Here is a 70,833-nt window from a genome sequence, read left to right on the forward strand (position 1 = left end):
TCAGTACAGACTACCTGCCATCCACACGGTACCCAGCACATGTTGCAACCTGTTATTCCATGAAACAAGCTGGTTAAAACTCTCTGAGAGCTGCTGAAGTGCTCCTAAACAAAACAAAAAAACAATTAAATACTTGGTTAAAATTGGATTGAACCAGAAGATGCCTTGCAACTTTGCTGCCCAAATCACTTTAAACTTCTTTGATGCTCATTTTACTAATACAGAATCAGATGAGAACCCACTGTAACTTGGGTGAGAGGCTGGTTTGGGGTTTTAAATCTCTGAAATTAATGATTAACTTTTCCCAGGGGATTTATTTTCGCATTAATACTGTCAGGACCTGCTATTAGAATATGTTGCATTGACAGCCTTGACTGCTGGTCAAGGTGTGGTGCCACCAGCCCACGTTTGCAAATGGACAGCAATGACATCTGGGATGGAACAAGGATGGGTGAACACGGCTGATGCCATTCCCAGGGGGGACCAGCACAATAATATGGGAGAGCCAGAGTTTTCCAGGTGAATCTGAAATGAAATTAAATAATTTGTGTTTGTTTAATATAGGGATGTCTGATATTATCTGCCTACAGCATTAGTCTGTGCTGCTGTCTTTGAAGCTAATAATTGGCATTAGGGTGGTGTGTTAGTTTCCATGTTAGGCATGAATTTGGAATGAATCTCAGTTATCCAGACAAATGGGCATTTTCATGGTATTACCCACTACCACATGATGTTACATATTCCTCATCAGTGGCTGTGCTCAGGTTTGGGCATCATTGGGGTTTGGAGCTTTTCCTCAGCTAATTAAGCCTTGTGAGAAGGGCAGAAATATTTGGGGTGTTGGAGAAGAAAGGTTAAACCAGCAAAATATGTCAAACTCAGCCAAGAAATGCTTAAGGCGATCATGGCTTGTGATGATAGTGGGACTCAGCACTGGACATGTCACCATTTATTAGTGCAGTGTGTGGAGTGGCAGTTAAGGGTGGGGAGAAGCAAAATGCAGATGAAACATCAGGATGTGCCCTTCAAACAAGATCTTTAAAGCCCAGGTTAGTTTGTTGAAAGCTACATTGCTACAAGTCCCAGGGAGTTTTGGGAGAGCACAATCTCAGTGGGAGAAAGGCAGGCTGGAGGAGCCCAGGAGCTATTCACAGGCTTTGGGTCTTTGGTTTTGGGTGTAGCTGTTGACTCCATTGCAATGGGCTCACATTAAGCATGAGTTGGATCTGTTTTGTGCAATGGCCTGAGTTTTTTGGATTGCAAGTTCTTAGATGATGCCCACAATGGAATTTTAATTAGGAAACTAAGAAAGGTTCTTCTGGGAGACGGGTAAACCACAATAATTATTGGCAGTGAGAAAGTCAGCAAAGAGCAAGTAACCAGGGGATTTATAGAGATCTTATTGAGAACTACCTAAATTCCTGTTTGAAGGATACCTGTGAAATAATCTTTTATAAGAAAAATTGCTTAAAACTATAGCAATTCCACTCCTCTGCTTTATCCAGTGTTCAGCTGTACCTACAAGCTTTACTGAGCACATGGATGAGGATCAAACTGGCTGTGTGGCCACTGAATCTGTGATCACCACAATGTCAGAATCTCCAGAACTTCCCAAAGAATGCTGATTCTATACTAATGACCACGGAAACTCCTATGCTCTGGCAAGGTGATCAAGATGCACAAAGAAGTCAGTCTGTTTTTCTGGCTAACAGGACCAGAATTCTCTCACAAAACAGCAAATTGCAAAGTATAAAAATAATTCTGAAGAGTTTGTATTTCCAAGTGCATCATCTCTCTTGAAAAAAGACTATTGAAACATCATAAAAAAATTTATATTTTTCTTTAAGAAACAGTTTGTAGATTTGCTCTCCTGTCCAAGATTCTGAATACTAAGTAACCTGACAAGGAGTTAATCACCAAACCAACATCCTTTGCTCTGTGCTTTGAGTTGAAACTAACATCACCAATTTCACATGAAAATGTTCTTGGCATAGCAAAGTGCTTGCTTGGCTGAATCCAACCTCCTGCTTCTGTCTGCAGAACCAGCGGCACAAATTCCCCTCTGCCACTTCTGTGTATGAGAGGAGGGTCCAAAAGTGTCACTGGGGATAAAACCTCACCTTTTCCTCACGGCTGGTCAGCTGATGGGATGGGCAGAGTTGCCATGCACACAGCTGAAGGCTGCTGTGAACATGGGATGCCTTCACTGGACAGGCAGTGACACCCACTGCTTGGCCTGGAGACGTGTCTGGGCTGGGCACTGCCCACACCTACCATCTTCTCATGGGAATCCTTCTCCCATCGCAGGCAAAGCTCTTCATGGCTTTGTGGTATCGGGAGTTTCAATCTTGTGGAAGTAGTTTGGGAGGAATACATAAAAAGATCGTGCCCTTCTTGTTCTAAATCCCTCCTCTGTCCCTGGCTGAGCTTTGAGTCACACTGGGCAGTGGAAATGGGTTGGGCATCTCAGGTGTACTCAGAAGATCAAATCTCATTTTCTCAGACTCTGTGGCCCTGCTCTGCCACCTGCTAAGGTCACCTCTCTGTGTATCAGCAAATGGGGCTGCTGCTGGGGTCACAGGAGGTTTGTGTCTGTAAGAACAAACCCAGAATTTGCAGCAAATGTCTTTCTGAAAGGATCCTGGCTCTGACCCTGAACTGCACAGCCCCACGCAAACTGCCTGGGGCCAGACTGCCAAGGTGTTTAGGTGTTGGTCACCTTTTAAGGGCTGGACTTTACCTTCTTGATCTAGTATTCATAATGAAACAGGAAGGACAGCAGGAACTTGCACCTTCTGATGTGGATTTTACTAATTAGCCCAAATGCTGCTGTAACACTTAATGGCTGTTTAAGGCCATGCATGCCATTAGTGCAAACTGCTTACTTGTAACGGGGCAAACAGCACTGGGAGCCACGGGGTGGGCACCAGCAGGCTCCTGGCTGGGAGTCTGCCACAAGCTGCTTCTTGTGGGAAGCAGGATTTGCCATGGTGCAGCTGGGTGTTCTGCTGGTGGGCAGTGGCTGGCAAAAGCAGCAGGGCTGGGTGATCATCACAGACAGCATCCCACACTGCTGCTGCAGCTGGAGGGGTGTCCAGTGCCCCATCCCTTGGAGCTGCAAACCTTGCTCCTCCCTGGCTTGTTGGGTGTTTTTGGGAAAGAGGGGAGAAGGGACAGCCCAGGAGCTGGTGGTAAATGGGTACCTGGTACCACTCTTGTCCAGGGGAGAGATGTGATGAAACATGTGTCCAGCTCTGCTTAAATATTTCTTCATCAAATCGAATGGAATCTGCTCATTAGCTCCTACAGCCTGCAGAGACCGTGTAAGTGTCAATTAACCTCTCCAGTGACTAGTGCAGTATAGAAGGACTCACCAATCCATGAACTGCTCTATAGGGAAAGGAGGGTTTTCTTTATAAATAAGGTGTGTGGCAGATGTCACAGGCTGAACACAGGACTGAGCTATGAGGCTTTTCTCCATATCATTACAGTCTGTATTACAGCTAAGCACAGAAAAACAAATAACCCCCTTAAGTTTTTAATTTGAATGTGCAGAAGTTAAAGGAAGAATAGGAGGAAGATGTAGGTCAAGTGCTTCAGGAAGATGCCAAGCAAATGCTCAAAAAACCACAAGGCTGGTTTTAACCAGTGTCAGAGGTAGCTGCATGTAGTTTGGCTGATGGTATGGAATTAATTTTGCTCCTATTAGAAGAAAAAAAAAAAGTAACAGCATGTGGTGCTGCTGGGCAATGTGGGGGCACTTTTTTGGCGTCCCTGCTTTGGAAAGCCCTCATGGTGCTGTACTCATAGGCTGGAATGTGCTGCTGTCAGTGCTGTCCTCCAGAGCCCTCTCCATCCCTGCCCACTCAACCAGTCACTGTTCCTGCTCAGAGGAGCATTAATAGCTGAGGCCAGCAAGGGGCTGGAGGCAGAAATTGCTGCCCCTTCCTTTTGAATACTGTGAAGGAGTAGGATTTTATGACTGAATCCCCTGAATTTAAAGGTATTAGAGGATGTTTGTGAGTCTGTAGGAGACTGGGGAAATTCAGGAGACTGGGCAAAATCTGCCACCAAGTCATTTTTTGATGAGAGGCTGAACTAAAGGGCCTTTAAATCTTGTAGGACCATCAGACTAACCCAGAAAAAAAAAATCCCAACCCTAACAGCAAGGGTACTGGGCAGCAGTGTTCCAGCTCTACTGTCAGACCTCCTCTGGCCCTGCTGGCACCAATCTGCCTGCTTTGCCCCAGTCCAGGGGTTTGGATCCAGGTTAGTCACACCATGCCTCTGCCAGCCAGCTCATGTGGCTAGGGCTGGCAGGATTAGCCTGAGGAAACTCCACCGATGCAATAACTTTATCTGGGGGCTGGAGAGACCTGACATTCATCAGTGATCTCTGCACAGACACTGCTGCCTTTGATCAGGAAACCCACTAAACAGCCATCATTAAAACAAATTATTTTTTCTTAGCCTGACTTAAAAAAAACCAAAATCCAATTCCCCAAACACCCCAACTCCTTTCCATAAATCTAAAAGGTTTTAGCCCGTTTGTTTTCACATTACTCCATTTTTGAAAGAGGTTGTGAATGTGACTTTGCACAGCAGGCTGCAAGAGCTGCCTCTCCTGCATGTTCCTTGCCACACAGAGAGCACATGATTCTTCTCTCATGGAGGGGAAAACCTTGTGTCATGTCTCCTGTGCCCTACCTGGGGGGCAAGAGCCCCTGTGCAGATCAGTGCTCTGCACCTTGGCTTTCATGCTCTGCTGGTTGCATGGCTTGGAGAGGTTCTGGGGAATTTTTGTGTGGCTCTTGCCAGCCCTTCAGCTGCTCAGTCCCAGGGTTGTGCTCATGGCATGGGCTCTGCTCAAACACTGCTGTGTGCTGGCTGAGTGTGGGCAGGGAGTGAAGGGTGCAGATGAGGCAGAGCTCAAAAGCTTCCCCTGTACACTGAGCCTTTGAGCTGGACAGAAAGGGTGTCTGGGTGGGAGGAAACCTCTGAGCTGCTGTGCCGCTCCAGATGAGCTTGTTTGTGCCAAAGGAACTAAAAGAAAGAGCAAAACAGGCCTAGGTAAGGTTAAACTTGGATTCAAAGGACCAAGTGTTAATGATCACACAGCACATGTGTGATCTGTGCAGGGTTCACAATCTGTTTCCATTTTGGGGTTCAGAGAATAATGTGGGTGCAGTGCCTGTGTTCATGGCCGTGCTGCTGCCACAGGGAGCCTGTGAGCAGGCACCTTCCAGGGAGGCTGGGGCTTGAGGGCTGATGTTGGTATCCACCTCCAAAAACAGCCTCAGAAAGTAAGATAGCAATAACAGAGTAAATTAAGTTTTTTCTTTTATTCTGCTTTCGTCCCCTGCACGCTGCACACTCAAAGAAGGAAGAGTTTGCAACCTGGGAAAAACCATCCATGGCTTTGGAAGTGATGAATGGGAGTTTTACTCTTTGAGGAATTTCTAAGTTGTAATCTCTGAATTGCAAAATTAAATTTAGAGCAGCTACTGGGATATCCATCAAATTTATACTGCTGGTGGCACAAATCTTACTGGTCTTGAAATGGGAATGATTTAATTTCTTTAACTCATGTCTCTCTCTAGTAAGAACTACTAGAAAGGAGAGTTATGCAGCCAATCTCCCCAAGGGAGGCAGGAAAGCTAAAGCTGAGTGATGATTTCTCCCGAGAGCATAAGAAGCTGATAATTGGGAAGATACATGGTGCTGGCCATAACTTTGGAGGGCTTTGCTCATTTTTATGGCTGCTCTTAGTCCCATTCCTGACCTTCAAAGTCTAAATCTTATTGCTGAAGTCCTGAAATTTATTTAAAAGAGGACAAGACCTAATGAAATCAGCTGGTAATCCAAGTGTTTTGAAGTCATTCCATTCATCCCTTTTCACCCTCCAGCAGAGATCTGATTTTGCCTGCTTTAAAGCATTTCCTATCTCTCATGACATATCCCAGGCTGGAACATGTGAGAGGTGGAAAACTGGGAGAGGAAAGATCTTAGGTCAAAGGGGGGAAGAAGGACCAGGCTCTGCTGAAGCTGAGATATGGTCTCCAGCTGAAGACATCCAAGCAATGCTGCTCTTGCTGGGTGTTTGTAGACCCAGAGCCAGGCTCTAATGCATTTAGTGCTTTTAAAACCTTGCCATTAACTCAGAGTGGAGCTGAATGTCCCTGCAGCTGCTGGAGGAACACAAGGACTGCTGGAGACCAGGAGCAGCCTTTCATAGCAGTGTGCAGAATGAAAGAGGAACAATCTTTGAATTTGCAGGTTGCCAAAACCTCCTTCTCCAGGTCTTCTCCAGGAGATGAGATTTTTGAAAGTGAAGAAGAGAGGCTGAAGTCCAAGTGGAGGAATATCCTTTGTTGCTGCACTAAATGGACAACTGCCACGGGTGGAATAACCCATGATGGAAAGTGGAAAGTTGTGATCCCAGCTTGGGTGAAGGAACACAGCCTGGGCCAAGGGGATGCAGACAGGGAGAGACATCATTGCAGCAGAGATGGAGGGACTATCAAAATATGAATGCAAATGGGGTATTATTTATGTTGGCATTTGATGAACACCTTAATGTCTTGCCAGAAACAATGCTCTTAATGTTAAAAGAAAAGCTGCAGGCCATGAAAAGTGAGCACGAAAATCTCGGGGCTTTCAGGGATAAACTTAAAGAAATATGGGAGTAGGTGTATAGGGAAGTGAGAGATAAAATCAGCAGTTATTTCAGGGAAAAGGGCAATCACTGGGGGGTTGAAAGTGAGCTGAACCATTCATCTTACTAACGAAGAAGCAGGGGAACAAACAGTTTGGGAAGGATCTTGGGTGTCTTTCATATTGCAGATCTGCACAATGCAGGACTTGAAGCAGCAAAGGGAAAAGTGAGGTCACATCCCTGAGATTCAATATCCCTGAAAGCCAAACCCTTGGAGAGGCAGGTGTGAGAGAGCAGATTTCCAATGGGGAGCTGCCTGCAGGGAAGGCAAGGATTGACCCCTTCTCTCCCTGCATCTCATGCTTTGAAAAGGAATTTCTTGGAGTAGGAGGTGGCTACAACCATCCTGGGTGAGACGTAACTGCCTTGAAAAAGGTTGAAAATATTCTGCAATCAAGGAGGGTAAATGGAAGCATGAAAGACAGAGACGTTATGGGAAATACGGAAACTTGGGACGGGCTGGACACCAAACACTCATGTCACAGCTTTAATGAGTGTTTGGGATCAGCAGAGCCTGGGCTGTCAATCCCTGTGCCCTCAGTGTGTTACTGCTCTGACAGCACCAGTCCAGCCATGGAGAAAGCAGCTGGATTTGCAGCCTTTGGTCACTCTCCATCCTGCCCTTCTCACCTCATTTTCTCTGCTGGAGCTGCTCTGAAGCTGCTCTTGAGGAAGAGCTTCTTCACCAGCCCTGAGCAGTGAGTGCTGAGGTTCTCCAGCCCTGACCAATGTGACATGAAATGGCCTCAGCTGGCATGGGAGAGGCTCTTGGCTCTGGGGCGTCTCTGGGCCCATCTCCTCCCCACCTCAGATGGGAAACTCCACACAACTTGTTCTTCATGCCAGTGACAAATGCAGCAGTAAGCTTGTTGGCAAAAGGCATTTCCATTTTTAATGGAATGGTTATTCCCACATCCTCCTTCAGTCAGTGCCCTTCAAACCCACTTCCTTTAATTAAAATGGTAAATGTCTGCCCTTCATTTGCTGCCTCTGGTACTTTGTCCTTATAAATCCTACGCAGTGCCAAGGCTTTGATCTGCCCATCTGCTCTGATCATGATCCCAGGACATCTTCAATTAACATGCTTTAAAAATCTTGGTTTTTCTTCAGATTTAAGCATTGGTGCCTTCTACTGGCGCCTTCTGCTGGTGCTATTTAGTTCCAAGTTATTAGTTAAGCTAGTTACAGAGTAATTATTATTTAGTTCTTGGTTATTTAGTAATACTGCTTTTACCAAGTGTATTTTTTGTACATGTGCACAAAAGAATATGTGAATGTGAACGCAAGCCTTGCTACTATATTTGGGAAATTTGATTTGGGTGGTTTTTTGGCTCTGGGCTCTGCTGGCGCCACCCTCGGGGCTGTCCTGGCCCCTCCAGTCTTGCTGAACAATTTTGGTATTGCCTGGAGAGCTCCCAGTGTATGAAATAGCAGCATCACTAGATGGCACATGTGAGCTGTTCTTGTCTGGCTAGCAGAGGATAAGCCTAGCAGTAAGGTTTCTTCTCTGAATGTTATATATTTTTATATATATATATTTTACTTCTGTGGCTGCTTCAGGCAGCAGGATGCATCCAATGCAGCCAGCCCTGCCCTCTGAGGAATATTCCTTTACAGATAAGCCATCTTCTTTTGCCTTTTTCCAGAAAAAACAACCCCTCTGTCCCAGAGCAGTCCCCAGCTTCCATCACAGCCAGCAATTTGTGCTAATGCAGCCCTCCCTTTCCTGCCAGGGGTGGGATTACAAGTGCACTCGATACCCAGCTTTAATCTGATGCCAGGACTTGCTTGTGGAGCTGTGAAAGACCTCTCCTATTGCAGGCTCCTGACCATGTTGTCCTTCCTCTCAGATTTCTGCTATCACATCCCTACTGTTCTTGTCAGTCAATTGTTGGCCCGATATTTCTGATTTTTTTTTTTTTTGAAGAAGAAAACCCATGTGTTTTGGAATGGAGATGAGAACCCTGGCTATTCCTCTTTAATGCCAAGGATGGGTCTGAACCCTCCATGAGGTGGGAAGGACCCACTGGCCCCTCTCCATAGGGGCTTTGCTTCTGTGCAGGACTGAGGGGAATGCAGCTCATTGGCAAGGGCTGCTCTTCCCTGAACCAGAGATTCCCCTGGCTCCCATGGGAAGAAGAAGCTCAAAGGAAAAAGCTGTAGGGCTGTATCTATCCTGTTGAGGATAGACACAGCCCTAGGGTCCAGTGATTTAATGGACTCTATTTATTACACTACATAAATGGGTAAAATTATTCTATTTTCCAAGGCCAGTGCTGATTTCCACTGTCTCCTGCAGTGCTAATCCCAGCTGTATCCACTCAGCAACAGCAGAAACAAGTTGTCACAATGCTTAGAGAAGGTCTCTGTACACTCAGTTTTACCTGGAGGAATTTAAAGAACTGTAGTCTAAACCCACATGTCCTATTTCATTGGGTACTGCAGCTACAGCTGCATTTCAGGCTGAGGTGCTCACACATAGCCCAACCACATTTAGATTTGATCTCATGCCTTCGGTTTAACTGCACAGAATAAATACTGCAGCTGAAGAACAGATGCTCTTAGTTTTGTTTTTTTAAAAAAAACAGTGTTACACATCTGTATTTGCAAGATTATTTGATCAGGCAACCTAACTATGCCCTGATTAAATAATCATTTAATAGAGCTGAACCATTCCCCTCCGCTTTTATTTTTTTTTTGCAAATATGAATCCAACACAAATGTTTTGCTGCCAAGTCTCTGTTTGTTTCTAGAAGTGTTCCAGTACTAAAACTCCATTGCTGAAGATGACAGAAACAAGCAAACCCTCAGCTCCAGCAGTTCTTGTTTGCCAAGGTGAATTTTCCTTAACCCTTTTACATGGCTATGAATCTTCCTGCCATGCTTATGCTGGAAGTCAGCAATGAGCCCTGGTAGCCTCTTCCTTCACTGAGTCCTCTTGCCTATCACTGCAGCTTCCACTGCTTCACCCTTACTCAATTAATTTTTTTCTGGTGATTCAATGACTTTTTTTTCCAATTCTATTTAGCAGTCTAGTCCTCGACAAGTAAAAGATGTGTTAGACTATATAACAGCTAATAATTGTGTCTGCAGCTCTGTAACCACAACATAGAAGCTTATCTGCCAGATTAATACCAATGATTCCTGACTTTAAATAGCCTACAAATGATATTTTGCTTGGCATACATTTATCACTTATTTATCTGACATACTGTATCTTCACTGCTTCTCTAGTGTTACTTGCAAGACAAGATTGTAGGGGGATAGAATATAAGAAAATAGTGTAGAAAGTAATCTTACCCCTAAGGAGTTGCAGCTGGGCCAATTATCAAAGATTAGGAGCAGGCCTGACTTTAACAGGCCACAGGGGTAAGCAATGAGAAGCAGAGTGCTATAAAAGAGTGGGGGTGGGTGGGTGGGAAGGGAACTGGGGTCAGTGGCTGCTCTGTGAAGGAGAAAGAGTCAGTGCTGTGAGGAGCTGCTTATGAGAAGCACCAAGAAGGTATGGAACTTTTGTGATAAGGAGACAACAGCATGGAACCCCTGCAAAAAGATGACAACACAAGATAATCATGGTATTTGGAAAATATTGTGGCCTGCGATAATTTTGAGTTTGATTTTTTTTTCTGAGATGTGAAGAGGGTTTACACATTCTTCAATATATGCAGAAAAATGTATGCTAGGAGGTCATGACTTCAGCTTCTTTCTGCTCTTTCTTCTTTCTTTCTCTGAAGAAGAATTTGTGGAAGTGCTGGGTTAAGTGCAGTTGAACTTGATGATCTTAAGGGTCTTTTCCAACCTAGATGGTTCTCTGATTTTGAGATCTCTTCAGTACCTGCAGGCACAGCTCCTTGCACTGATGGCACAGTTGATGCCTCTGTGTCCCTCACCACTTCCCTGTGGTTACAGATGTCATAAAATTGTGGAATGGTTTGGATTGGAAGAGCTCTTAATGGTTTCACATTCCCTGCCATGGGCAGGGACACCTTCCACTATCCCAGGGTGCTCCAAGCCCTGTCCAGCCTGGCCTTGGACACTCCCAGGGATGGGGCAGCCACAGCTGCTCTGGTCAACCTGTGCCAGGGCCTCACAGGGAAGAATTACTTCCTAACATCTAATCTAATGCTCTTCTCTTTTAGTTTAAAACCATTCTCCCTTGCCCCATCACTACCTGCCTGTGTAGATATTGTCCATGCTCTGGCCTCGAGGAGGCTTCTTCTCCAGCTTTATCTGATATATCGGATTTCCACCTCTCCCCAAACAATTCATGTTGTAAAAGCCACTACATCTGTTTTGACAAGCTGCACCCTATGAGAAGGGTGTGTATCACTTTCCCTCTCCCCTGCCTGGGTGGGGCTTTTTTGCCCCTGCAGTGTGAAGACGAGGTTACTGAGACCATGGGAGCTGCTGCTCCTGCAAACAGCTCTGTTTGAAGCAGACCAGCGGACCAGGACAGGCATGAGAGAAAGTGTTGCAACCTTTGCAACTTTTGTTTGGAGTGAAAAGGAAAATACACAGCGATGGAGGGGCTCTTGGCTTTGATCATTACTGGTTCAGGGAAATAAAAACATAACCCAGAGGGAGAGAGTGAGGACTGTAATAATGTCAGGTCAATCTCTTTGTTATTTTCCAACATCAAAAGGAGCTGTGGGAGTTTAGCTTTTATTGCCTTCCCCTTTTGTTTTCTACTTTTCAGCTTTCTCCCTCAAAAATCAATCCCTGGACTTCTCCCACCCATGTGCCCCCACTCCTGCCAGTGCCCAGCCCACTGCAGGCTGTGTGGCACAGAAATGGTACAGCACACGGGCCAGGGGTGCCCATCACTGCTCAGCCTGCTGGGTCTACTTTAGAAAATGGTAATAATCCTTGTAAAAATCCTTTCTTCAGTGTTTTGAGCCAGGGTTTACTCTTTTGGCAGAGCTCACCCCACCGTGCTGGTGATGGATGTCTGGGTGCAGACAGGACAGAAGCCTGAGCATGGCTCCCTCACCCCAGAAATTTGCTGGTCAGTATCCATCCATTAATAATCTCTTTTTTCCTTCAGCACCATCTCTAGTGGTTTTTTTCAGCATCACGAAGGACTGAGCTTGCTGTGCTGGGGAAAACCAGGCTCTGGGCTGGTTTACCTGGCTAGGGCAGAACACAACCTTCTGTGGGGCCACATCTTGATTAAGTAGCTTAACAATGCCTGGAAACTCCAGGCAGGTGGTAAAATGGACAAATGGGAATAGGAACAACCAACAGCCTTTCTGAGCTGAGCCCACATTTTGAAGCAGCTCATCCTTCTCCTGTGTGAAGCTGCAGCTGGGCTGGCTGCCATGGCCACTCCTGGCTGCTTGGCCCAGAGGTCATGGATCCTCAAGGATAACTTGCATGATTACTTGGTCCACATTGTGTTTTGTGAAAATAATCAGTTAAAAACTACACAACTGTTTTAATAATTAAAATTTATTTATTAAAAACAGAGTTTTAAGATATTTGTGTCCCGTTGAGAGAAGGGGAAGGAGGAAGCAGTGACATTGAGGGGTGTGAGAGGGCTGTGCTGATGGTGGTGCTAAACAGCTGCTAGGGGACCAGCAGCAGCCCACTTACACTGGCCCAGATAAAGATTGTTTATTCTGATAGAGGTGCTCTGTGGAGCATCAGAGCTGTGTAAGCATCCCCAGTGCAGGTTTTTCTGCAGTGGAAACAACCTGTCTCTGACATGGGCACAGCAGGCAGCAAGGGCTTGGCTCCGAGCAGCACAGCCTGGCTTGAGTTTATCAGTGTAAGAGGCATGAAGATATGTTTACATAGTGTGATAACCAGCAGTGAGGCATCCTTGCTTATTTTATGATTCCATCAGCATGTTCTTGACTGATTATGAAGGGATTCCTTGCAGGTTAACACGCTGAAAACATTTTTGTTATTAAAGAGAGCCAAATCAAACTTTATTGAACAAATACATCTTGGATCTCTGGCTAATGAATTTTTCTGCTGTTCAAACATGTTATGTGATGGGAATGAAATTGCAGTTGAATTAGACTTAGCTGTTCATGTAGAATTCACAAGCTGCATTTTTTTCCTCACAGGCAGGTAACTTATTTTTGGAGGAAATGGCAGTGTTGCACAGTTTGGCTATGTAAAAGTGATTATTGAAAATAGTATTTACTGGTCCCATTTTATGAAGAAATTGAATCAGAAGCATACTTAGAAATGCAGAAGGGCTGATCCTTCCATGTCTCCCATCACTAACTCCTGAATAAAACCCTTGTTTTGTGGTTTGCTTTGTAAAGCTGTGCCCTGTCAGGGGGCACAGGGCAGAGCTGCTGCAAGCCCAGCCCCACGATTGTCACCAGAGCTGAGTGGAGCCCAGGTTTTGGTACTTGCAGTGACTCTACTAACTTTGATTTATTCCCAGCTAACTTGGTATGAATAGTATCAGAACCAGGGTCATGTCTGTATCCATTAGTGATGCAGAACAGAGCTTAAAAATAATCCTCTGACTGACATGCAGATTTATATAATGAAAGATGGGGAAATTCCAGATTTCTCCAGCAAATTGGTGTTAAACTGCTCTAGTGCTCAAGACCTAAAGCCTGTGATGGAAAAAGAACGTTTAGACAGAGTCTGTATGTGAACTATTTGTGGAATTGTTAGTCAAATCTATTATGATGTGTTCCCTTATGTTCTATTTTCACCTGTTAAAATAAATTAAGCTGAAGCATTACTAAAAAGTAAGAACTGCCAAAATAAAAGAGGGAACTGACATTTAGAGCATTTTGGATATTTCTTATACTGTAGAAGGAATTTGTAAAATTTAAACTGAAGTCACAAGCACAGATTTTCTCCATTGAGAACATCCAGTGTAATCCTCCTGTTCTTCTGGCACCCCTCAGGATAATCTACAGTTCATAACCTGTAGGAAAAATAGAGCCCAAGAGAGCAGATGACACTGATGCCCAACTCCATATGAGGAGATTTGCTGCCATCTTTTGGTAGATGTGTGTTCCAGAAATTAACGAAAAATTCTGTCTCACAGATACTAAACATTTTGTCCCTCTGTTCATTCTAAGCCCACCTGCAGCGCCAGCCCCTGGAGGGATTTAAAATTGTGTAAACGTGGCATTTGGGGACATGGTTTAGTGGTGGACTTGGCAGTGCTGGGTGAACAGTTGGACTTGATGATCTTCAAGGTGTTTTCCAATCTAAACAATTCCAGGATTCCATGATTCTGGGCATTCAGCCTCTATTGCAGGGGCAGCCTGTGAAAATTAATCTCAACCAATGATGCTCCAAGGAGCTCCCAAAATCCCTATGGGGCTGGAGGGGTTCAATGTGAGGCACAGGTTGGGCTGGTTTCTTCATGGTCTGGCTACTCAGAGAAAAGCTGTAGGGAACAGGCTGCAATCTCTCTCTCCAAGTAATAAAATACTTCTTTATGCCCAGAGATAATAAAATAATATATCTGATAATCTGGGGCAGCAGTAGGATGATGCATGGGGAGAGAGCAAGGCTGGGAGAGAGTGCTCCACAAATCACACTCACTATATCAGATTTACCTTTGCAGAGGGCAAAGAGCTGAGGCTGCACTTTGGCAGGGGCAGGTTGAGGAGCTGCTGCTCAGAGTGGAAGTGCACCCTTGTGACTGGACCAAAGGGATGTTGGGGAACATCCTGTGCCCCTGCTCCCCTCTGGGGCCCTGCCTCTGCCACAGCAACCTCCTCGCTTCCCTTGCTCCTCTGACTCCTGGAGGAGGAGATTCATGCACCCCAGCAGAAAGCCACTGTTTCTTTTGCTGGGCTACTTTTTTTCATGGGACAGTGAGTGAAATCCAGGGCAGGCTTTGAGAGGCCCCAGGATGCAGGAAAAGAGGGAAGGTACCAGCTGCTGCCAGAGGGAGAACAGAGAGGGTGTTGAGAGCTGACACTTCACCCTGACTGCAACTCTGCACTCTGGTTACAACACCCACACTCGTGGTGGTGCCCGGATCAACAAAATGACTGTGGTCAGAAGAACTTTCTAAATTTGAAAGAGACCTCTTGTTTCTGTGCGTTCCTACCCTGGTGGCAGGCTGCACAATTTATTTTAATGTGAATTTGATATCCAGCACAGTTCCTTCAGCCTTTGCTGCCTCAGCTGCCTTTCTAAGGTCAGTATGTGGCTACACACAATCTTTTTCCCTCTACCACCCTGTCATGACAAGAAATTCCTCAGATCCCACTGAATTCCACAAGGCACTTCATTTATACACTTCAGTTCAACATTAAGTTCCTTGCAGGGTTATTTAGTTTGAACCCTGACCAAAGTTCCCCAGTGCTGTGTGTGTGCTCAGCTGCATGATTCCAACCTTGCTCCTGGGCTGTGCCAGGGCAGGCACCACTCACATGATGGGGTACAGCCCTGCCACGGCTGTGGGAGCAGTGTCCTTCAGAGAAATGCTGTTGGGAAAACAAAGGTATGAGCCAGGTGAGAGCAGAAGCAGGGAAACTGCCTCCTCTCACCATCCATTGCCACGGTGCAAGGGAGAAAGAGCGGGAAAGAAATAATTAAAAAACCAAACCAAAATAAACCAAAGTTCCTGTGAGTGGGATGTAAACTCTCAGCAATGATTCTCTTTTTGACAGACATCCCCTATGTGGTGAGGGCAGAAGGGTGACCAGCCAGACCACCAGCAGTTTCCTGGCTGGGATGATTCCCCTGTTTATCTTGTGGGTGATGCTCTGAGTGTCCCAAGGACCTCCAACAGCGCAGGACTGGGTTGATATCTCATCCTGAAAGTGGCCCAGCTCCACCTCTGTTCCCCTCTGATAGCAGAGCACTCCCTGCCTGAGTGCTTTGTCACCAGGAGAGTGTTGCTCTGGACCCAGTCCAGCTTCCCTGTAGGCTGTGAGGGCTGATTCGTGTCTGAGGGGGAGTTAGGAAAGCCATCAGCTCCCTAATTCGTGAGAGCCTCTTCACACCCCGCAGGCAGTCCCCACGAGGCAAGTCTTGCTGCCTCAATGACCCCTGGCTCCCTGACAGCTCCTTTGGACACTCACCAGATATCACACACAGCCTCACCTGCTCACAGATCCTTTCAAATCCTCCCGTCCTTCTTTCCCATTAGTCTTGCCTCAACCAGGATATGGGGAATTGAAATTGAACAACACGGAGAGTTAGAATTAAATTCTAAATTGAATTCTAGGCAATTTAGCTAATTCAGACTAAATGGGGACTTTCCTCGAATCAGTGTAGTTTGGCTCGGAAGGGCCCTTTAAAAGTCACCTGGTCTCGTTTCCCGCAGAGCCGGGCATTCTGGTACCCAGGCGCTGCAGGTGCCCGGGGCCGTAGCGGGGCTGGCCCCGGCGCATCCCGCGGATGCCGGGGCGCGCTGCGGTGCCTTGGCCGGGCGCGGCCGGGGCTCGGAGGGTGCCCGGCTGAGCCCCGTGCCCGGGAGCGGCTCCGCAGCGCAGCCCGGGCCGCCCCGCCCGCCGCGGCCGCCCCGCCCCGCCGGTCCCGCCCGCCGTCACGCACCGCCGCCGTCGCAGAGCCCGGGGAGGCACCGGGCAGGGGCAGCCGCCGCCGGAGGAGGCCGAGGCGGAGCGGAGCGCAGCTGCCGCCGCGGCGGGGGCAGGTAGGGCCGTCCCGGGCTGGGTGCCGGGCCGCGGTGCGGGGCGATGCGATGCGATGCGATGCGGGCGGCGGGGCCGGGCGCGGGGCATGCGTGGGAGCGGGGGCAGCCCGCAGCGCCCCGGGCGGGTTTGCCCACCCCGGCCCGGCGGAACGGGGATAAAACCGTGTCCTTACGTAATGCCGGGCATTGCGACGCGGGGGCCCGCTGGGGAGGCGCGGGTGGCCGGGACAGCGCGGCTGGCGGGACAGCGGGCGCGGCGGGGTCCCGGCGCCGCATCCCGGGATGCGGAGGCCGAGCTCGGCGGAGCGGGCGCTGGCCCCGTGACGGGAGGAGAAAGGTCACTGGGCCACGGCGGCTCCTGCCGAGCGCTCCGGCATGCGGGACCGTTCTGCTCCTCCCCGGGAGGCAAAGGTCGAAGGTGGCCGTACCTGCCCGCGTTCAGCACCGTCTCGGCTCTGACATCCCTTTCACCTCGCTCCTCTGCGCCCCTGGCATCCTTCTTGCGGGTTGGCAAATTCATTCTGATATGTACCAAAGCCCCAAGCCTCAAGCCAAGCAGGCAAACTGATTTCTTCTTTCATTTCATTCTGCTTATTCTCAGAATATAGGTTTGTACTTGTGGGGAATAATGTCAGTTTAAAAATCCCCATGTCTCTGCTTTCCGCTCCCATAATGAGCACTGTGGGGCCGCAGCAGCAGCTGCCTCGATTCTGCCTTGTCACAGCCCTTGCTGGGAACAACTCTTGCTGGAGGGGGGAAAACTCTTTGACTCATTCAGTCTTTAGGTATTTGAAAAATAATAAAAAAAAAGGGTGACAAAATTTTCAGAAAATGGAGTGGAGCTGACTCATCATCAGTGACCAATGCAGGGTTGTGTCTCTGGGGAATATTTATAGTGATTCCAGCAGAAACAGATCCCAGCTTGTTTCTCAGATGACTTAGTAAGAATAGAGGTGTGTTGCAGTTTGTTTTGTTGGGTACAGTGGATGGTTGAATATTCACATTTCTCGTGGCATTTCACCTATGAATTTTTGTCAGAAATGGGCTTTTGCACTATTGTAATGACATTCCAGAATAATGCCTCCCCCTGGTAATCTCCATCAAAGGTTTGCACTGATCCACTGTTTCTTCCTGCCCACAATTTGGGGTGTGTGTATGGGGGTGTGAAGGTGTGGGGGACATCACTGCTGGCTGCTGTAGCAGCAGGAGGATGTCCCCAGCACTGGCACTGTTAGGATGGAGGCAGCTCAGGCCCTCCTGGCCTTGGCATTTGCTGCAGGTAGGGAAAAACACATCCACTGGTGTAGCAGATGCTCCTTTCCTGCGTGAGCTGTCACATCGTGCTGGAAGACAAAATTCCATTTTAATTACTCATCCCCATTGATGTGGTGCTGGGTGTTCCTGATGGGGCTGGGAGCGAGGACGTGTCCCTTCCTGAGCGCGCTGCCGGGCGTGCGCTGGCCTGGGCCCTGCCATGCTGGTGCCACGGGGTGGGACAGCAGCACTGCTCTCCTTCTCCTCTGCAGATATTCAACAGAAACAGCTGAATTTACCATGTGGGGATGTGGTTCTGTGTTCTTCCCTTGCAGTTTAGTAACTACAGTAGCTACAGCAAGCTGTGACTTCCCCGCAAGTGAATTTAATCGATAGTTCTATGTGATAGTTTAATAAGGGGCTGCCATACAACACTGCAGTTCCTAATGTGTACCCTTATGATTAAGAGCAGGCTGTCTCTTTCTTTAATTCCATAATTGGTATAGCCTAAATAATAATATTTACATTTGCTTTTAAGGGGTTTATTTCCTTTATGCTGCTCTGTTTATTGGGCTACAGAGTTACTGCATAAACCCTTGTTTAAATGGGCTCCATCATGCATGCAGTTCTGGAGCAAAGCTCCAGCAGGAGGGCTGGGATCCTGCGAGTGACACAGGGACGCTGCGTGGCTTTATAACGTCTGCAACAAAAGAAATTGTGGACTCCCCATCTTAAATTTTGAGTCATAATGCTGCATGGATTATATGATGTTGGCACAGTAGCAAGTTGGGACAAAAAGTGTTGTTAAGTATTGTGTGTAATAATGCCGAGTATTTACAAACCACGTGCTTTTACTGGCTTCTCGAAAGCCTCGTGAATGTGCCTAACTTGATGTTTGACCTCTGTGTGACTGTGCATGTATTTAGGGGTAAGTGTGCTCTTAAATCTCTGCACAAGGAGGCTGCTGAACCTGATCTGAAGTAGACTGTGGGCATGGCTTGAAGGAATTTGGGATCTGGACCATAAAACCTAACGTGTGGAGCCAGCACTGAGGTCCCCTGGGATGTTGTAGAGGGACACTGGTGCCAAGTGGAGCTGGTGCCTCCAGGCAGCCATGGGACGTGGAGGGAGCTGGGCCCTGCTCTGTCTGAGAGCAAAGCCCCCTCCTCTGTGATGCACTGACACAACAGAAATTGGCTGGGAAATGACGCTGCCCAGGCTGGGGGTCCAGAAAGGCACCTAAAAGCTGCTTCATTCCAAGGAATAATTTTTCCTTTAATGAAGGAGATAAATGAAAAATAAATTAGTATTCTTTTTAACCTTGAGGCAAAAGAGCCTCATGTGGGTTTTTCCCCATGCAGATAGACTGTAACTAGTCACATAACCCAGTGCTGTCTGTCCTTCCCAGCTGCTCCTAGCAGCTGTAATGTGTCCACCCAGCAAAGTAGCACCTTTTATTACTTGCAAAAGTAGCAAGTACTGTGCTACTTTCATGCTTTTGGAGACAGGGAGCTGCAATGTTCAGAACTATGGGTACCATCAAGAAATGGTACATGAGTTCAGATTTATTGGAATAAAATGTGGCTGCATAAGGATAAATCCAACCTTTTTACTTTCTTAGCCTTCAATCTGATAGACTTCCAGTGTCTTCATGGGAATTTTATTCTTATAATGGATTTATACTTGTCTTACATTTTTAGATCATTCCTTTCCCCATGTAAATATGATAAACCTGATAAATATGTGCAGGGAAACTTTAACCTAGGCATGTATGACAGTTATCAAGCAGAAATGCGTTTTCCTTTGGTTGCAGCCAATCCTTGTATTTTCCAGGGCACCCTGTGGGTTTGTTACTTTTTGGACTGAATTTTATTTAATTGCTCAGAATTGCATCACAGAGTGAAAACTTTGCCATCTGTGACACTGGAAAATACTCAAATTTGGCCTGCTGTAATGAAATCTTCACTGGGGCTGCCTCTTGGGTCCTGCAGCTCCAAAGAGAACTCCTGTTTTCTCCCCGGGGCAATTATAAATCAGGTATTCCTGGAGGTATGCTCACAGCAGCACTTGGAGCTTACTCCTCAGTTCAGGTTTTCTTCAGTCATCACTCATGCTATGGTGTTTCTTACTCAAGAAACAAAAATATTTTCCCCCTTAGAACACATTACAGATATTCTGCTTGGCCTGCTCTGTTGAGGTCCGCAGTCACGCTGAGCTATTTGCACAGTTGGACGAGGATAAAAGCAGTGAATTCATTTCAGTCCAAACCTAATCTGAGTTAATGTGCAGGGATCCCACTGGTGAAAAGCAAGGGCACTTGGCCACGGCCATTCCTTGATCCTTTAAGAGTTTGAATCCCTGCTAAGCATGCTTGTCTTACAACCTGTACTCGCACAGGATGTAATCAGGTTTGTTTTCCATCTGTTAAACAAGAGCCTTCTTATTAGCCAGTGCAAACAGAAATTTTTGTTTTGTTCTTGCTGACAATGGCAAGGTTAGCCACCAAGTACACAGCTCCTAGTGTTTTCCACACTCAGCAGTTTTAAACACCTTGCTCTGTGTGTGTTTAATGATTTACCTTACAACCAGCAGGGATTTGGCTTTCAGTATTGTCCCCTAATTATAGTAATTGTCTAAGTGGAGCTCTCATGTCTCCCACTGTTCTGGGCCCAGACTGCAGCAGTGGAGCAGCCTGGCATAGCTCATGCACCTGATGAGCCTGGCCACAGCCAGAGGGGATACACAGGCATCAGGGAACAAAACTTGGCTTCATGGGTGTGGAGAAGGGAAAAACATGACTGATAAAATCCAGCCCAAAAGCATACAGCATTCATTTATAAAGAAAATATTTTGATTTTATGAAGTGACTCAAAGGGACTGTTGATAAAATAGGTCTGATAGATTCTGAGATGCAGCTGGCAGAGCAGTGCATTATCTTTCAAAGCAATGCTTATTTGATTTTTCAAGTGTAGAGATTTGTAATATTTTTAATTTTTGATGATGCTAAATGGCAACATCCATCAGAGGGTTCTCATGGGGCTGGGCTGCTCTGGCAAGGCAGAAGCATTTGCTGTACACAGACAGCTCTTAGTGACTCCTGCCAAACCTCTCCTGAGTGCTGCCTGACTTTGGGGGGTGATTTCCAAGCAGGGTATTGTATCTGCTTCTAGTGACTTCAGTGAGGAGCAGAGGAATTACTTACACAAATACGGTAATACTTTCTTAAGGTTTTTTTCTGCTTATGTTTTTGGGGTTTTTTTTCCCTTTTTCTTCCTCCTTTTTAAGGCTAATTTTGTGTACAAAAATTAAATCCCTGTTTGTATATTTTCACAAAACAAACCCAAGCAGAGAAATTTAAGTAGCTAAATATAAGCAGCTAAAACTGCTTTGGAATATGAATTAAAAAAAAAATTAACTCTTTAGCTGGTTGTGTATTTGAGGATGCATTTTAATAGTGGATATAGCTGGGAAGAAATGACATGCACCCAAATAGTCTGCAACTGAAGTTACACCATAGTATGTGCCCTTGTATCCTACTTCATGTTCTGAAAAGGCTGTTTGCCTTTATTCAGCCACCAGATCTGTTTTGTTCCCTCTAGGATAGGGATTCTTCCTTTATGCAATAGCAATATCCTGCTGTAACAGGCCCCAGCTTGTTGTCTGGAGTGCTCGAGGCGCTGAGTGACTGCAGAAAGTCCCTATCTGATCTCCATGGGGTGGTGAGCTTGCCTGAGAGCTGCATCCCAGGCTGCAGCCAGGGAGATATTAAGGCACCCTCGTGTTTGGAGCTAGTGGGTTTGTGTGGGATTTAAAGGAGCTGTTTTCTGCTAACATTGAATACTCTGGAGTAAGTGTGAGGCAGTTTTTTAAGCATTTGCATGCATATGTAGTAAACTGCTTATTACTTTTGAATAGCCAAAAAGTTAGTGAATATGGAATTTTAGTGCAACATCTGGTATCAAGAGGATTAGCTTTATAAGTATAATTTATCTCCTTTGCTGTGTAGAATTCGGAAATCTTGTCTACAAAGACAGAAGATGTGCACCATTTCAGATAGCTTGACTTTGTCTCACCTAAAGACTTTATTTGAATAAGAGAGTAGAAATTATTGTACTTGGACAAAAAAGGAGATTCACTTGGTTTGTTCCTCTCAGAATCCTATTTTCTTCTCTGTATATGGTGAGACAATTTTCCCAGTGGCAGAGGAAATGGGATGCATTTATGTCTTTTGCAGGAGGCCACTGAACTAAGAATGTCAGGGCCTGCTGAAGATGGGAAAGTGAGGAACTCCATGGCAGTGTGGGCATCCCTCAGACACAAAGCACAGTGGAGGAAGCTGCCCCTTAGTGTCCCCAGCCCTGGGCTGTGCCTTTGCAGGGCGCTCCAGTCTGCATTTTGCTGCTGAAGCAGGGTTGTGGCTGCCCTCCCAATGGCCTGGCCTCACAGGGCAGCCTCTCTGCAGGCTGAATTTTTCTCAGCAAGGTCATTTTTTTCTCAGGTGCACAGAAAAACACCGAAAGGTCAAAGTCTAGGGAGAGACATTAACCCATTAATAGTGATAGTAAAGTCAAAGAAAACTGAAGCATAAGAATGTCCATTTATTGATTTTGCTGACATAGATGTTATCCATTTGCTGTTCTGAATTAGGGGAAGAGAAATGTTCCTGATGGTAGATGCTTGTTCTGGTTACATTTCCTTAGTGAATGAGTTGGTGTCCTAATGCTTTACATCAGAATGCAGAGATCCATTGTGAGAAACAGGAGAAACATTTCCGAGAAATGGTTTGAAAAAAACAGAAGTTCTTTCATGAGTTACTCTGATAAGAAAACAACAGTTAACTCTTTGGAAAGGCATAGACACTTCCTTTTAATTAGCTCTGCAGCCTGTTTCACATCCTTAGTGGCAAGTACATGGTCATGGCTGCTGCTGGCTCCCGAGCAAAATGAAATCACACTGTTTGCAATAGCTGCTTTCTTCAGGGTGTATTTGAGTGGTGGGTGGGGGATACAAAATGAAAGGGGCTGAAACGGGCTTAAGTTTCTTGTTGCTTAAATGAATTAAGTAAATTTCTGACCGCTGTAGTTTCCTTTTTTCATTTCTTAAATTTTCCTTTCCAGAAAATGGCTGTTCCACCTGCATATGCTGACCTGGGCAAATCTGCCAGAGATATTTTCACCAAGGGATATGGTAAATAAAGCCAAAATAAGTTTGGGCATTTGCTATCTACCTGACTCCTGAAACTGTTAGGATTTTATTACTTTCCCCTGAGAAGTACTCCAATTATTTCCATTAGAATCCATAGAATCACAGCTTCACATTGCCCTTGCTGTTTAGAAAGGGAGGGTAACATACTTTTCTTTAGATAAAATTCTTCCTGTTCCCCATAGAAGTGTTGTTGGTTTTGTGAGAAAATTGTGTGCTGTATTTTGGCTGTGCCCTTGTATTGATGAACAGGATCACTGATGGCAGTAGTTTGCTTATGAACAGAATGCTGCTCACTGGGAATAAAAGTATTATTACCTAATTTGGTCCCAATTATATTGCTGAGGTCAATAGGATTCATCAGTCAAGTGCTATCTGAAGTGGGTACAAGCTGCTTCTTAGAAACACATGGTTTGATAACTGTGCCCTTGGTTTAACTATTTAATAGTTCACAGGTGATTTAGAAGAGAGTTTTAAGAAATAAATCAGCAATGCTTTTGAAATCAACATATATATGATTCATATTTTTTACTCACTCTCTAGGTTTTGGGTTAATAAAGCTTGATTTGAAAACAAGATCTGAAAATGGACTGGTGAGTTTGAAATCCAAAACATTGCAGTGGTTTTGTGATTACTGTATATTTCCTTTAAAAATCAATATATTTGTATTTATATGAACTAATATTTAACAAATTGTAATGACTGATATGTTTTACAAGTATAAGCATTTGCTTGATTGTATATATTGACAAATACATATATGTATAAATTATTTTTTTCTTTCAGGAATTTACAAGCTCAGGTTCAGCAAACTCAGAAACAAACAAAGTCAGTGGTAGTTTGGAAACAAAATATAGGTGGGTGGAATATGGATTGATGTTCACAGAAAAGTGGAACACTGACAACACACTAGGCACTGAGATTACTCTTGAAGATCAGGTAATTTTTGGCTCCAGTAAAGCAATTTACAAATTCACATATGTCAATGTCTAATTAGAAATCCAATCACTGAATTTCTTTTCTGTTCAGCTTGCACGGGGCCTGAAGCTGACCTTTGACTCCACCTTCTCTCCTAACACTGGGTAAGAAATGAGTAAGCTAAAGTGATAAAAAAGGCATTTTACAGTATTTGTCCTGAGATATCAAGACAGGTAATAATCAGCCTATGTATGATGAAATCATGTCCATGTCATTTACACCTTAGTGTTAACAATCCCTTTATAATCCTTAACTATAGCAAGCAAACTTAAACACAGTAGCTTGAAAATTATAGTTAGAATTAGAGAGTGAAGAAAAAGTTGTGGTTTTGCTCCATTGTATATTTCTGGCCGTGTCAGAGGATGAGCTGCTGCCTCAATAAAAGCACCAAACAAGTCAGCTGTAATGCAAAGCTTAACGAGCTCCAGGGGCCAGTTGGCCACAGCTCTGATAGGCTGACACAGAACTGGGCTCTTGTCCCGAGCTGAATTTATCATCTGAATTCTTGCAGGCCACAGTGTGCCTGGGTGGTGGATGGGTATTCCTGACATGGTGATTGGATGCCGTGTTTAATGTGGGCCAGAGGGATTAAGCAGCAGCTGTAGTTCTAGATGTTAGTTTATTTTTTTTCCCTGATTATCTGTGCAAGCAGTGCTGCCAGTGAGTCAAAAGATTCTGCACATCAGCTTCCCAGAGCAGCAGACTGCACTGCAGGCTCTCAGGGTAATAGTCCCAGGGGAGCTTTCACCCTGTCTTTTAGATTTAGTGTTCTGCATTGTCAGCTGCTTTCAGTCCACTCCTAATTCTAGATTAACAAGATACTTTTGTTAATCAGAAAAATCTCAAGTAGGTTTTTATAATTATTTCTTAACTGGTAGGATTCTTGGAGAAAATAAAAGGAAAAACCTTGTTCAAGAATGTTGTTACAGGTCTAGAACTATTTCTTGAGCACTTCACAGACACTGTAGTTATGATTGCCTCGAGAGAACTGTTAAATGTGGTTAAATGGGGTGAGATTCAATCCTGGTGTAACCTGGCTTAGTTTGACAGTGATGCACCATGTCTGAATATGAGATTTCTTCTCCCCTCCTTATTACTTACTGACTGTGACAAATCTTTCAGCAGGTAAAGTAATTTTTTGGAGCACTCTGTGTTCTTACCTCTGTCCCTGTGACATTGGTGGGAGAGGTACTGCTGGCTTTTACAGAAGTTGCAGATGAGTGCTTTTGGCACTCCTGCACTTCATTTCTGATTTGCAAAACACAAGAAATTCCTGGGTCTGAGCTAATAATAATAAAAAGAGATCAGTCTCTGTGTGGGTCTGATACAGCACTGAAACTGTTCTTGGAGGTTGTTTTTGTTAGCTGATGTGAAAGGTTGATTTGAAATTTCAAATTGACTTTTCAGAAAGATTTCACTAAAGATTTGGTCAAAGACAGAAGACACCTGTAAAAAGAGAAGAAAAAAATCTTAAATTAAGAGTCACTGAATATATTAGACATAACTCTCTTGCCTTGTGAAAGTCGGCACCCTTGACGTAAATCAACCTAAGATCACATGAGAAAATACTGTTCTGGCCAATAGTATAAAAATAAACAAGTGACTCAGGAAAGTTTATTTCTGCCTTAACCTGGCAGCTTTCTGGTGGCTGTAAATGGCTGTAGCCATTAAAGTTCACAAAGTACCATAAGGAGAAATGGGGATGTCAGAGCCACTGAAGCAGCCTGCTCACAGCAGAGATATTCACAAAGTAGTGATTTCCTAATGTCTGTCACAGTGAATAAAATTACCCAATTCACCAGGATTGTCTAAAAATTGTTTACCTGGGATTGCCAAGATTTTTGCTTGGGACAGGCAAGCAAGTCCACGACTGTGGACTTCTGGTAGCAAACCTGTAAACTCTACAGTTTCCATTCCTTCTCTGTATGTATCAAACTTCCAAAACCGTTTGGTTGGAGATGAGGATATGGTTTTGTTAATTACCATCTGTGTGGCTGCTTTTCAGAAGACAGTCCAGAAGTGCTCTGGGGGCACCACAGCACATTTTATAGCTCATTTGCAAAGAATTCACTGTAGCTGACTTAGGATTTTGAAAAGGTGAACACGAGAAGGTGACGTATCATGTGGCTCTCTAGGGATGCACATGTCTTCAGGAGCTATTACACTGAGTTAAATAAGTGATATGATGGAATTGCTACCTACAGGTGTACCTTTGCAAAGATATGATATCTGTCTTTTCTCTTTAGGAAAAAGAGTGCTAAAATTAAGTCGGGGTACAAAAGGGAGCACATCAACATCGGCTGTGACATGGATTTTGATATTGCGGGTCCTTCAATACGTGGAGCTCTTGTGCTCGGCTATGAGGGGTGGCTGGCAGGCTACCAAATGACTTTTGAGACAGCAAAGTCTAGAGTAACCCAGAGCAACTTCGCTGTTGGCTATAAGACTGATGAATTCCAGCTTCATACTAATGTGTAAGTATTGGCAGACAGGCACTAAAAAGGAATTTGGAAGGATTTTGCTGCTTGCTAAACAATGAAAGGGTCAGTGGTTCAGCAATGGTGCACAAGGAAATGGTGAATTGGAAATTAATTCTTCATTAAAGATGTCAAGCTGTATTTTTTCAGCTGCATTACCTTTTCTTTGGGTTGTGTGGGTGAGGGAGTGCATGATGGAAGGAACTGGAGCTCACTGAGCACCCAAGGGTCCAGTGTCTGTCTAACAGATAAGGACTGTTAGAATCCGTTAGTGATATAATAAAAAAAGTAAGTTATAAAAATACTCTTTGTGAAAGCTGAAATAACAGCAATGCTTTCCTTTTACACCTGTCAACATCAAGCAAAATGGTGGTTTGATGTGTAGATGAAAGAGTTAATCAGAGAGTGAACAAGAACAGGCAAAAGGGAGTGACTGGAAGAGACAGGGACTGGGTTTGTTCTAGTACTGGAACAGATATGGTGTAGAAGTTTATTTGGTATTGCAACTTCTAATAATATATTTACACAAGTACTTGTCCTTTCTGAATGTATCAACAGTGGGAAACCAGGATCAAATTCCATGAAAACTTAAATTTCTCTGTCTGCTGTTCCTCTTAAAAAGGCAATTTATGCCTTTGCTTTGGGAAGACAGTTTTTTAAGATAAGGCAATCCCTAATCCATTCTCCTGGCCCCCCCTTTCCGTGCCCTTGGGTAATTGGATATTTTGCATGTAGCAGAGCTATTCCAGGCTGTTTCCATCTGGGGGCTGAACAACTGTTCTGCCTTCCTAGAGCTACTCCTTCAAAGGCCTTCTGTTCCGTTTCACGCTGTTTTGCAGCGAGCTGGTTGAGGAAGCTCCCGCTGCCTTACAGAACAATCGAACCCCCACAGCCCAGACAGTGTGTTTGAAGGATTGCCAAAGCACAGAACTGTGGGCAGAAAACTTCCATCAAAACAATATGTGGGGTCCCCTTCCACTCAGGATTTAGAAGTTGCTCCTTCAAGTGCAATGACTTTCAGCTTAGTTGTGCTGCAGCAGTTCAAAACATTGTATTATTGGCTTTTGCTATAAAATGCTGTGGTTATTATTACTGTTAATTAAAGCAACAGCAGAAACTCATGGCAGCAATGAGGGCTCAGATATTTTCTTGTATTCCTGAGGGTCTGCTTCTCAGGTTGCTGTTATAGTACAAAACTACAGATGTATGATACAAATAGAAATCTTATTTATTTTTAATAATAGATTAGTTAGGTGGTTGATGTATTTCAGCTTTGAAAACATGTCAGAGCTTTTTTATGATCCCAGAAAGAGTTGCGTATGGAACTTCCCTCACTAGGCTGCTTGGTTTTTACATCTACACAGGTCAGTGTTTCACTGGGATGCTGTGGCAGAGCAGATAATGGAACTAGGTGGGGCATGAAGCGTGTTTTTTTTTTGTTCCACAAACCAGATGGGGACTCTAGAAAGTTACTTGCCTTCAGGATGCCCTAATATATTAAATTTCATAGGGGGCTAGTGTTATTTTTTTACTATAACTACATTAAAAGTGCTATTATTGGCATAGAAAGTACTATTATTACTATTAGAGTTAAAAAAGAAGTTGAAAGTATTATTATTATTCTTTAATAATAAAAACAAGGGAGGTAGGGCTGGATAATTTCTAGTTTTATATATGACTTTCCTCATTTTTTAAGCATAGCTCAGACCGCCCCCCCCCCACTAATGTTGCAGGTCAAGACAGAGCTGTGTGGGAACCTTGCACAAAATCTGCCTGTATAACCAGCTCTCCTCAGTCCTTTTTAATCCCTCCTTTTCTTGAGAGCCAAGCACATGCAGTTAATGTGAGCTTCAGTCTTATCTGAAGTAAGTATTGTAGTGTTTTTCTGGAAGAATTGCTCTAACAATTTAAGAGGCTGTTGCTATTGCTTGAACTTCTCAATAGGCATATACTGCTGTTTGTGCAACTGTTATGAACTAAAGAATATCAGACCCAAGGGGTAAAAGATCCTAAATCCACCCCTTTTGTAATCACTAAAGGTCTGGTGTACTCTAGTAATTGGAACCAGATTATTTCACAGTTTAGAAGAACCCTGGATATTCCTGGGGTTTGAAGCCTGTTTTCTACAATATGTGTCCTCTCTTTAAGAAGATAAGCAAAAGTGGAAATTCAGATGCTCACTGGTTTATGAGTGCAAGGCCTTTTAGAAGTCTTTTGGTCTTGTTTTTATGATCTGCATGGTCTAACATTTTGCCTTTTATACCACACTTTATTCCTGTGTGACAATGGGGCAGTAGTAATTGGAAGTTGTGCTACTCACCATTCAGCTGTGGGCCAGTGCTCTCTGCAAAGCAAAATTAGTTCAATTTCTGTTTCTAGTCCATAGACCTTAGCACAGATGTACCATAAGGACTGTTGCAAATGGAACTCATTTGCAAAAGCCTGTAGACTTGCCCATTAAATTGGCATCTTCCCCTGTGATACAGTTCCTCTGTGTCTGGTAAAAGCATGCTGACAAGGCAGTTTTGGGATGACTCAGGCTCTGTGACTGGGGTACAGCCCTCTCAGGGCACAAGGAAACATTTGCCAAGGAAAATAATTATTTCAGAGTCACACAGGGAAAAATAAATCTCTCTGCTACAAAGATTTCCATCTACAGGAAAGGGAAAATTAGAAGCTGTCATCGTTGGTCTAATTTTTTGATAGTTTGTAATTTTTTTTTTCCATTTTAGAAGTTGTGGATATATAATAATCTGCAATGAATTGAAGCATCTAAAAATAGCTTCATAACCAATCTGGCCTAATGTCTCTATCTTAGTTGTTATAGGGATATTTAATGAGGTGTAAGTGGATGTTGTGCAAATACAGCTCTTACTGGAAAAATAAAAGATGATTGTTTGGGGTGCTGTTTAAAACGACACTAATGCATTCCTTCCAGGAATGATGGAACAGAGTTTGGCGGCTCCATTTACCAGAAGGTGAATGATCAACTGGAAACTGCTGTGAATCTGGCCTGGACAGCTGGAAATAGCAACACTCGCTTCGGAATAGCAGCCAAGTATCAGATTGACCCAGATGCCTCTTTTTCTGTGAGTCCTGTGCATGTACATTTCTATGCATTTGAAAATAAGTGCTTGTAATGGAAAAGGAAAGCAGCCTTTCCATCAGCAGAGTCTTGATGCAGTTCTGTGCTGTGGAGTTGGATCTGTGTGGTTTGGTTTTGGCAGCCTGAGAGCACAGCTATTGGATTTTCCTTAAAGGAGACACAGAATGTTTTATTGTATTACTGGGCACTATTTTGAGACTGTTTTTTGTGTCAGTCTGGAAAAAATTAAAAATTATGTTAATAAACCTATTATTTTCTACAGTGACTATAGATTCTTTGAGATTGGTATTTAAGTTGTAGAAAAATTAACTCTAGATTTATTTGGGATTTAAAACTTGAAATCCCTACATGCTTAAAAGCTATTGCATGATTCTCAGGAATGGAGAACTTTGAAGAAAGATACTTAATTATTTACTATTTATTACTAAATAATGCTTTATTGTTTCCCTTTAAGGCTAAAGTGAACAACTCCAGTCTGATCGGGTTAGGATACACTCAGACTTTAAAGCCAGGTAAGTCTATGCAGAAAAAAGTCTGAATCAATAAAGTGATACCTCAATCTTGAAATATCAGAAGTTTTTTGGTGATAAAGTATGATGGGTTGTAAGATTGCTCTTCATGCTTGGCAAGCCAGTGATGAACTTTTCTAGGGACTGTTCTGTTAATTTTGGATATCTGTTGGAAGCAGAATTATTAGAGACCATTGTCCACTGACCAGTCAAATAGTCTCTCATGTTGACATAAAATATGTGTATAATTTTTTGTGTCACAGATCAGTAACTAAATTTTTACTATTTCAGAGGCTTCCTATTACAGAGTTTATTCTTCTTAAAAATGTGACTTTCTCAAGGTCCCCTGGCCCAGGAAGAGGGCAATCTTTCTGCTGCAAAATTGGTTTTAATGTAGTGTAATAAATCTGCTGCCAGAATACTGAGCAGATTGACATGAGATATTACAGCAGATGGGGCTTGGGCTTTTTCATATCCAGATTTTACAGTGGTTTGGAAAGGTGAGTATGTATCAAGGTCCCAGGTTTTTATAATCCTGGACTCTGAAATTAGATTAATCAGCAGACCAGCAGCAGTGAATTGGCTCAGAGCTTTAATTACTCAAAGTGATAAAAAGCAGAATCTATCATCATGGTTTATTATAAATTTCATAATTCAGAAAGATTTCTTATCTGTAAATTGTTTTAAAATGCCCAGTCCTTCCAAGGCCAGCTGCCAAATCCCGTTAACTTGGCTACCCAATAAATTAAAGCAGTAACAGACATGGCACTTTCTGAACATAAAGCTCATTCCAAGTTTTAAGTTGACTTTTCTCTCCCTTTTCTCTTTTGCAGGTATCAAGCTGACGTTGTCAGCTTTGTTGGATGGCAAGAATATCAATGCAGGGGGTCACAAACTTGGTCTAGGATTGGAATTTGAAGCATAAGGAGTGATTTCATAATTGCTAATCTGAAAATACAGCATAGCTACCTTCAGAAAATAGTGTACCTTTCAATGTTTTGTCTGGGGTGCAAGTGTTGCTACGTATCTGTCCTGCTAGTCCTGGTTAAAGACAGCTAAGCTTTAAAAATGATGTTAAAGAAGTGGAGACAAAATCATGAATAAAAAATCCTTGCTTTTTTTCTTTATGTAATTGCTCATCACATCTGTCAGCTGCCACATGATAAGAAGAAGGAAGGTGTTGATTACCTCTACTAATACAATGATGGCACAAGGAACGTGATAATGTGTTATAAACCTGGGAATTGCAGACCACTGTATTGTACTGTTCATTGTGTAAGCAAAATGTTCTGACACCTAAGGTTTCAGTCAGTGAGGGAATGTGCAAAATTGTCTGAAAAAGGGATTTTAAAATTTATTTTTTTAGATATGTGTTTCATCCATGGTTTGTCTTACTTGGTTATCCCACACCTACTGCTGTCTCCAGAATGCTTTAGGTTTGTCTACCTTGTCCAAGTCCTTGTGGAGGAGGTTTGATGTGACTCAGCCAATACTGCCTGTCCTGTGTTGTGGTTCCTTCCCCTTGCACTGATGAAAAAGCTTGTAAAATGGACATAATCAGGGAAGAGTCTTTGCAACTGCAATCACATAGTTGCATCACTAATTCTAAAACAGAGTTTTCTTTTATTACCACTTTTTTTTAGCAACTAAATGGGTACATTTTTAGAGAGTCTTCCATTTTGTGTGGAACTAGACCCCAAAATGCTGTACTTGACACTACTAAAAATGGATAAAAAACCCAAACCTGACTTGAATAAAATATTGAAATGTCATCTTTTACTCTGTGTTTGTATTAATTGTGAAAACAATTTCATCCACATTTGTGGCTCCAGCAGAAGACTGGCAACATCTCGGTGCATGTTTTGTACCACACAAACCAAAAATACTTAGTAAAATTAAATTCCAGATGTGGCACTGTTCTTCGTGCTGCCTAAGCTCTGACAACTGCACATTACACATGTTTATCTCATGGGTAAAACAAGATAACATGACTTATTTGTCCTTTATTACAGAAATCACGAAGTTAATTACCTCTCTATAAACAAGTGTGGGCAATGAACAGCTTGGATCAACTTCAACAGTGTGGCTGTTGATTAGTATTTGTATTTTTCACGAGGAGGCCATGGCCGTGGGTGGCTGCAGATGGCAAGAGCTGCGGTGCAGGATGTGCCCGATGAGGCAATGTCCTTGCGACAGCGACACATTGCAGAGCCACCACCTCAGGGACAGCCCACAACTTGGGCAAGGCTGGCATCCCCTCAACGGGACACTGCAGAGCCACCTCAAGGACATCCCACAACTTGGGCAAGGCTGGCATCCCCCTCACAGGGACACTGCAGAGCCACCAGGGCAAGGCTGGCATCCCCCTCACAGGGACACTGCAGAGCCACCAGGGCAAGGCTGGCTTCCCCCTCACAGGGACACTGCAGAGCCACCAGGGCAAGGCTGGCATCCCCCTCACAGGGACACTGCAGAGCCACCACCTCAGGGGCAGCCCACAGTTGGGCAAGGCTGGCATCCCCCTCACAGGGACACTGCAGAGCCACCACCTCAGGGGCAGCCCACAGTTGGGCAAGACTGGCATCCGCTCACCGGGACATTGCAGAGCCACCAGGGCAAGGCTGGCATCCCCTCACAGGGACACTGCAGAGCCATCAGGGCAAGGCTGGCTTCGTCTCACCGGGACACTGCAGAGCCACCTCACAGTTGGGCAAGGCTGGCTTCCCCTAACTGGACACTGCAGAGCCACCTCCTCAGGGACAGACCACAAGTGGGGCAAGGCTGCCCTTCCCTCACCAGGAGCCATTACTAAGTATTTCCCGTCTCAGACATTTAACGCAGCGCTCCTGGGAGTAGTTGAGCCCTTCCAGACATCACCGGTCCAAAAGAACCGTGTGCTGTCAGCTCCCAGGAGCATGGCAGAGGAGCAGAACTAGCCTAAAGCTGAGATTGGAGCATTAAGATCAGATATTCAGGAAAACCTCTTCATTGTCGGGGTGGCCGGGCATTGGAGCGGCTGCCCAGGGAGGCGGTGGAGTCACCAGCCCCGGAGGGGTTTCAGAGGCGCCGGGATGCGGCGCTGGGTGATGTGGTTTAGGGTAACGGTGGCGGTGGCAGTGCCGTTGGAGGGTTGGTCTGGACGGTCTAACAGGTTTCCCAGCCCCGCTGGTTCCATGCTGTGCGATTCCAGCACTCCGTGACCGCACGGTTCCATCGCCACCATTCCACCGTTCCCCGCTCCTGTGACACCTCCTTCGGCCCCTGCGCGCGCCCCGCGCCTTCCCGCCCGCGCGCGTGCGCGGCCGCCTCCCGAGGGGCGGCGCCATCGCCACGTCCGCGGAGGGGGCCAAGATGGCGGCGGCCGGCGGCGAGCGGCGGGGCCCGGTGGGCCGCGCCCTGTGCTTGCTGCTGCTCTGCGGCTGGGCCCTGGCGGCCCGCGGGCAGGAATCCCCCGGTGAGCGCCGCGGGGCCGGGCGGGGGGGCTGGCTGCGGGCTGTGGGCGCAGCGCGGTGGCCCCGCCGGTCTCTCTGGTCTCTCAGGTTAGGGCCTGGAGCGCTGTGCGGCCTCGGCCGGCGCGGGTCGTGCCGTGAGGTGACCGGGCCTGGCCCCGGGGCTGGCCTCGGTCTCTGGTCGGTTCGGTTCGGGCCGGGCTGGGGGCAGCGGGCGCTGGGCTGTGCGCGGGGGAAGGGCAGCGGGGTGCGGGAGGCCGCCTGCCAGGTGTGCAGAGCTTTTGCTGCTGTGCAGAGCAGTTCGCTGGTCACTTCATTCATCAGATTTGGGATTCTTTTTCTAAATACTCTGTCTGCGTGCCTGGTTTTAGTCTTCCCTCCCCTAGAAATTAAGCTTAATGTTATTCTGCAAGTTGACTCCTAGTTAAGTGTTTTCTTTCTCCCCCTTAAAACTACAGACGGCTGTAACCAAAGGCTGGTAAGAAATGTGTGTTTCAGGGGCAGTGAGTTTCTCTTTGTTTTGGATGGAGTACTGGCTGGGCAGTAAAGAGAAAGGAATTAATGAAGGAAAAAAGGGAACTGTTTGATCCATAGTTCCTTCCGTGCTTGTCAGTCAGTATGTATCTGCACACCAGCTGTATTTGTATTGCTCCCCATCTGCTTTAATGGGTAGGCAGTAAGAATTTGGGACAGAAATCTTAAGGAAATGAAGAGTTTTTAACTTCAGGAGTCATGAAACAACTTGCTTTCTAAAAGCAGTTTTCCTGGAAATGAATTTTAGCCATGACGTGTTTTTTTATGTGCAGTGTTTGTGTTGCTAATTCTGTCACCGTAATTGAACATTAGTATCTGTTTCTGAAGCTAAGGCATCTCTGGATCTAAAATAATCTGACAGTGTTGTGTATTGTAAACAGTGCAACCATCGTTTGTAATGCCAAATAGTTTGGGGTAAATACCATAAATCAGTCGTGGTTTAGCTGCTAAACTTCCAGCTGCTATTAAAACAAAAACCCAGGCATATTTTAGGATTAATAGGAAATTGCTCTTTCTCAGTCTGAAGGTGCAGCAACAGCCTTGCATTTAAGCATATATTCTTCTAAAACTTCAGTGTTATAATGAATTCAAGATTAACTTGAAGTGTAAGGCCAGATGCAATATAGGTTTGTAGGCAAAATATGCTTGTTTGTATTTCAGACAGTTTAGCCATTACTCTCTAATGGGTTTTGTCTGTTTGGGGAGGGTAGCAGTAAGGTTGACCTCACTCACAATATGCCAGCTCCCAAAAATAGGAAATTACCTTGCAACTGCCTTCCCTCATATTTATCTCTGCATATGCAACTAGCTGGCTTAAACCTGAGGAGAGATCAGAATTCCCTAAACTTGTCCTGGATAAGAACTGAACAAGTTAATGTTGATATAATAATTCAGATGAGTAGTTTTTCAGCAATAAAAAGTGTGTTAGCTGTGAAATGGTTGACTTTGAATTTCAGCAGAGAGGCACTGTGGTGTTTGCTTCACGTGGGATGAGTTGAGTCTCCTGTGTGTTACAGTTGGGTTAAAGAGTAATTCATCCTGCAGAAGTGTGCCATGTAAACAAGAGCTCTGTTGTACCTGAACCTCAGCAAATATCCAGGTTCCATGAATAACATGATTCAGTGTCCCCTCTGTAATATTTTACTTACACGTAACCTGACACGAGCAGTTGCTTGAATGCTTCATTTCTAGAGTCTGCAACTTTCCTGTGAGCCTTGAAAATGTTTAATGAAAGTATCACTGCTTTTGTGAAATGAAAAATTAGTTTGGCATATCAAAATTAAAGGCAAGGATGGTTTCCCATTTTAAATGAAAATGCAGGCTGAAAGTCTAACATTTGTTCTACATTTTTTAGGGTGCCTCTGGGTTTGAATCTGGTAGTGATGTGCTGCAAACATGAATAGATTGTTAATTTTTAGGCTTTAAAAAAATGGCTGTTAAATTCTGTCTGCGTCTTTTTTTTTACTGGCCTTTGGATAAAGAAAAGGGACAGTGGGCACTGTGTCAGGATTTAATGCTCACCTTGTTTTTTATGTAGTTCTGCAAAGCCCTCCCAGCATTGGAGAGATTGTCAATTTGCCTGAGGGTGCATTGTTACTGTGCTATTTCTGACTTAATTGAGTACAATAATTGCTGCCAACAAAAGGCTTTCCTCCAGGAGCATGGGCAGTGTTTGTGTTTAACCCGTGGTTCAGTAGTTTCATTTGAGGTAATGGAAGGTTGCAAATCTGTTTCAGTGTCTACAAATTCAATGAAAATCAGTGCCTGGGAAGAGGAGCTGCTCTCTTGTGTCCTGACTGAGGGGCTTGGCAGTGTTTTCTCATTCTTTGTTGGTAAAACATGCAATGGTGAAAGATGAAAAACTTAACTGCAGGAAAAGCTTTCCTGAGAACAGCCTCCTTTGTAGACCTCAACTCATTCAGAGGGAGGAAGAATGTGATGATGGAGAAAATGCTAATCATGTATGAGTCTGCAGGATGTCAGGGACGCACAGAGGGAAGGGTGACATCTCTTTGAAGTTCCTATGTCTGGAAAACAGGCGTGCTGAGTTTTTCAGGGACACTTTCCCACACTAGTCTGGAAGGCATGTGCTTCCAAACTTGAGTTCCTGTCCACTCAGGACTTTTCTTTGGAAGTTGCCAAAGTGGAGGAGTATCTATTTCTGCATCTGAATGCTAAAAAGTTTGCAGTGTCACATATGCTGTGTTCTTCATGTGATTTCTTGTCTGTGAAGGAAATTTGTGGCAGTAGTTTTCTGTCAGAGAAGTCAGTGCCTTGTGCATAGTGCTGATTGTTTCTCATCCTTTTCTCAGGTTCTGTGAAAGAGGAAGTTCTTACAAGAAATATTTCTTCTGCAAATGAGAATGAAACACTGAGTAGATCCCAGAATTTGACAGACAGCTTGCAGAGTTTAACCTCAGCGAGAAAGGAGGCCAAAATCAATTCGGTGACTGCAGGAAAGCCACCTACAGCAAACGGTGACTCTTTGTCACCTGTTGTCCCTGCTAGTCCAGTGTCACAGGTGGATGTTGATGCTTCTGAAGCTACTAAAATTGAGGAAGAAGATCTTCTAACAGATTTGAAAGGCACAATAAATAGTTCCCCACCCATCATCAAAGAAACTATGGAGTCAGATGGAGATGACTATGCTTATGAAATGACACCAAATTCCAGATACAGTCCAGACCTCCTAGAGATTTCAGAAGATGACAACTCTGACACCATCAGTAATTACAATGAGGAGATCAAGACCCTTGATGAGAAGATTAAAGCTGTTTCTGTCTCAGGGTTGGATGAAGAAGAAGACAGCCATTTCTTTTTTCATTTGGTTGTAGTTGCCTTCTTAGTAGCTGTTGTTTATGTCACCTATCACAATAAGAGGAAGGTAGGTGTGCTCTGAAAGGTTGAGAGAAACAGCTGGAGTGTTTAAAATAAAGTTGCATTCCCTTGTACGTGTTTTTAAGAGGGACTTAGCTTTTTGAAGAATTAAATCTTTGACCACTTAGTCTTGTGGTGATACTAATGTGCAGATCATTAGTGTGATTTTTATCTGCACAATGAAAAAGAACTTGAATCAAATATTTACAATAAGAAAATGAATTAATTGGTGACATCAGTAATTAATCAGTACAGTAATGGACACAAGCAGTGCACAACATGAGTTCTATAAAGGAGACCTGAGCCAAGTCAAGTGGGGGTGAACGATTAACTAATTGTTTTTCTGCACAGGAAGACAAGAAATTAAGGGAGGTTTAACTGCAAATGGTGTGGGAATGTTCTTGTTATGATTGTGATAATCCTTCTAATAGTCACTTTGATATGGTCTTTATATCATAGAAATTCTGAGGGTGTAACTACAGACTTTTAGAAAATGTTTAATGCTGCTTCCAGTTTTACATAGAGAAGCTACTAAGTTACTATTTTCAGGTAAATGTTTCTTCAGTACGAACTAATTCTCTGTGTCTCAAAAATAGTCAGATTGTTGTTATTCCAAAATATATTGCTAGCATTAAAATCTAACTTCAGCCCAACCAGGCACAACAGAGTTGCATGCACAAATTTGCATTAAACCATAGATTACTTATTAGATACGAGGAAAGTTTAGTGTTTATCTTTGGGGGAGAACACTGCTCTGGGTGAGGATTTACAGGACTGAAAAAAGAGCAGCTAAAACCCCAAAACCTTCTTACTGTGCAGTGGCCTGTCTGTAATGTGCATTGCCAACTCTTTATAGGGGAAGATGATGAAGGCTGTTGCATTTTGAAAATTTATCTGAGAGCTGTTCAACTAAGTGATTAGAAAATGAATTGTCTTTGCTGCAGTAATGCCCTTGCCAGCACAGGGGGTAAAACCACGGTGTCAGTGCCACTGTGAAGCTCTGGCAAACCCAGAATGTTTCTGCGCAGCAGCTCCAAGTTGTCCTGTTTATCTTTCAGATCTTCCTGCTGGTGCAGAGCCGAAGGTGGAGGGATGGCCTGTGCTCCAGGACAGTGGAATATCATCGTTTAGACCAGAACGTTAACGAAGCCATGCCTTCCCTGAAAATAACCAATGACTACGTGTTCTGAACACACTGGGATTGAGTTTGCTGAACTTAGCACTCTTTGCCTGCCCAGTCATGTAATGATATTCAGGTATTCTAAATAAGCTGCTTGTACAGAAATGAGATGTACTCTCTTTGACCTGGATGTTTTGGAGATTAAATCTCATGGAAGATCAAGGGCATGATCCATCTGTTTGCTACTTTGGTCGGGTTTTATATCAACTGTGAAGATAGACAATTTAATAAATTAGTGCTCTTTCCATTCATTAAGCATCATTCCCTTCTGTCTGGAGCAGTCTTAATAGTCATACTACAAAAAAATAAGCATAAAATATTTTAGGTCTAATAAATTAATGACTTTGGCATCACTAAATCAAATTAATGATCTCTTTGCTAATCACTTACATGGCTCATAAATTCCACTATATTGCAAACTTAAAATATAATTACTTTTTTCTGTGCTTAAATTCTGATGCTGCAGGTCTTTCATTTAGTTTTTTCTGATTCTGTTTTCTTGGTGCATAATTTGATCCTATTTTGGCAAAATAGCTAGAATTGCAATTTAATAATTTATATATGTGTTCACGCCATAAATAATTTTATAACAATTATGTATAACACATTTTATTTCAGAAGTTCTGTACCATATATTTCCTAAAATGTTTAAGGTGTTTGTGAAGGTATGCACCTTCTTGACTCTCCTTTTTTTTATCTCTGCTATTTATGACTTCATTGTCTTTGTAATTAATGAGTGGAAAACAAGCCTTGTTGAATAATTTTACTAAAATGTAGATAGCTGACAGGCTTTCAATACATCAGAGCTTTCTGTTGAATTTTAAGACAGTTGGGAAATGGATGTGTGATTTGTTATATTATAAATGGGAGAAACTGTAAGAATAATTTATTTGGTTCTTTTTCTGACCCAGGTAACAGACAGGTGAAAATAAGTGCCAGTCAGTGGACAGTGCACTCTCATTTTTGACAAACATTTATGCATTAGTGTAAATCAAGTTACTGCTACAGTAGTTTTTTTTGATTTTTTTTTTTAATTTTGTCTTTTGTACTTCCATTATTTATGTTTTCATGAGTTGTAAAATATAAAATTTTAGTTTTCTGTACATTCTGTTTGTGATTTAGTTTTCAGACTGATATGTTTGTAAATAATGGTGAATCAGAACCCCATAATTAATAACTTGGTATTCAAGTAGTTATGTAACATTTGGAAACAAATCGATTTCACGCCTGTTGGCATGAGGAGTCTGAAGGCATGATACTGTTTTAGGAATGAAATGCTAAAAGTTCTATATCCTACTGTTAAATGCATTCTTTTCATAACCACAGGAAGTAAAGCACAAACAAAATATCCCAAAACTCTTTTCTTGCAGTAATTTTTATTGTATTTGGACTTGTATCACTTAATATTTTGAATAAGGTTTTTAAAATAAATGACAATAATGAGCCTGTGTTTCTTACCTTAACTATTTCCCTGCTTTTATACAGTAACTTACCATAAAGAACTTGCTTATGCTTGGAATTGGAAACCATTTCAAAACCATCTTCTCTGTTGCCCATACTGGGTGTGTGAAGGTTTGTTATGTGCATCTGTTGAATGCTCTGTAGGGTAGATAGCAAGGTTTAAATTAGATATTTTAAGGTGTGGGAATTAATACATTCTTTAACAAGATTTCTTTAGCTTAAGTTGTTTAGTCTGTAATTCTTGTGGAAGATATTTGAAATTCTTACCTAAACATAATTACTTGGAAGTGTAACACTGCTATGCTCAAGATCTAAAGGGAAAGGTTACTTCTCAAATTTCCTTTAGGATGTTTAAATATGGGAATTTGAGGAGGTGGCTAATGCTTTTGCACCCAAAAGAAATTCAGTGACTTAGTCCTTAAAAAAAGTTACTGATTATAAAGTGTAGTGATTTTGACAGTAGAAAATAGTACATTCACCCTGGGCAGAAGCATGTGTTCCTTTCAGCTTGGTCCCACAGGCCTTACACAGGACCCACAGTGAGCAGCCTGCCTGTGCAGAAGTGCAGTGATGCCCACCTGAGAAGTTTCATTTTCTATTCAGCCCACCCTGTGAATTAGGCCAAAGAGACAAATGTTACATTTTCAGCCACTTCCCTCACTATAATAGCTACAATACTGTTAAAAACAGTAATTGACAGAAAATTAATGTCACTCTGAATCAGTTGAAATAAGGCACATTGTGTTACTTTCTGGAGTTCATAGATATGAACTTCATCCATGTTGGCTGTCTTCCAGAGCTCTTGAAGCATAGTTCAACTGGCAGAGTAAAACCAATGTAAATGTGTTCTTTCAGCTTTCTGAACAACTAACAGTGTCTTCTTAAGGACTATGTTTGAGGAATAATCTTGTATTTCCTTGCCCTGCTTCCACCAAATTGTCTTTGTGGATAGGCTGTCTCTAAGAAGAGATATTTATTAATCTTTACAGCTTTTAAGCTGCTCCTTACAGCAAACCCACTGACTTCTGGAGGAGGAATGCACACAGCATGATTGACAGCTTTCTCTAAAAAGCTCACAGAAGCAAAGGCCTGGTTTAGTCAGTTGGCAAACCAGGTTGTTTTGCAGTCAGCACATTTTAAAATGCTTGTGGGTTTAGCTGTGCCATGACAATACCTGCCCCACAGATGTGGGATGTTCATTAGGTAATTGGGCCTAATGACCCCTGGGCTGGACTGCAAGTATTAAATCCATCCTAGGCTGAATTGCCCATGTAGTTCCTCTCTGAAAATGCTCTTCTTGAGGTTACCTTAGAGGAGAAAATCACATTATCATGAGCCTTTTGCTCATGAAGCCATACCAGGACTGAAACTTTTTGAGTTGGGTAAGTGATGTTTGAGGTCATGGAATGATGGTTTGCACTTGTGTCTTTAGTGGAGTACAGATTTGCCTCACTCAAGTACTACAAGCACTTAAGAAGAGCAGTTTTTCTTTGCTTGCTCTACTGTAGTGCACATCCTCTACCACAGAAGTAAAAACTTTTTAAAAATAGAAATATTTAAAAAAATATGTTCTCCACTAATTATAATAAGGGCAGCTTATAAGAATAATTTTAAATTCAAAGGGAATTTCTATGAATTTGAAATCCTTGGGTTTAGTTTGGGGAATTACCTAAACAGACGTGCTTTTTGGATACTAATTTATTTTAAGGACTTGTGAGTCTGTCAGGCTGGCAGTAACTGCAGAAGGTTGCCCCAGGAGATGGTCTGGTCACAGCAAAGTTTGTGGATGCATCACAGCAAATTATACTGTCATGATAATATCAGTGTTGCTGAAACCTGTGCACTGCTGATGGCCAATGTTCAGCAACAGGGGCTGCAGTGCCAGTGAGCAGTGGTGTTTTGTATCCCAAAATAGGCACCAGTGCTTGGTATCCCAAAAGGGGCACCAGTGGTTGGTATCCCAAAAGAGGCACTGGTGGTTTGTATCCCAAAAGGGGGCACTGGTGGTTGGTATCCCAAAGGAGGCATCAGTGGTTTGTATCCCAAAAGGGGCACTGGTGGTTGGTATCCCAGAGGAGGCACCGGTGGTTTGTATCCCAAAAGGGGCACCAGTGCTTGGTATCCCAAAAGGGGCACCGGTGTTATCCCAAAGGAGGCACCAGTGCTTGGTATCCCAAAAGGGGCACCTGTGGTTGGTATCCCAAAAGGGGCACTGGTGGTTGGTATCCCAGAGGAGGCACCGGTGGTTTGTATCCCAAAAGGGGCACTGGTGGTTGGTATCCCAGAGGGGGACTGGTGGTTTGTATCCCAAAAGGGGGCACTGGTGGTTGGTATCCCAAAGGAGGCACCGGTGGTTTGTATCCCAAAAGGGGCACCGGTGGTTGGTATCCCAAAAGGGGGCACTGGTGGTTTGTATCCCAAAAGGGGCACCGGTGCCATCAGGCCCTGCGGTGTAAGAGTGCAGCTCCTTTGTATCAAGGTGATGCCGGCCCCAGGCTGGCAGTGGCGGTGTCCCGGCCCCACCCTGCCCCGCGGCCGTGCCCAGTTGTTTCTCGGGCTCAGTCATGTGTCATTCTCCGGGGAGAAGGGACCTCGCCCTTGTGAAAGGTTTGACACGCACACAATGACTGACTTTTTTACTCCAAGGGCGTTTTTTCATTCTCAATAGCCCTTGGACTATTGCCTGAGCAAGGGAAGTGCTGCTGAATTGGCTTGGGCGGTCAATAGCTGTTGCCTAATAGCACCAATAAAGAGGGAAAGGTTTTTCCTGATCCGGTTTTACAAGGGCTTCGGCAGCACCAGGAGAGTGTGGCATATGTCATCCACTGTGCAATAAAAGAGCCATTTGCTGATGGGGCAATCAGGGTTGAACTACTGGGTTTTAATTTCTTTAATTGAATTTGCTTGTGGAAAATTAAGAGCAGGCAATCAAAAATTCATAAAGTGCTGAGATCAAACAGAGGAAAAAGCAAGCGGATTTATATCACATCTCTCCAACAAGAAATGCCTTGATGAATTTCTTTAGTGAAGGAAGGAAACTTTCTCACATTAAGGTGAATTATGACTTCCATCAATATTCTGATAAAAGGAATAAAATATTCCTGAACAGCTTTCAGATTAAACTTCCCAAGATGAAAGTTCAAGCTCTATTTATGTAGGTTCTTGTTAGTGGCTGGGTGTTAAGAAATGAGGAAAGAAATAATGAATAGGATAGTTTAAACAAATGATACATTTCACTTTTACTATCCAGGAAATCAGGTATTTTAAAATATTAATGGTTTAATTTTCATTTAGCACCACTGCATATTATTCAGCTCTAAGTCAACTGTCCTTGGCTGCTGCTCAGTTGTGTACAAGGTGAAGAGAGAAGGGTTTATCTGAGCAGGGTGCTTTGAGTTACGGGAAATTAATTTGCAAGGTAGAGGTGAAAAATGTCCTATCTCTTAAATGAATTTCAAGGCTATAAAAATAATAGAAAGGGAAAAGAGAGAGTTCTGTGTCTCTTAACACAGACTCCTGTTAGTAAAAACATTGGTCAGGGTTTTTCCAAATTATGGTCAGTTTAGGAAACCTGTGATGAGATACAGTGGGAGAGATTTTATTTGCTTTTATAGTTGGTAGAAACCTGGCATGCAGAGCAAAAAGAAACTTGGCTGGCAGCAGGTACTTAAGGCTCAGGCTTCAATTTTCTGCCTAAAATTGGAGGCAGTGAAGCCTCCTGGGGTTGGGGGGATAGGAGGGACTTGTTATCTGGCAGCTGTTCTTGCTGTGGGAGGGAAGGAGCAGGGTCTGCCAGCAGAGCTGCTCACCTGAGCTGCCGTCAGGGAGTGAAGGCTGTAGGCGTGTGTGGTGTGCTGGGAGCTGCTGTGGGCAGCACTGGCCAGGACCTGGGCACTGAGAGCCTGACAGCCCCAGGGAGGCTCCTGCTGTCCCTGCCTCACCATGCTGCCTGCTCTGCAAGGTAAGTGGGTTCCTAACCCAGTGAAAAATTCCACCTTCTTTTTGAATCTTATTTCTGGCCTGATTTTCAGTCATTTTAGGGTGCTGAGCTGGTTCACTGTGCAGCCAGACCAGTGCCAGAGGTGGCTCACGATTACAGTTAGTGATGGAGGTGTTGAGAGCAGAGGTGGGGCTGATCCCTGCTCAGTAGCAGCAAACTATTTTTGTTTCTTTTACAGTTACATCATCATGACCATCATCAAGGTTTCTCATAACCTTGTGTTACCCCATGGCAGGGGAGGTTGGAGCTAGATGATCTTTAAGGTCCCTGTCAACCCAAACCATAGTGGGATTCTGTGGTTCTAGAGCTGTTTCTAAGTCATCTCAGTCAAGCCCAAAAAGAACATTTACACTGTAGAGACAGGTGAGCCATGGTTGCTACAGTCTCAGCATCATTTTTGTTGCTGAGAGGCTGAGCCAGACCGAGGGCTTTGGGGTCTCTTTGCATTGTTTCTTGCATTGTTTCTTGTGGAAATTTTCTTGTGGGGATTCTCTGGGAAGCTGAGGGCTGGTGCTGCCCCATGGCAGTGCTGGTGTGTGCATGGTGTGCAGCACCACAGCACCCCCTGTGCTGAGCAGCTTCCCTGGCCTGCCCCAAATCCAAACTGAAGCTGCATTTTGTGTTCCTACAAGGCTGAGTAGCTTTATGGGAGTGCTAAATCCTCATGTTAAGGCTGATAGAGCAGTAATCTTCAAGGCCATATATCCCAGCCTCCACAAAGCAGCAGAACTAACAACATCATTTTTGCACCTTTTTTTTTTTTTTTTAACCATCAAGTGTCCTTTAAAGAGAAGTCCCTGTACTGGTTTTTGTTAAACTTTTCTGATACAGACTATATGAATGTCCTTGCTGTAATAAAAAATGGTTAATACACTAGAGCTTCTCAGCTTCACTGTTTCCAATATATCTACCTAGAAAGAGAAGAATGACATCTCTTCTGTAATTGATCCTTAAATCATTATCAAAACCATTTAGCAACCTTCTAAAATTTATTTTTCATTACAAGGTCTGTTGCCCTGTTATTAACACTGAAAATCACTAATCTATGAAATTTCCTGTCTTGATTAAAAATAGAATATGTAGATTGTGTTATCCTTATTGAGGTGCACTCATTGAGGTTTTATGAAAGATTAAGTGAAACCAGATTTAATCCTTTTGTACTATTCTGTAAACAATGTTGAAATGTTGGTATTTAAGAAAGTTGATGGGGTTAAGAACTGGAGTTGAGTTTCACAGGTGTACCCAGGCCACTGAAATATTTAAAATGGAGATAACATGAATTGGGGGATCCTTGTGTTATTTGATCACAAAGCTGACCCTCATTATCAGCTGGCTCTGCAAGGCAGTAGCATTATGTTGTATATATTTGTCAGCACCTCCAGCACCATCTTGCTGTATCACATGGTGGCTTGTGAGGACCGATGGAAGTGCTTTTTGTCTCTCTGGGGAAAATGTTTGTGGTCTTTACATAACTGTTCTCCCTCTGAAAGTAAATTAAAACTTCAAAAGTACCCACACAGCATAGTTTTTCCATTGCAACAGGCCCTAATGACTCACTTCAGATGTATCTTTTCAGGTTAACTCATACTTATTGTTAATAGTTAAATTTCCAAATTGTAACAGCGTGAACATTCTTGAGTTGCAGTGACTGGGGTGAGGAACAGCAGATCATCCCTTATAAAGGTGCAAAGCTTTTTCAACATCTAAATGGCGCTTTTAGTATTAGCTGACAAATACTACCAGTTAATCTGGAATAGGTTTTCATTTCTAATGCATTCTGACTGTGAATCCTAACAGCTGGAGTGCCAGATGTTCAGAAAAGGAGAATTATATTCCACATTGTTTGGGGAGGAAAAGGATGGAGCAAAGGGCATAATGGCATCATGCAGAAATAAAGCCAAAATCTTCCAAGCTGCAATGTCACATTTTCAATATCATTCATGGGAAAGATTCTCTGCCTTGGAATAGGTGATTCTTAGAGAAGGAAAGCTGTCTTTGATGCTGAGTACAGAGGGTTTGGGCTGGATTGTACCACAAACTGACATATAATATCCTAGCAGTTTGGGGGCACTTTGAGAGCCAACCTTCTTTTGCGCAATTTGTTATAATTTTATTTTAACATAAGGTGGGCAGTGTATCCAGGGGCACTCCCAGGGAGCGGTTCAGGGGCTGGGGAGGAGGTGTCATTTGAAGTCCTCTGCAGTGGCTGAGTAGTTTGTGAGAAGGATGTCCTGTATCATGCTTGGTCTGCACGGGACTGATCTGCAGAAAGAGCTTGTTAAAGAGAACCAGGACTGCAAACTGGGCAGTTTCTTTAGCTTCCAATCCCAGAAAAACCCTGTGCTGACCCTTTCTCATTTCAGTGTGATATTTTGGGTATCACAGCACAAACAAGATGTATTTTGCTGCTGGTGGGCAGTGGCTGTGAGAATAAAATGATCCTTCTGTCGTCTCTAACACTTGCCTGGAGTGCTGCCTGCTCTTGCCTGGGCCTGGGCAAGCAGGCATTAAAACTATTAAATAAAACTTGTATTGCAAAAAGAACTCAGTGGTGAAGCAGAGGAAGGTATTTTATCTTGCAAGCAAGCTTACCTTGCTGGGGCTGTGAAACCATCATTGCTGAGGACAACTTTTTTCAAAATAATACCCAGGAGAAAAATAGTAATCACCTTAGATATAAAAATATTTTATTTTTCACAGCTTTCCCTGATGCTGGCCAGCCCTTGGAGCAGCCAGCAGGGGGGAGTGTGGCTGCACCATGGAAAGCACCTGGCAGGCAGCAAAGGGCTCGGAAAGTGCAAAATAAGTTCAAGAATGAGTGTTAGGATAAATTCCTTTGGACAAATCTGGCACTGTGAGACAGACATCATGAGCCCATAGAGCAACCAAGATGTTAAGGGGTGTTTATTTACTTTAAAAAAACCCCCCAATTTATTTTATTAAAAAAATATTCAAGAAACAAGAGTTTTTTACCTTGGAGTAATGACTTCAATGATTTTACACTGTCTTTTCCAGTCTAAATGATTCTATCTTCTTCTTGCACTGCATTCCCAGGCCTTTATTTTTTAGTTTTGTCCTGAAAAATGTGTGTCTCTAACATCAGAAGCTCTTATGTATTAATCCATCTCAGCTGTAATAAGTTTATAAGAATAAGAACTGTCTTCATTCCTGGGGGGCTCAGAAAAATGTCCTCCAGCTTTGAAATCACACAGTTCTTCTCTAACTCAGGGAAAAATAAATCTGTTTCCTCAATCTAACATATATTTCTATTTTTGTGCAAGAGGAAAACATTGGAAAACAAAGACACCAATCTCCCTAAATGTTACTGCATGGGAGCAGAACTTATTAGAAAGAAAAAAAATGTTGCTATTTATAGGATTGTAATATGATGAATTTTACCTGACAGCACCTAACCTTTTCCAGGGCAATATACAAATGATTGCTATGTCTTGAGTAAATACAGATTTAGAAATACATCACCAAAACACCAGTTAATTGATTAATTACATGCACACTGCTAATACCTAGTTCTTGTTGAACTTGATGACTGAAAAGTGGTTTATTTTATGTCTGTAAATAGTTTGCCTGCCTAATTACTTGCTTAGCCATTTCTCCTTCCAATTACACACATGTGCAGCCATCATATGGGAATTGCTAATGCCTGTGGAGCTGCAATGTTGGGCAAAGATGTCTTAGAAACTCAGGAAAGAAATTTCTTCATTTGGGAGAAACATAAAAATTCTCGGCTCTACAGCAGCTGCTGTATCTGGGGGGATCTCCAGTAAAGGCCTCCTCCCTTCCCCAGTACTACAGTGCCCAGTGCTGAAAAAGGCTCCAAACCAACAAACAACGCTGGGAATTGTGCATCATCTGCAGCATCCATTTGTCATCCTCCTTCTTGAAGTCTTGACCATTGGAGGGGTCCTGTGGAAGATGCACAGATGAGTAACTCCATGCCTAACAGCTGAGAGCAGGAGAGGGTGTCCGTGGGGGGATAGAATGTAAAAAAATAAAGGTAGTGCAGAAGATAATCTCACCCCTGAGGAGTTGCAGCTGTACTAATTACCAAAGATTAGGAACAGGCCTGCCCTTAATGGGCCACAGCTGTGTCCAATGAGGGTGAGGGCTATAAAAGGGTGGATTAGCTGGGTGAGATGGATGTCGGAGGTTTTTTGGCTGTGCTGTGGAGCAGAAGGAGTCAGTGCTCTGAGGAACTGCCCGTGAGAAGTCACTGCGAAGGTATGGGGGCTTTGCAATGAGATAACAACAGGTGTCCCATCTCTGTCCTCAGAAACCCCAGCCCCAGAGCAACTCAAGTCAGTCCTGTATTGCTGATTCATTTTCATGTTTACAGCAGCAATTAACTTCTGTTAAAATTGATTGCAACTCCCACCAGGGAGCACTCAGAGCAGAGTTCTGCTAATGTTCAGAGGACTCTGATGTGCCTCTGAAGCCTGGCAGTCCTTCGTGCTATTCCTCTTTATGCTCTATCCAAAACATCAAATTAAACATAAGAGTCAAAACAGTCACTAAAATTGGTACAGCCATTAGTATGCCTCTTTACCCAAGATTAGGGTGATAGATTTCCTAACAAATGTTAATCAGAATTGCTAAAAGAAAAAGATTACTATCATGATGGCACCCACCAAGTCTTCAGGTTTACTTCTTGCTTTATTTCTCTGTAACTTGCCAGTTCTAGAACAGAAAACAAAATCCAGAGGTGGAAACAGCATCAGCAGAGATAATGATAAAATTTTTTGTGTCTTTCGGTCCAGTTTCTTGTTGCCTTGAGTGCTGTTTAATTCCCTCTCTACAATGAATTGCAAACAGATGCTTATGTAATTGAGGGCTGAGGTTTAGAGAGGATGGTCCAGGCTCTGAAGCTGCTACTCAGGCTGCATTACACTTCCTTCAAAAGCAATCCCACCAGCTTTGGTACAATAAACAAAACAATACTGAATGGAAAAAAAAGCCTAAAATAAACTGAGCACTGTGTGCTGTAAAGGAAAACTGTTCCTATTGAAATGCTTCTGACAGCTTGTGCTGAAGTTGCAGGAAGGACAAAGTGGTCTCTTAACAGGTTTGCTTCGTTTTGCCAGATGGTCTCAATCTTGTTTGGGTTTACAGAGCTCTTCCCCCCTCTGTCTGAATTGATTCTGAGATTAATGTCAGTGGTTTCTGCAGGAGGCTCCTCAGAGGGTGAGGAGCAGAGGGGCAACGTTCTGTCTGAGGGAAGTAAAGAAAAGCAAATGCAGAAAATCATGGGGAGTTTTGGCTGATTTGCCTTGGGTTGAGAGCAGGGGGAATGTGATTTCTTCCCCCTCTCTCTGCTGACACCTTGGCTCGAGGAAGGATGCCCTGCTGGGGTATGGGTGGGAGCTGCCAACTGTGAAAGGAGGAAAATATGCCACTTCTCTAAAAGTAAACTCTTTTTTCCCATCATTTATGGCACCTGCTGCAAAGCAAGTCTCAAAATGCCCTGCTAATAGAGGGAAGGAGTTGCCTACATTCCCTGTAAAATTAGGGAAGTCTTCTTGGGAAGGTGGAGCCGCCTCAGTGTTTAGGGCTGGGGATGGGCAGGTAGATCTTGCATAAACACTCAACAAGGGTTTCTCTGCTGCACCAGCAAATCTCCCCACACTGCCATCAACCCCCTCAGCCTGGTTATGTTCTCCCCACTCCCAGGAATAGCTTGGGCTTGCTGAGCCTTAGTTTGCTCTGAGGAACCCAGCAGAGATGAGGGCATTCAAACCAAGCAGCCAGTTTTCTATTTCAGAAGAGGTTATCTTGAAATATTTACTATAGAGGGGCTGATGGAGCCAGCATGTTGATGTCAAAATATCTGACTGACATGTTGGTTTTCAAATAGCCCTTTGCTCTTGAGATACTTAAAAGCTTTTTCAAACATATTCTTCTGTCTCTGGGGACGTAATCTGCTTGTTGCATTTCTGGTCTGCTAAAGACTGTCTTTTTGCTTCAGGTGAGAGTATTTGAATGTCATAATTCCTTCTGCTTCCTAAGTGGGGCATTTACAGATTTTTATACCAGCAATTTGTTGTGGAAATTACTAGTTGGATAAAGGTCTTCACTACAGAAATTATTTACATAATGCATCTCCTATTACCATCAATCTTCTTAAAAATAAAAGGAAAGAAAAGCCAAACCCTCAAATATTTTCTGCTTTTGAAAACACCAAAAGCCTGTTGCTTCTAGCAGAGCCTACTCATCCTCTTCTGCGTGACTGAAGCTCGGGCCATGGTTTAGATTTCATGTGCAGAATGTAACTGTCCCAAACTCAGTATTTCAGGAACATTTGGCATCTGAAAGGTGCAAAATGATGTAGCTGACTCCCTTCCTCTCCACTTAGATCTTTCACTATTTTACCACATTTTAGGGCTTACATTTAAAATTTTGCCTTTCCCTTTTTTTAAGACAGATTACCACTTTATAAATAAACATATGAGAATTATGAAAACTCTGGAGAAAGATGGGTTTTGTGGTGATAAATTATGCAGCAGCCCTGTCAGTGATGTGTGTTCATTAACAGCGTGATGCTACATGTATTTTATTTGATGCCAAGCTGCACGATGAGCCTTCCCTTGCCTGTGCAGCTGATCCACACATCCTCATTAAGCAGCAGGATGCCAGCCCTGCACGTGCTGCAGCCTGGAGTGATCCCCAGGAGGGTCAGGGGCTGGACCACAGCTCCATCCTGGCAGTGCTGCTGCCTTCAGGGGCTGTTTCTGGTTCCTGTGCCCCAGCTGGGCTCAGGTATGCTGCCGTGTACCTACATCTCCTTGCAATAACACAGCAATAAAGCTGCAAGATGCCTACAATCTGTTTGTAATCTCCAGAATATCACCACCTGCATCCTGTGACTAAAGGATGTAAATACTTCCCTCTGAGGAGAGCGGCCAAAACTTTCCTGAGGCTCCACTGCCAAGTGAACAGTTTTAGTTTTGCAGAAGTTGTAAAGCCTTTTTTCCCCCAACAATGTAGCTTTTGTCCCCTTTATTGTTTTGTTTTATTTGTTTTTGTTTTTCCCTTTTGCTCACTTTTCTTTCCAGGGAGCCTGTTGTTGAAAGCTCAGCCCCAGGATTTGCAGAGCCTTAGGCTGCTCCAGGTTACAGCTATCCTGGAGGCTCTAGATGAGATGCTTTGCAGAAAAATTGTGAACAGCACCTGGCTTGTTCTGTATTACAGAGGGAGAGAGGCTGTTTGATTAGGTGTGTGTTTTCCAGTCCACCCAGGTGTCTTTTCCAGCTGCAACACTCTCTTAATCTGAGGTAGGAAGCTGGTATGAGCTATGAACACATTTATTACTGAACAGCAGCAATGGGATATGTAGAATGTGCAGGCAATAAAAACATGGACACTTTCCAACTGCTCTTGGCAAAATGCTTGATTTGGTTGAGATTTATCATAACAAATCATCTCTGCTGGAGATGGGCTTTCAAATACTCAGGAATGTGGGAGGGTGTACAAAGGTGTTTGTGGCGGAAGAGCAGCAGCCACAGCAGTGGGGCTGAAGCTGTGACAAACTCCAGCAGAGCTCATCCTTTCTGACACCTGCAAAGTGGCCATGTGCCTTTGCTGTTCTAGAATTTACTACAAATAATTTTCCTGCAGTGCTGTCCAAAGGCCCAAGCTCCACACAGAGCTGTGATGAACATGCTGCTGCACTGTAGAAAACCCCCAAAGTTAAACTGCTCTTAGCCCATCCATGTGATGCATCTCAAGTGCTCCAAGCCTATCCATGTTGTGCAGAATATTCAGCACTCTGCTCTCCCGCTCTTGACTGTGATCTTTGCACAGCAATTGGTATTTTTTGCAGCATCTGATTTATAACCAGGAAGCTTAGTCCTCGAAGGGAATTAACACTTCAGTGGCAGCATCATTTACAAGGAATAGCACTTTGCTTGCCTAGAAGATCATCCTTGCTGTAACTAATTAACCCAGCATGCTTAAGTGCTTTGTGCAATTGAGGGTGGAGTTCCATTTACCTCCAGTTAGGTGGAGGGGGCCTGGTGAGCCCCTCCTGCAGAGAGGGAGAGCAGTTCCACTGCTCAGCAGCATTACCACGGGGCTGTGCCAGGGTTTTTGGTAATGGCAGAGCTGCCACAGGGAGCCTGGCAACTACAATTATTTCCATTTAAAAAAAAATATCCCATGACTGAGTATTCAGAATACTTAATTAGCTGAAAGCCATGATATCTGTCAATCATGTGTTGCCTCAGATTTTGCATTTAAAGGGCAGAGTTATTACTGAAGACTTATTATTAAAAGAAATTACTGATATGCTTGGCTCAGATCTTATTAAGAACCAAGATTATAGATGAGTAATGTTACCATGGAAAGCTAAACATTCTAATCATACCCCAGCATGTAGTAATAGAGTTTCAAATGCCACACTACCAGGAAACTTAACAAAACCCAGGTGCTAGACAGATACTTGAATATTAGTGAGCACTCAAGGGAACTTTTAAAGGATTGAATTTGTCTTGGGGCTTTGCTGCTGCAGTAGTCAGTCCCCCCTTCTCTCTTGCATGTGTTTGACATGCACAGCATTACCGGGCAATGGAGAATTAAATCCTAGAGGAAATAACCCCCAAAATACCAGATTTCCAAGCATTAGGAATGTCAGGAACATGTGTCCCACAGAGGCTGCTGTGTTGGCTGCTGGTTCAGCTCACAGGTGCAGTATGGTTTAGTGGTTTGGTGCTCTTCCTGGAAGAACAGGACTCAAATGTGCACTCATGATGAGATTAGGAAACTGAAGGGAAAGCCCTGGAATGCAAGAGAGCTTATTTCTGGTGGGCACATTAATAAATAATAATAGAAGTAGTTGCAATAACAACAACAACAAAATTTTGTCTGTTTCCTAATACTTCCTGTGATCTCATAATGTTAATAAGATCATAATGAAATTCTGGATAATTTTGGTCTCAGTCATGAAACCAGAGGGGGATGCTCTGGTCTCCTCCAGAATATCAAGTGATAGTGGCTCTCCATGCTGCTGATTAATCACAGTTTCTTCTCATGCAAAGAGAAGTTATGAATATTTGGAGGCATATTCTCTTAGGCGGGATTTAGTGCCTGAACTGTGATTGGTATCAGTAATGAGATAAAGCCATTCTTTACCCTTCTCCTGTCTGTGCATAAAGAACAGGTATTATCAAATTCAGCAAAGAGGTGAGTTTGCTGCCAGCCAGGAGAACTTTTTGATTGTATTCCTGTAAAGGAGGCCTGATGTTTAGACCTTAAGGATGTGCGCTAGGGAGTTCCATCATCTTCTATTTGGGAAGACATTTTAGGTGCATTTGATTTGGATTAGTTTGTTTCCTGAGCTCTAATGTCTCAGCCTTATGAATCTGGGAGACAAAATGACAGCTGTTACAAATGGATCAGTGCAGAGGCTGCTGTAAAGAAAATATGGACAAGTTCCTTTCAAAGAGTCAGTGTGGTCTGTGAAATTGGATTCACAGCTCAACAATGTGAGAGGATGCATGAAGAGGCCATGCCTAATCCCAAATACTCTCAGAGTGTGGGAGCAGTCTCTCACGGATTTCAGGCTTTGCGGTCCAAGAGCCTCAGACTCACTGATGCCTCTTAATGTCCTACCCAGTCATGTTCTCATTCTCTGTGGAGTAATCCCCTTTAGGTTAGAGCATCATTCCTTAGCTTTTCCTTGCTCCTTTTGCTCCCACTTTTGGAGGGATGCACTCTTGCCTCACTGAACTGTCCTGCTCTCTCCCAAGACAGGATTGCTGCTCCTTCCTGGCAAGTGCCTGTCTGGCACTGTCACCCTTCCTCCTTTTCCTTCCCTCTTCTCACCTCTGAGTTATTGAACTATGGAATTATTGTTAGGCAAAATATGGGTCCCTCCCAGGTAAAATCTTTCAAGTCCTTTGCCCGAGTTTGTTGGTTAAACCAACAGATACAGAAATGGCCTCATGTCCCATTTGGTGAGCAGTGAACTGCTCTTGTTAATAGATGAGTGAAGTAGGTAAGTTTTCTTTTTGATCCCTCAAGATGAGACTAAATAATATCTCATTACTTAATTGGACATGTGTCCAGTTTTAGTGATTTATTATGCCTGAGATGTGGCAGAGGAAAAGAAAATGTGTGACTGGGGAATACCCAAGAAAAACAAACAAAAGGTTGTCCTTCTTGGACACAGCTTTTAAGTTTTAATCAGCTAATATGTATCTATAATGTTATCTCAAGAAAATAGATTTTTTTTTTTGCTAATTAGTTAATCCCCGTCTGGTGCTAATGTAAAACTGTGTTTCAGGGTGGTTTGTTGTTGCACAGCTGAAGAGTAAAGCAATTAGTAGTAACATTCACTAAAGCTGAGTCTCCAAACTTACACAAAATGTTTAACGAGACAACTGGGATGCATATGATTGGGAGCCAAATGTGCTGCAAGTTTCTTGCTGTTATTAAACTGCAAACACGTGGTTTGGAGCATCTCCCTCACAACTGCCCTGCTCCTCCCACTCAGCAGGGTCGAGCCTCCCAGGACAGCAGCTCTTGGAATTGGGGTGCTGTGGGCTCAGCTCCCTGTCCAGATGTTTTACAGAGCTGTTGAGTGCTTTCTGCTGCTGCCAGATCTCCAGCAAAGTGAACAGCTTCGTTGTAGGCACCGGATTGCAATGTCAATAATTGATTATTTCAAGTCCTACTGAGATCTTGGCAATCAAATTGCTGGCAGCCTGGAAAATCTCAGCAGTGACGTAGAAGATCTTTTGATTTGGAACCTTGTATTTTGTGAAGTTGTATGCTTAATTGATGTGGCTATTATTTCACCTGGAAGAAGGTGCATTATCAAATCCCACTTTAGTCAGGAGCCTTATGAATTCCTGTAACTCCAGTCTTAAAAAAAATCAAAAAAGCATGTACTGTGTGGATCTTGACTTGCAGCCAGCATTCATTGAGCTGAGTCCCAGACCCACATTTGAGAGCTGTTTCTCTGCACACCTGCCTGTGTGCAGGCTTTGGGCGGAGAAGAGCCAAGTTGGGCACTGCTGGCTTGGGCTGGGCTTTAGATGCAGCTTCTTCAAACCTGAGTTTCTTCTGGGGCTGGAGGAAAGTTATTCCCAAAGTGCTTGTGGTGCAGGGAGAGCTGGGTCTCCATCTATTCAACGTGGTGGTGCTTAATTCAGGTCCATCAGCCTCACAGGGCATGGGGACCATTATGGGCTGTGAGATTTATAGTTCATCCAGTGCTGTCTTGGTTGTGAGTCCAGCTCTTTATCTCCTTGGTGATAGGATGAGGCTCAGGTGACTGGTAGGGCGCAGACCTATAGGTTTTCATTTTATTTTGTGCAAGTTGGACAGAGCTCAGACACCCAGAGTGCTCCATGTCCAGTGCAGCTCACGAGCAGGTGCTTACCAAAATGAAAACATTGGTATTTTGGATGTCTCACTGACTCATAGCTACGAGATCAGGATGAAGCCCCAGTTTCTGGCTGCTTGTCTCAAAACTTACTTAAAATTGTTCTATTCTGATTTCACAGTGTCACAGAGTGGTTTGGGTTGGAAGAGACCTTAAAGCTCATCTCATTCCAACCCCCTGCCAAGGGCAGGGACACCTTCCACCAGACCTGGTAGCTCCAAGCCCCATCCAGCCTGGTCTTGGACACTTCTGGGGATGAGGCACCCTCAGCTTCTCTGGGCAATAATTTCTGATATGCAACTTTCACAGTGGAGTAACCTCTTTGTATTTTCATTACAGAGCTGCTGTTAAGAAAGAAAGCTGTCCTTAACAGCCAGTGTGATATTGCTGCCTAACTTGCACCATCTCCCCCAGCTGCCCTCCAGCAGCATTAGTCTAAAACTCAAACAACGAATTTTCTTCAAATGAATAACAGTCCAGAATGAACTCCTAGGGTGTCTGTCTGGAAAAAATGGTCAGCTCCCTAGCAGTAAATGGCAGTGCAGTAAATTAGAAAGGCATTTCATAACTTCAAAATTGATCATTTTTTAATAAATGTTAATATATTCAAAGGAAATTCTGTGATCCAACTGTGCCAGCCAATGCAAACATTAGAGCTAAGAGTCAATCAAGACATAATTTTGTGATCATATAATTCAGAATGGCTACGTATTCTTTCTAACTCATTTTTTTATTGCTGCAACTCTATTATGGATAGCTGTAAAATTCTGTTTATGCCTATTCGTTCCATTTCTTGACCCTTATTTGAAATGTAGTTTTTACGATTCATTTTAGGCTGACAACATGTCAAACTCTGCAGGTAATAAGTGTGTTAATAGGAACGCACTCTTTAACCATAGGCTTTCTCAATGCATTACGCATCAGTTGCTAACTGGATTTGGAGAAATTGCTAAAACGTCTTATGAAAGTTGGGTCTGGTCCACAGAAGCATTCCTTTGGATCTCAGTGCCATCAATTTCCTGACATCTGGTCCCTTTCCAGTTCCTTATACCCAGAATAGCATCCACATAGTTTGGATCTGCAGAGTGCAGAATTAAAAACTGGCTAAAAGTGACAGAAGTGATCCAGGTCACAGAAAGCACCAATTTAGTTTCTTAGCTTGGTTTTCTAAAGGAATGACACTTGTGGTATCAGGCTTGCAGTGCTCATGCTTGTGTGGGGATGTAACTTTTGAACCTTGCAACTTTTGAACCTAGTAATTCATTTTAACCCTATTTTCTGAAAGTAGAGGCTTTGAAGTGATGATATTCCTGCAAAATTAGTGAAAACAAACAGGCAGCAGAGAAAATCCTTTTCTGATATTTAGACTAAGGAAAGGCTACAGTATTACCTCAAGTCCTTGCTGAGCAGTGGGGAATCAGTAGAGGAGAGGGATCCTCTTGCAGGGTGCTGCAGGTGAGCAGAAATCTTCCCCAAAGCCCAGGCTTTTAAATGCAAGCAGGACCTGCACTGGCTCTTGCAGAACTGCTTTTTTAGGTCAATAGGAGGAGAAGAGCTGGGTTTTCCAAGTGAGTCACAAGCCCTGTTATTTTTCTTAACTGCTATAAGACATCTTTCATACCCTGCATTTTTTCTTTGGATTCTTTGCCTTGGAGTCAATCCAGAAATAAAGCAATCAGAAAGCTTTGCTGTGTGTACATCTTAATATTACTGGTCTGATGTGCAAGGCTGTAGCTCTGGCTGCTGTGGTATGTTGGTACATCTAATTTTTTTCAGCAATCCATTTAAGCAGCCCCTTGCAGGGGCTGTGCCAGGCAATAATTCCCTTTCTGTTCTTCTGTTAGGTTTATTGTTACTTATAATACAAGGCTGCTGCTTGCTTTCATCTTGCCTTTTTACTGCCTTGCTTATTTTTGTCTTCAATCCTACTGTTGTCTAAAGAGGCCTTTATGAAACAGTGTCTGTCTTCCGTGCACATGTCTTTTATTAATAATTCATTAATCACTTTAGACCAGAGGGAAAAGAAAAGACACCAAAACCAGCAGCTAAAAGTGATCACAGCTCAGGAACAAAGCTGTGCATATTTTGCACCTCTGGCTGCATCATTTGTGAGTGCTACCTGCAATACTCCTGCCAGAGAGCACTGGAGCTCTGTCTTTGCAGATCAGCTTGAAAAACCCCAAAAAGTTCTTTCTTGCTATATGGAAACGTGCTTCCTGGGAAATCAATTGATATTGAGCAAAAATGGCGTTATGTTTCTGGAGGTGGTGTTTGATTTTTGTAGGGATGCAGACATTCGTGTGTGCTTACCCATGTCTGCTGGGCAAAGCAATTAGAGGTTCATCAAGGACTAAAATTCACCAGTGGCTGAGCACTCATTTCAGTGAGGCTTCTGGTAATGAAGTCAAAATTGCTTCTATGACATGCAGGAATTAATGCCTCCTTCTGAGCAGGCAGTTTGCTTTTAAGCCTCTATGATTTACCAGTTGCTTTTAATACATGTTGGAGAGAGATCAGGCTTCCTTGGTCCAGCTCACTCTCAAGAATCACAGAATGGTGTGGGTTGGAAGGAACCTTAGGGATCATCCAGTTGTGACCCCCTCCCATGGGCAGGGACACCTTCCATTGACCAGGCTGGTCCAGCACCCATCCAACCCAGCCTTGAACACCTCCAGGAAGGACATTCACAGCTCCTCCAGAAGCTCTCCCCAGTGGCAGGGCAGGAGCAGGGCACTGAAACACCCAAGGGAAAGCACCTGGATGGCAGCTGGACAAGGGTGAGATCACTGCTGTTGTGCTCATATCTAATCACTCCCAAAAAAGTGCTAAGCACCAGTGCTGTCTCCAGTGCTCCTCTGGCAGCTCATGCAGGGCATTTGGATCGTGCTTCTTCTCCCCAGCTTCAGTTATGCACAACTCCTTCACCCTATGCTTACCTCTGAATTGTTTTGGCTATTTTACTGCAACCAACTTTGCTCAACATGCCTCAAAGCTTCATGTGAAGATTCTTTACTTCTGTCCTCCAGACAGAAAACATTTGCTTGTTTTTCCTATAACCTTCAGCATGTTTCCTGCTAATCCTGCAGTGCTAAGGCAGTTTAATGCTCCATTAATTATTTTGGAGGTGGTGTGGGAACTGCACATGGTAACGACTGCGCTCTTCATTCAATGGGAAGTTCTCAGCACAATGTGCCTGGTCATCAAGGAGAGACTTTCCCCTCTAAGGGCAGTTAAAGCCTTTTCTTATTCTGCTTCTGACCCAGAGCTTTCCCCTTCTAATGCTCCTTTCAGTGGGCACAAAGCTCCACATTATGAATTAACAGAGTTCAAGCAACTTTATGGAAGCAGATGAATCCCTAAATACGTAAGATGTCAAAAAAGTTCTGATACTTCAGGCTTCTGCCACTGAGTCACAGGAAGGGATAACATTGTGAGTTTGTAATTTATTTCCATATTCCTTAATCATATTTCAGTAGCTGTTTGGTTTATGACCTTTAAAACCGCCTCAGATTTAGATTGATAAATGGGTAGCAAATAAATTTAGCAAAATAAGCAATTTCAGCCTATGGAAGGTCAGCAGAGGGCTGTGCTATCACAGCTTCCATTAATATGTTATATTTCAGTCAAAAGCTTTTAAATGCTGAAGGTTTTCAGAGGGAAAACCTATAGCTGTGATGAATGGGTTTCTTCTAATAGCTGAATGGGAAATGAAAATCAAAGTTAGGGGAAAAGCTTTGTTTCTGCAGCACAGATGGAGTTGGAAGTGGTTTTCCTCTGGCACAGGGCAAGACAGTTGAGAGGGCTCAGTAACAAGCAAATTACATTCCAGCTCAAAGACCATTTGAATAGTCTTGTAAATGAGTTATTTGACAGAGATTATTCATAATAGCTATTATTATTATGATTACTATTATTGATATGAGGTTTGAGCTGAGGAGAATGACACAGGACAGGTAAACTAAATAGCAGAGAGAGAGGGGAGAGAGCTCAGTGATGCCAGCTCTCCATTTCCCACTGGCAGCTCCTCCAGCAGCTTCTGTCAAAGGAGGCTGACTGGGCAGGGCACTGCACCTCATTGAAGAGGAAAGGTTTCTGAAATTAATTGCTGACTGCACATTAACTTAGCTGTGTTCATAACCATGTGTAGGGCTCTCCTTTTTGCTGGGATATGAAAAGAGATTAAAGGAGAAAGCAATGCAAAATCTTGTTGGGAGAGAGGTGATGTTTCCTTCGTGTTTAAAGCTATGGAGCTTTGTATGGGAGCCTGAGAAATTTGACCTGGTGGGTGGCATCCCTGTCCATGGCAGGTGAATTGGAACTGGGTGATCTCTAAGGTCCCGTCCAATCCAAACCATTCTGATTTTATATGTTATATGTTCTGTATGATCTGTATTCTATGTGTTCTATATGATGCAATAGGATCTGTCAGAAGAAGAATTGAGGGAGAATCATTAAAAGAGAGATCCATGAGGTGCAAAAATGCTGCATATTAAAAGGTGAATTAGAACTTGTTTCTGCTTCTTACAAAAGAGTACTTTCACAACAAGTGAAGTTAAAAATCCATTATAAAATCCTTTTGGGTGTTTTTTTTAAAAAATGAAACGAATTTAGTTTCTAAGAGCTGTGGGTCAGAGCAGCCTGGATAAAATCTCTTGGATGGCTCCCAGAAGGCAAAGTTGCCTTACAGTGACGTGACCTGGTCTAATGGAAAGTGTCCCTGCCCGTGGCAGATGGTTGGAACTAGATAAGCTTTAAAGTGCCAATCCAAACCATCCTGTGATTCAGTGACTCGTGGGACTGGAATTTGCGCAGGGCAGGGAGTTGGGGTGGCTCTGTCCCTCATGTGAGAGGTTGCTGGGGCAGGCTGTGGATGGGGTGGCCTCAGCCTTGGCACTGACAGGAGAATGTCCTGCAGCCCCCAGCTCCAGGGAAGAGCAGTCAGGGATGTGCCATTGCCCCATTTCCCTCGTCCCACAGGAGCACAGCTCAGTGCAGCCTTCTCCTGGCACCTAAATTAAAATGCATGACCTCTGAGGGAAAAACTCACCTGTGGGACCGATGTGCACAGCAGCAGTGTGGGGACAGGCTGGCAGGAGCAGGGTAGGGGCTGGCTCTGTGGGAAGCTGTGAGGGTTGTGTTGTCAGAGGACCTGTTGTCTTTGGAGCAGGGAGCTGGTTATTAATGCTTGAATTGCCAGAGATGTTTGCTCTGATTTAGTATCACTTAAGTAAGTGATGTATGATTTCAATTAGGAAGCAAAGATGCTTACTGCATCTCCGTGATGTGTTTGGATGGAGAAAAGTGCTTTGCACAGTCTTTCTGTTTCGGGGGAGGTAAATGGAGCACGCGGTGTCTGTGGGTTGCTTGCTGCAAAGTTATTTCAATGTCAGCTGGGAAAGCAAACTGTGCCAAAGTCACTGCAAAGCCACTGGGGTGGGCTCAGGCTCTGCCTGGCACCAGAGCCAGGCTGGTGAGTGCCATCAGGGGATGCTTTCTTTTGGGTTTAGTGCTCTGTGCCAGTTGGAAGAAGAGCAGCTCTCCTGAGTGCTGCTGACACCCAGCAGATCTTTCAGGGCTGTAAGATCCCCATGTCTTGTAGAAAAATGAAAGGTTTATCCTTGTCACTAATATGAAGTTCATCAGTGTCTGCATTTCATGGACTGCAGCAGTTTGAGGAGCTTCTGTATTTGTTAAAGTGCAAAAGCTTTGTCCTAAAATAAGGGACCAAAACAAAAGCCAATGCTGAGCAGGCGCGGGCAGTGAAATGAGGGAAGGAAACATCAAAAGACTTTTAACCAAGACCAGCCCTGTAATGCTTGAGTCATTAACATCTGAAAGGGCTTTGTGTAGCAGGATACACACATATTTCTGCCTGGAATTAACACGTTGCACACAAAGAGAGCTACACTGATGTCTGTCGAGGAGGCAACACCTCCTGCTCCTCCAGCTGTACCCTCGTGCCCAGATCTGCTCCAAGCCTCAAACTGAGATGTCAGTGCCCCCATGTGCCACCCAGTGTCAGCAGCACCTCAAAAACGCCCTCAGACTCTGAGTCTGTGTTTGCCTTCATCTCCTGCTGTGTGTTTTAGCAGGAAGCAGCTGGAGATGAGGGAAGCTGCAAGGGAAGGGAAAGGCTTTGAAATAACAGAGGGCAGGGTTAGAGTGAACATTAGGGAGATCTTCACTGTGCCTGGAGGTGCTGACACAGGCTGCACAGAGAAGCTGAGGATGCCCCACCCCTGGAAATGCCCAGGGCCAGGCTGGATGGGGCTTGGAGCAACCTGGGATAGTGGAAAATGTTTCTCCTTGTGGCGGGGGTTGAAATGAGATTCTCTTTAAGGTCCCTTCCAACCAAAACCATTCTGCGATTCTATGTTCCCATGATTCTGAGATCATTGATGGAGAACAGAGAGGCATAAGAATCAGATTTTATTTAGAAATGAAATAAGTTTTAAAACTACAGGTGAGAAAATATACAGTGCCAAGGACAGCCAAATCCAGGATCTGTAACTTGGTGTTTTTCACACTGCCCATCATTCCTGCTTGGGTCAGCTGGAACCCAGCACACTCCAGGCAGTTGGGCTGTAAAACAGACAGAGTACAGAACCTGTGTAGGTGTGGGCTTGGGGACCAGAGCCACGCTGGATTTGGTGGGAAAGTGAGAGGTTTTGGCTGTCTCCTCACACTCTCCATGTGAATGTTGCAGTAGCACTGTGGTTTTGAGCAGATTAACTGATACCAGTACTATTATATGTAGAAAATAAATGCCAGTGATGATTTAAAATGCTGTTTTCAGAACTTGCTTGCTGCCATCTCTCCTGGTGAGAGATGTTCCCATGTTTCAGCCAAATGAACTTTCAGACTGCTGAGCTAAACGAGAGAGAGATAATTTTCCTTTAAGATAACATATTGAAGTGGTTATAAATGAATGAGAGTTACCTTGTGCAGATTAGAGGAGTAGTTGGGAGGCCTCTGTAACACAGTGAGAGATGACTTATTGCTCAGTGTGATGCATGGCCAATTGTGGCAGTGCTGCTTTCCTACCAGACCCCATCTGACCTGGAGGCAGAGCAGATTTCCTAGAAGAGGCAAATCCCAAACTTTGCTTTTTCCTGTGGTAGCTGGGACTTTGTCTTTCTCAGTGAGATGATAGAAGAAATCTTTATTGGGAGCTGGGGTGATTGGAGGTGCTGGGTGAGGCTGCTCTGCTGACTGCTGGAATGTCCTCTTGATGGTCTTTTCCAGCTTTAGTGATTCTGTAATAATCTAAACCCACCATTCTTCCTCTCCTGCCTCCTCCTATCTTGCCCATGACCATTCCTGCTTTACCTGCACAGTCCAGCACTTTCCTGTGTCACTACAACATGCTCACTCCAACTTCAGGAAGGGTTTCCCCTTAATTAAATGTGTTTTATTTACATTGTGTTGAACTTCAAAAGACTTGAGATTCCAGCCCTCTCCCAAAGCCAGGATCAGCTCCTGAGCATGTTTTCTATCCTCAGCCAAGGCATCCTTCAGGTCTGGGCTCCCACAAGCCACATTTTCAAGCTGAAGGTGAGGATGACAGCAAAACTCTTCAGATTCATGCACTATTCATGCAGTCCTCTAGGCTCCAGTGAAGCCCTTATAAGATAATAAGAAATTAATGAAACGTGGCAGTCTACAACTCCACTCCAGTTTTCATCCAGGGATCTCTGCATTTCACTAATATTTATTAACTGAGTCTTGTGATAGTATGGTGAGGTCTGAGATTAATTTTAGATCTGGGGGGCCCTTGCTGTGCAGTGAGTCTGTGCCAGGGTACAACCTCAGCTCCTGTTTGCACCTGCTAATTGAGGACACAGGCACCCTGCTTTGGACTTCTCACCCCCATTTCTCTCCTTAGGGTGCTGTGGGTTTTGCTGACAGATTTCCTAGCACCTCTGGGTTCCTCCAGCACCATGGGAATGACAGGAAAGCTTTGGATCCAGGACCTAAGGAGGGGGGAAGCAATATTAAACACAGCCGTGAGTCGAGATTGGTACAGGTGGAAGGATAAAAGGGAGAATGAAATGGAGAACAAGGTCAAAAATTGTGCCCTATTTCTCAGCTTTCCTGGGGCAGATGGAACTGAGGTGTCTTGGGACAGAAAGTTACGGATGAGAAAGGGCAGGAGATTGAGCAGGAAAAGTTAGGGAAGGACAGACCTGAGTGAGAAGGGAATGGCCAAAGCAGGACATGGAAGGTGACAAGAAGGAGGTGCAGGAAAAAGACCTTTGAAGACTGACAAAAATAATGGTCTGGGAAAATTAGAGTTATCAGAAGGGATTAGAAAGAACCTGTATTACCTGTGTGCTGCTCTGTGTGCAGGGTGGTTGTGGCTGAGTCACTCCCTGAACATTTCCCATTTTTAGGGAGATGTTTTTCCAACCCAGTTTAAGTGTGGTGGTGGCTCTGCCTGAGATCAGCCAACACCAGGACTGTTCTCTCCCACTTTGGCATTTGGAGCTCCAGCCAAGACAAGGGGTGACCCTCTCAGTGCCTGTGCTGTCCCTCACTGTCCTCATGAACAGATGTGCTAAAAACAGCACTGCCAGGATTGATGTGGCTGCATATCTGCAGCCTATTAAGTGTAGCAGTGTACAGGAAGGAAGAGGCCCATAATATTTCAGGTTATTGAATCTGTCTGGGTAGCCCACAGATGCGAGGAAGCCAACATTCTGTTTGCTTCAGAAATGGGAATAATTCAAATCCACAGGCTAATTCCCTTTCACAGAGATTTCATATGTTTCATTGCCTTTTCTTTTTTTTTTAATAAATTGGACAATTAGATTGAAAAGGACCTGTTTATTCTCTGTGCTTCCTAAGCAATATTTGGAAGTAAGCTCCTTCTGTACTTGTATGAATTTAATTTAAAACTGTTTGTTTAGATCTGTGATATAAAGAAATGGAACACCTTTCCCACACAGATAGTAGCATCCTCCAGAGGCAAGGATGTTAAAAATTGCCTGAGTGACTCCACTCCAGGCTGTGTTGACTCTTTCATGGTGGTGGAAATCAAATGCTGAAGGAGTCTCATTGTAGGCAGATGTTAAATAATCTACTTCTATCCCTCAATTCCTGATCCTAGCCCCTAACAGACAGTGGGTGTCTTAGTCCCAGAAACCCCAAAGTCTGATATTCTTTGTAATGTCTCCTCCTGTTTTTAATTGTAAAACTCAGTCAGCTCTGTTGATTTTCTGCACCTTTATCTAAAATCCTTGGGAACAACCTCATCCCAGCAATTTAAACTAAGACTGGTGTAATTTCATTTCTCTGCCTACTGAAATTAGATTTCCTTTATATTATGTACAGTTTTTTGCCATCATCCTGCTGCAATATACAGCACCTTTGTGTCTTTTCTGCAAAAATCAGTTGCTAACTTGTCATGACAACCCCTCACACAACCATGTGGCAGCACAGGGTGCTCCTCACGCTGCGTGTTCAAAGTCAGGAGTGATTTACATTTGTGAAATGTCACTTGCTGAGGTTACTTGTACGAAAATCAGTGCTTATAACAGCTGCTCACACTGGGTTTTTGAAGTGTCTCACCCTCTTCTGCTGGTTTCTGGAGGAGGCTGAGCCTCAGAGGAGTTTGGGGTGACAGGGAGCTGTTCCTCTTCCCTAGAGAAAAGGGAGTGCCCATGATCAAAGCCGGAGGTGATGGTGACAGTGACAGATACTGCCTGACTGTGCCTCTTCTTTTGTAATCCCAGGGCGCTGGCATTGATTCACTTTCATTCTCAAAGACAGGGGGGAAAGAAAGAATTCCAAAGCACTGAATGGGATTCCAAAGTACTGAATGGGATCCTGCAAGGCAAAGCCTAAGGGGTGATGTAAACCTGAGATCTCGAATTCCTGTAAAATCACTCTTTCCAAGGAGTGGAGCAAGGGAGGGAAGAGGGTGTTTGCTTTCAGTAAATGAAATGAGGTGTCTAAGTGAAAACCAAGGGCTCCTGAGGGGTAGGGGTAAGCAAAGACTCTCCATTTTGGGGTGTGTTCATCATTCAGCTCTGGAAATTTGTGACACTGAGATCTCATGGCTGGGACCTCCCATCTGAAGTGCTCATGGTGACCCAGGGCTAGAGGCCAGGGCTGGCTCCTGTTCCCTGCTTCAGAGCAGGGAGGGGCTCTTTGGGGCACACTTCCACACAGATTTCCACCCTGTACTGTACATGTCACCAGAAATCCAGAGGGGTGTTTCCCACCTGCCAAAGTGCTCTGCCTCTTGCACCTCCATGTGTGAAAAAGGATAATTTATTTAAATTTATGATGGCTAACGGGCTTATCTAACTACAGTTAAAATAACTTGATGAATTACTTGTGTGATATTTGGAATCATGGCTGTGAGAACAAATTAGCTGACTGAAAACTGGAGACTGATATTGCTCATTAATAATGCATGGAGGGAGGCTGGTGCTGGCTGAGCAGGTGGGCTGGCTCCAAGCATACAAATGGGGTGTTTCCATGCTGGAAATTTTCTCCCTGTGCAGAGATTGTGGGAGAGTTGCAGGTCTGGGTGGCCAGCTGTGGCTGCAGAATCAGGAGTGTGTGTTTCATTGATCAGGGGTTCTGCTCCTGGTGCTCAGAGCACTGGAGAGCTCAGCTGGAGGAGCTGAGACCATGTCCCAGTAAAATGCATCTCCATCCCATGGAAAATTGGATCAGCTGAGGACCACAAAGAGCAGGGGGACTGAGGAGCTGGAGGATCGTGTCCCAGGGAAGTGTATGGCCATCCCACAGAGAATTTTTGCTTTTCAAATATCTCCAAGAACATGTGACTGTTGCCAGCTTCACTGTGCAGGTACTACCAGCAAGGACATTTGATTCTAGAGTTTCCTTTTAAAGATTAAGTGGTACCCTGGGCCACCTGTATTAAGCAGAGTGATGCTTTCCTTCTATTAGGTCTTGTTTAACAGGTCAGATAAAATGGTGGATGTGTAAAGAAAGCCCTCTCATCACCGGGATGTCATGCAATAGTCATTGCTCTACATAGAAATGAGTTCTTGCAGAACAAAAGAATGGGAAAATCTTTAGGGACTCAGGATTGCATTAGCCCTGAGGATTTGCAGGTGGCTTGGTGTGCCATCAGATAAGGATGATATAATACAAACAGGGCACGACTTGGATAATTGGGGGCTATAAGTGAAGTGACATGATTGCTTGATTAGGATAATAGTTGAAGCATGTGGAGAAGGAAATTATAATTTATATATTGCTGATTGTCAGGTTTATTTTAAGGACATAATTTGAAGTTTGTCAAAATCAGAGAGATCCCGAGTATAAGAAAGTCACTGAAAGAAAAAAGAAAATTCTATCAAAAAAATTAAATATCTGAAGCCAAACAAGAGGTGGCAAGCAAAGGTTGGAGAAGCCAAAGGCAGGAGCTGCTGTTCTTAGAAATGGACAGAACCAGGAGGCAAACACTTGTTTGATGGTCAGGAAGGGCACTGGCTGTGTGTGCCTCATCCTTCAGGGGTGGGTGCTGCTTGAGCTCAGCTGGGTGCAGGGAATGTCCTGTCCTGGCTCTCCCAGCTTCCCACACCCCTGTGCTGGGACTCAGGGCATGGTCTGAGCCAGCCAGTCCCTCTGCATGGCTGGAGCCACCTGCACAGAGCCACCATCCTCAGCTGTAGGCAGGCATTGGGAAAATGGATCTCTCCCACCAGGGACACCAAGATCTCAGGGATTCTGCTGGTCACAATGACCCCAAGATGTGTTAGAAAGTCTCTTTTCCTAGCCTGGCGATCAAAGAAGGAGTCAGAACTCTTCTGTTCTCATTCCCAAGGTTGCTTATTGTATCCTATCTATAAAATTATTTCTTCTGGCCGGCTGAGGTCTGTTCAGCAGCTGTGCCTCAGACAGAGGCACACTGGTGTTACTTTTTAATACTAAAAACTATGTGTACATTATTTACCATAACTTCCCCATACCTATCACCTATGTTAGACAGTGAGCTTCTACCTTAAACCAATACAAAAGTGCCAACATCACAGCAGAAGATGGAGGCCAAGAAGAAGAAGGAGAAAGGCTGGACAGGCCCAGATTCCTCCATCTTGCCTCCTGAACCCCCATTCTAAAAAATCCCAAAATCTATTTTTCACCCTAAGACAAACTAATTATTTTTCTACTTAGACTTTTGTGGCCTGCACATCCTCATCCAAGGTTGGTAATTTTTTCCATGGGTCATAATCAAAGTCACAGGGGTCCTGGGCTCTGTGCCAGGGTCTCTGAGCCCCCTGGCAGGGGTTTGGGCAATCCAGGACAGCCAGAGGGATGTCCTGAATTCTGACAGCCATGGTGCTGGCATGGCCCACAGGCACCTGCAGTGACATTCAGGCCTCCCTGTGTCCCCATGTCAGGGGCATTTGAGGACTTTCTTCAAGGCAGCCAGATTTCTGCCTGCATTGCTGATTTGTTCATCTGCAGTGTCTTTAATATGATTAATGTAGAGGGGTTTGCAAACTGATCAAGACAGACCTGGTCTGCCTGTAATTTCAGTTAAATTACAGTGATGTTCAATTTCAAGCATACCTTTGATATGGTAATAGAAAAAGCTAATTTAGCATATTGCACAGCCTCTGGGTAAAGTGGAGCTGATACTGAATATTGATCAGATCCATACACAGGTAGCAATATTGGGGAATAGTGATAAATATTTCTGTAGAGTGTGAATGGATTTATCTTGTTATCCTTCTGCAAGCTTGTACCTTAACTCCTAATACCTTTGACTGAAGCTGTTGGAGGCAGGCTTTCAGCTTGCTTCCATTGTGCTCCCATTATGAATCAAAAGTTTATTTGCCTCTCCAGGTGATGTGTGGGAAATAATGATATGGCATATGAGCTCCCACCTAGCACAGCCACCATCAAAATGCCACGGTGAGTGAAGCTACCCATGTGTTATGACCTCGATGCACAATTTAAATAGATGATTTTTCAAGACAAATAAAACCTATCACATTAGGCAGTAGATGAGCCACCAGTATATGCTACAAATACTGCTCCCCCCTCTCCTAATTAATAATACAAAATAGTGTTGGAATAGATTTATGCTTGTCAGCAGAGCAGTTAACTGTCATGCTGCTGATGAGTCAATGGCTTGTTGTATCATAAGTGCCATAATACCCAGATCTGGGCTGGGCACTAAGCTGTGATATGGCAATTTCGTTTTCACACATCATTTACTTACGCTTTTATTTCCGATTATCTCTGTTTTTTCCCCCTTTTTATTTCAGTTCTGATGCAATAGGCTCAGAAGTGACCCAGGTCACAATGTGAGAACTTGCTGCCACAGGCTGAACTTCAGATGGAGGTTTTGGAGTGCAGGATGCCTGGCACAGCCAGGGAAACAACCAGCTCATAGGAGCACCAGTGCCTGGTGTAACTAGGAACCAAATTTGGAGGCCACAGAGATCCTAAAAGCAATAGGGGAATGCCACCACAGGTAACTGAGGTTGCATTCGCCTTCCCACAGCAGCATCCAGTTCAAGAATTCAAATGGATTGCAAAAGGAAAAGTGTCCTGTTCCCAGCCATGTATTTTTTAGAGGAAGGGTAATGTGAGGGATTTTAGGATGCACCAGTGGAGACCTGTTGCTGCTCCATGTGGGATTTAAAGTGGAATTTAAGATGCATTCAGGGAGTGCAGGAAGGGCCTGGGTCAGAACTTGGAGTAAGATCTCCCATGCACTTGGGAGAGTGGAGGGATCTCTGTCCAGCAGCTCTTCTCTGCATTTTCTCTCTCCTGGTGATATAGTAGAGAATTCACAATGAGAGTTTATTTCTGCTGCCCTAAATATCAAATTTTTTTAAAAGTCTCTCTGAGTCTTTGTACTTGTGTTCTGCACAAAGGAAAAATTACATTCCGTCTGGAGTAGGAGCTGGAAATTTATACAAAAATGCAACAAATCTTTTAGAACTAATTTCAGAATGTTCAGATGGAAGGGAGTGCTGGAAAAACTAGTATTGAAAGAGGAAATATTGTATATGTACGGGTAGCTGCTAACACTGTGATATATATTCTGCTCCTCTGAAATATGAAGTATTTATTCTATGTAGCATGGCAGCAGATGGCACCAGAAATGGTTCTGACCATTTCTTTGTCCTGGTGCTGGAGCAAACAACCTGTTTGGGGCAGATGTCCTCACAGGAGGATCTGCAGTCTCAGCAGCAATAAGGAAATTTTAATTTTTTTCCCACCTCATACTCATGTCTGGCAGTGTGGAGCCTCCAGGAAAGGAGAGATCTGCACAGCTGAAAGAGGATGGACTTAAATTGGATCTGAGGAAGAAATTCCTCCCTGTGAGGGTGGAGAGGCCCTGGCACAGGGTGCCCAGAGCAGCTGTGGCTGCCCCATCCCTGGAGGTGCCCAAGGGAGGTTGGATGGGGCTTGGATGATCTGCTGCGAGCTGTCCTGCCCTTGGGCGAGAGGGGTGGGACAATCTGCTCTCTAAGGTCCTTTCCAACTCAAACCATTCTTTGAATGTCCTTGTTCACTGAGGGCAGAACTGAGGTGCTGCAAACAGCATGCAGGTGTCTGAAAGTATCCAAAAACTGGTAAAACGAGGCAGATCCTGCTTTAAGTGTCAGGTTGTCCTTCCCTTGGGCACTGTGCTAACATTGCCTTGTACCCAATACACATTTTGCTGACTCTGTTCTACCTGAGTCAGGGAAACTGAGCTTGACTTGCCTGTGGCCAGTTAGGTCTGGTTTATATCCCACTGCCCATCACACATTCTTTGCTCATATCCATAAGATAATAAGGCTGAAAGACGAAAATGGGTATGCTGATAGAGAATATATAAAAAGAGCAGATGATGCTGAGTAACGACCATTAAATATGTAATAAATCCTTGGTGATGGTGCAAAGCCTGCATCTGCTCACAAGGTGGAATTATTTCATTGCTTGCAGGCCTCGTACATGGGGATATGTCAGGGCATCAACATCTTCAGGGACACATCCATAATAAAGATAATACTAATTTTCATAGCAATGTTTTTTCCTGAGAGGCAAAGGTAATTAAGTGGTTAAAGAAGAACTCAGTTTGCTACCTAATGTAAAAAATAACTCATGCATTTTATGTCTCCTACTCTTCCAACTTTCACCAGTGTCAGGCCACATTGGTTTTGCATTTACGGTAACAACCTTTCAGAAGATATGAGACAGAGCATGCTAAGTGTGGGGTTTCTAATCACCTTTCTTTAGTGTCTGATGTCTTGGCTACCCGCAGACCTTAAATATGATCTGATCATGGCTCTGAACTAAACAGATATAATGGTGAAATAAAAGAATATATCCAAAATGAGGTGGAACTAACAAATGAAAATAATAAGGAAATTAAATGTCAGTAATTGAAAAGGTTTCTAATGTCTTAGATCCAGTACAATAACTCTCCTTTATGATTTATCCAACCTTGACTCCACTTATTTGCTTCTGGAAATTTTTGTAAAGGTATATAGATTGATATAAGTGCTGTATTTTCTACACTTACTCTACCTAGACTAATTGAAAAGCTGTTGCAGAGAGGAAATTGGGTTGGTCTTGGGAGTTTGTGATTGTGCTCTGATCTTCAGGAAGCTGTGGAAAATCTCCAGAAAATTAATTGTTTAGACTTGAAAGCACTCCATTAAGCTAAGGTAATGGCAGATTCAGCATTCCTCAACAGTGATCTCGGGTTTCTTCAAAACCTTACTACACTAATCATTATTTCTGCACCATTCAGTCCCATATTTTCTAAGTTTGCATAGCATAAATTGCCAAATTACTTCTTCAGTTGACAAGGCATCATGGCAGAGGCAGGTGCATTTTAAATTATAGTAAGGTTTGCATTTCCTGGTTTAAAAGAAATCACTATCCTAGGGCAGTGGAGTTCCCATCCCCAGCACTAGACGGGGTGTTCAAAATCCTCATAAGAATAAACGCATGTTGAAAGTTCATTTTTAATGTTGTTCGTGTGTGTGTATGAAAAGTTAGCTTGTTTTTGGGTTAGATCCCTGTGAAATCCATCCCATAGGGGACCACAGACCCCCCCTGTGCTGCCAGAGCTCTCAGCTCTGAATCACTGCTGACGTGGCATCACAG

The 70,833-nt window shown here is 43.8% G+C and overlaps 2 protein-coding genes across 3 annotated transcripts; both read left to right on the forward strand.

The window, feature by feature from the left end:
• The first annotated feature begins 16,202 nt into the window (after window positions 1-16,202).
• VDAC1 (voltage dependent anion channel 1) lies at window positions 16,203-31,608 on the forward strand. Of its 2 annotated transcripts, none has more exons than XM_058034582.1 (9): window positions 16,203-16,310; window positions 22,682-22,751; window positions 23,310-23,359; window positions 23,553-23,705; window positions 23,796-23,848; window positions 25,991-26,218; window positions 29,160-29,310; window positions 29,782-29,839; window positions 30,670-31,608. In XM_058034582.1, the coding sequence occupies exons 2-9, from the start codon at window positions 22,685-22,687 to the stop codon at window positions 30,759-30,761; spliced, it is 852 nt and encodes a 283-aa protein (XP_057890565.1). In that variant the 5' UTR covers window positions 16,203-16,310; window positions 22,682-22,684; the 3' UTR covers window positions 30,762-31,608. The 2 variants fall into 2 exon arrangements, with proteins under 2 accessions (XP_057890565.1, XP_057890566.1); XM_058034583.1 differs by having other exon boundaries at window positions 16,226-16,310; window positions 29,782-29,843; window positions 30,670-30,754.
• Window positions 31,609-33,187: 1,579 nt separating this feature from the next.
• C15H5orf15 (chromosome 15 C5orf15 homolog) lies at window positions 33,188-39,339 on the forward strand. Its single transcript, XM_058034784.1, has 3 exons — window positions 33,188-33,290; window positions 36,132-36,703; window positions 37,755-39,339. Exons 1-3 carry the CDS (start codon window positions 33,188-33,190, stop codon window positions 37,884-37,886), a joined length of 807 nt encoding a protein of 268 aa, XP_057890767.1. The 3' UTR covers window positions 37,887-39,339.
• The last annotated feature ends 31,494 nt before the right edge of the window (window positions 39,340-70,833 follow it).

This window comes from Melospiza georgiana, chromosome 15, assembly GCF_028018845.1.
Source record: "Melospiza georgiana isolate bMelGeo1 chromosome 15, bMelGeo1.pri, whole genome shotgun sequence".
Classification (NCBI taxonomy): domain Eukaryota; kingdom Metazoa; phylum Chordata; class Aves; order Passeriformes; family Passerellidae; genus Melospiza; species Melospiza georgiana.

What these genes read in the sequence shown, in the direction of transcription:
- C15H5orf15 (XM_058034784.1), top strand. Translation starts at nt 33,188, where the DNA reads ATGGCGGCGGCCGGCGGCGAGCGGCGGGGCCCGGTGGGCCGCGCCCTG. An exon ending in CCGCGGGCAGGAATCCCCCG is followed by an intron (nt 33,291 to 36,131) that starts GTGAGCGCCGCG and finishes TCCTTTTCTCAG; the next exon opens with GTTCTGTGAAAGAGGAAGTT. An exon ending in CCTATCACAATAAGAGGAAG is followed by an intron (nt 36,704 to 37,754) that starts GTAGGTGTGCTC and finishes TTTATCTTTCAG; the next exon opens with ATCTTCCTGCTGGTGCAGAG.
- VDAC1 (XM_058034582.1), top strand. Translation starts at nt 22,685, where the DNA reads ATGGCTGTTCCACCTGCATATGCTGACCTGGGCAAATCTGCCAGAGAT. An exon ending in CAAGATCTGAAAATGGACTG is followed by an intron (nt 23,360 to 23,552) that starts GTGAGTTTGAAA and finishes TTTTTCTTTCAG; the next exon opens with GAATTTACAAGCTCAGGTTC. An exon ending in TTCCAGCTTCATACTAATGT is followed by an intron (nt 26,219 to 29,159) that starts GTAAGTATTGGC and finishes CATTCCTTCCAG; the next exon opens with GAATGATGGAACAGAGTTTG.